Source organism: Giraffa tippelskirchi, chromosome 3 (genome assembly GCF_054371585.1).
Source record: "Giraffa tippelskirchi isolate mGirTip1 chromosome 3, T2T-mGirTip1v1.2.pri, whole genome shotgun sequence".
In the NCBI taxonomy this organism is placed as follows: domain Eukaryota; kingdom Metazoa; phylum Chordata; class Mammalia; order Artiodactyla; family Giraffidae; genus Giraffa; species Giraffa tippelskirchi.
The window spans coordinates 189,127,700-189,199,310 of NC_137277.1; the positions used below are offsets into that span (position 1 = coordinate 189,127,700).

Here is a 71,611-nt window from a genome sequence, read left to right on the forward strand (position 1 = left end):
CCCCTTCTCCTCCCGCCTTCAATTTTTCCCAGCATTAGGGTCTCTTCCAATGAGTCAGCTCTTTGCATCAGGTGGCCAAAGTATTGGAGCTTCAGCTTCAGCATCAGTCCTTCCGATGAATATTCAGCGTTGATTTCCTTTAGGATGGACTGGTTGGATCTCCTTGCAGTCCAAGGGACTCTCAGGAGTCTTCTCCAACACCACAGTTCAAAAGCATCAATTCTTCGGTGCTCAGCTTTCTTTATAGTCCAACTCTCACATCCACACATGACTACTGGAAAAACCATAGTTTTGACTATACAGACCTTTGGTGGCAATGTCTCTGCTTTTTAATATACTGTCTAGGTTTGTCATAGCTTTTCTTCCAAGGAGCAGTTGTCTTTTTTAATTTCATGGCTGCAATCACCTTCTGCAGTGATTTTGGAGCCCCAAAAATAAAATCTGTCACTGTTTCCATTGTTTCCCCATCCATTTCCCATGAAGTGATGGGACCGGATGCCGTGATCTTAGTTTTCTGAATGTTGAGTTTTAAGCCAGCCTTTTCACTCTCCTCTTTCACCTTCATCAAGAGGCTTTTTAGTTCCTCCTCACTTTCTGCCATAAGGGTGGTATCACCTGCATATCTGATATTTTTTTGTCTTTAGATTTACTTTTTTAGGAAACATAATTAGATTTCATACACTTTGAATACAATTGCATTTTTAAAAAATCTTTTAGATCATAAGTGTCAGAGGAACACAAATTAGAGAACATTTTGAGTATAGCACAGTTGATTTTGCTGAAATGAAAGCAAGAGACACATATTTTATGGAATAAATGTATAATAATTTGTGAAGTGTGTCTGTCTTTATAAGTCATTCAAACATCACCAGCCCATCAACAGAGCACATGAGAATAATCAGACTCAATCAATTTGAACATATTTCTGATTTTCAATTTTATAAAAACTGTGGCTTTCCATATTTTCTTCAATTTATTGTTGGGACAGTATATTTAGATGGAAACATAGAACATGCTTTATTTCCCAGTCTGTTGGCATGATTGATAACTTTTAAATATTTAGACACACCATATGAGGACCCATCAGCCCCGAAAAATGTTAAAGTTTTAGGAGTAAGACTGACCACCACCAACCAGGACAAGGTCTTGGGGCCTCAAGGAAAGAAGGAGAGTCCAGGCAGGAAGGGGCTTTGTCAGGGAGGCCCCCAAATCTGTGTTAACGAGTATTCCTGCTATTAACAGCAACAATATTCGTATTGTACTTGCAGGCTCCTCTTCCAAGCACTTTGCAGGTTTGTTTTTGTTTTTCTTGGCTATGCTGGGTCTTCATCACTGCACAGGCTTTCTCTAGTTGCAGCAAGCGGGAACTACTCTCCATTGCGGTGTGAGGGCTTCTCGCTCCGATGGCTTCTCTTGTTCTGGCGCACAGGCTCTGGGCACTCGGCTTCGGTAATTGCAGCTAGTGGCCTCAGTAGGTGCAGCCCCCAGGCTTAGTGGGATCTTCCCAGACCAGGGATCAAACCGGTGTCCCTTGCATTGCTGGGCAGATGTCTAACCACTGGGCCACCAGGGAAGCCCCTGCAGGTACTATTTCACTAACTCAACAATGCTATGAGACGGATGCTACTGATGCGGATGAGGAAACAGACTGTGGGAAGTGAGGTCATTTGCCCGAGAATACCCAGTTAGCCAGCGGTTACACCAGGCAGCCTGACCACGAAGCCCACAGCATCATCTGAACCAGGACCCTATGGTACCTGGAGCAAAGGGGGCCCTCCCAGCGGGCGGGCCTGCACGTCCCCACCCCACCCCCCCACCATGCACAGGCACTTACAGACACGCCCCCCCCACCACTGCCAGCATCAACAGGAGCTTATGCAGCACCCCGGCCTGTACCTCTGTGGGTGTCCCTGCTCCCCCGTCTCTCTTCTTGGACCAGCAGGGACACTGAAGCTGGCTGGGACGGAGACTCTCGGCTTCCTCTCCCTCCCGTGATCCTGCACCTGCCTGGCAAGGGGTGGCGCCCGGCGCACGCATCACCCTGCCTCCTGGGCTCCAGCACCCACCTGCGCTGTCCCAGGTGTCCCCTGAAGCATGGGCCCGCCCTGGAGTCCCCAACACCCCGCTCTCCTGCCTTCTTCTCTTCCTTGCTGCTGTCTCTCCCATTCGTTCACCTCTCAGCAGCCAGTCGTCTTGTCCAAACACACGAGCTGGCATCCTGCCGTTCCCTGGACAGAGCTCAGCAAGGCTCAGCAAAGCCGCCTTACAGAGATGCTGGCGACCTTGTCGACAACAGACCCAGGCCGAGGGTTCTTGCTCTTCACCCTCATCACAAATGGGAGGCCCTAACTCTGTGGTGGCAGTTGTACAAAGCCTGTTCCCACTGGAGGGAGGCTCCTCGTTGGGATGAAAATATCACCAGGTCTTTCAGAAAGAAAGAAGGAAAGTGAAGTCGCTCAGTCGTGTCCGACTCTTTGCGACCCCATGGACTGTAGCCTACCAGGCTCCTCCATCCACGGGATTTTCCAGGCTGAGGTCTTTCAGGGAGGGGCCTTATTCTCATGGGGGACCTCAGGCCTCTCCTGCATCGTACAAGCTCTAGGCCACTTGTCCATCAGACTCAAGCCAAAGGCTGGCTGTGAGGTGAACGGGAGGTCAAGGTCCTGGCGTCAGCTTCCCAGTGAATCATGCCCTTCAAGACCCACGCACCACCAGCCCAACTCCCCAGGCTCCTTTCGGCCCCTCCCAGATGCCAAGTCCTTCAGACCACAAGGCCTTTGCACAGGCTATCCTTCCATTTAAACTCTCCCCACTTCCTTATTAACATCTTGAGATCCCTGCTAAATCATTTCCTCCACAGAGAAGCCCTGCCCAGATCAGACATACCCACTAAATGCTCTCATAACCCCATAAACATTTATTTGGTCAGGCTACTTATTCCTATTTGAAAGTTTCCATTCAGTATATAATGACTAATGTCAGTCTCCCTGCTGGACTGCCAGTTCCATGGGGGCAGAGATCGGGTCTGGCTTTGCTCTCCCGTGGAGCCCCAGCACCTTGAACGTCCTCAATCTATTTTGTTAACTGAAGAGCAACGAATTCTTTCAGATGAAGGGGATCACATTTTGTTGGGAGAAGCTGTAGGATCCTTCAGGCTCCGGAGTAAGCATGGCAGTGATGAGATTGAACAGATGACGAGCTCTCCGCAAAGTGCTTGCAACACTGTAGGAACTTAACAAACGGTGGTTGTTTTGCCTTTTTTTATCATGATGAGGATGACGAAGATGATGTTGAGAAGGAGGAGGATGGTGACTTCTCACTATAAGGACAGCTTTATGCCAAGAGAAAGAAGGCATTGCTGAGAGATGGGGCTCTGTTCCCTGTTCCTCCATCATGGAAGTTAGAATCTGGCAAGTGGGGGCAGTAACCCCACTGAAATGCGGGGAGACCCGGCCCAGCTGCACGCTGGCCTCCAGCGGGGATGAGGGCTGTGAGCTCCTGGGCCAGCAGCTGCCTCCTCCGTGACCAAGTTAAGGAGGGACCCAGCGTTTGTGGATTCTGCCCGTGGGCATGGCACCCTGCAAAGAGCTTTCCACATTTCATTTCCTTTTCATCTGGTCCCAAACTCTGAAAAGCAGGCCTAATTATCCCCCATTAGAGATGATGCCTCTGAGGATGGGATGGTTAGATAGTATCACCGACTCAATGGACAGGAAAACTCTGAGCAAACGCCGGGAGATAGTGAAAGACAGAGGAGCCTGGTGTGCTGCAGTCCATGGGGTCGCGAAGAGTTGGACATGACTTGGCGACTGAACAACAACAACACAGATGATGAAACTGAGCTTAGCTGGTGATGGAACCGGCCCAAGTCACACAGTGCGTAAGTGGTGGAGCTTAGGTGGACACTCAAGTCCCTGTCTTGGTGATGCAGAGATCCAGAGCTTTCAACTACATTGTGCTACTAGTGAGAAAACCATAAAACCAACCACATTTCCTGAGTGCTTAAAATTCTCCTCCCAAATGTCCCCACTTCAAACCTCAGCTGGGGACACCTCTTCCTGGAAGCCTGCCTGGATTTCCCTGCCTGACTCTGGCCCCCCAGTCCTCAGGTTTCTGCTGCAGAGCTCACAGGGGCCCCATCCTGGCCAGGCCAGGACTCAAAATGGCTCAATAAAGAGACTGTCTCAGAAACCCGGCCCTTCCTGGGAAACACCCTTTATGCTGCTGGAGGAAGGGCTGTGGGGCAACCCTCCCTCAGGAATCAAAGCTAATTTTCAGTTATTTAGGAGGTAGCTCCCCTGTGAGTCACTGTTTGGGATATAATGACCCAGGCCAGGAGCCCAGGGCTGCCAGGAGTGCCCTCGTTAAAAATCAAAAGGCAAAAGTGAGAAGGGGACGCCCCCTCCCTCCGGAGACGGTGACTCAGCACAGCTGGGTGACCCTGGTCAAGGGGATTCACTTCTCTGGCTCCTTCCCCCCCAAGTCTTCTCCCAGTGGGTGAGAACAGCCCAGTGTGGAAAGGGTTCCAGGAGTCCTGAGCAGGAAATGGGAGGGGCCGGAGGCACGGCCGCAGCAGAATGTATGTCAGTGTTTACCCAGCTTTACTGTCCAGGGTCAAAAAATCCTTAATCCCAAATCACCGCCTGAGATCCCTGCCACCAGCCCTCCCCACCCCGCGCCAAGGTGACCCCTCCCCAGAGACTCTATCCTTGACAGGATAGGGAATATCAAGTTGGGCCAGGGAATTCAAGTTGGGAGTCCTCCCCATCTGCGGGCTGAGGCCCAGCCTCCTCCCCTGGAAAGGATGCTGAAGCCAGACCCCCAATCAGATCCTGAAGGGGAGGCCCCACACCTGGTGGCTCAGCTCAAGGCTACAGCACGATTTTTACTGTGGACCCTGGCCACTCTCCCTTTCATGGACCCTCTCCTCATTAAAAAAAAAAAAATTAGAAAGCAAACGCTGTGACTACAATGGTATGAAGCTAAATATAACCCAAGCTACATTATAGTCACTCTGACTTTAAAGAAGGGAGAATATTTTGAGGGCCCCTTTCCCTGGTGGTTCAGATGGTAAAGAATCTGCCTGCAATGCAGGAGACCCGGGTTCGTTTCCTGGGTTGGGAAGATCCCCTGGAGAAGGAAATGGCAAAGCATTTCAGTATTCTTGCCTGGAGAATTCCATGGACAGAGGAGCCTGGTGGGATACAGTCCATGGGGTCACGAAGGAGTTGGACACGACTGAGCAACTAACACTTTCACTTTTTTCAAAGATATCACAGGTGCTCAGCACCCTGCCTACCGTAGGTATGGCCTCCTGTAAGCCCTTTGAACTGTCTGGGCCCCCATTCTGGCTCACCAGCTACTTAGGCATGTGCCTCAGTTTGCTCCTCTGTAAAATGGGGATGATCACCGCGCCTGAGTTACGAGGCTGTTTGAAGGTTCCTGGAGATCCTGCTGGAGAAGAGATTGGCATGGTCCTGCTGCAGAGTAAACACTGGTGCAGGGACTGCTGAGTTGGCTATGAGCGTCCTTCTTTCCCATGAAGGAGATGGCTTCTATCCCCTTAATGGGACAGGAAAACCGAGATTCCTCACAAAGAAACATTACAAATGGTGGAATTGGGACTCCAGGGGCACAGACCAAGCAGCTCCCAGGCCCCGGACGTTGATGGAAGTGGCTGATCTGGTTATCCCAGCAGACCAGGAACACAGAAGGCAGGGGGAAGTTGCAGGCCAGGTCCCGGCATCTTGCGTCCAGTTCTGCCTGAGTGGACTCCAGCCAGCAAATCAGGCATGGTGAGGCCAAGGCCAGTGGGACCTCGACATTTCTGATCACAACAGAGCCGGGTCCTCTCCTCTGTCCTGCTGACCTCCAGCGCAAGCTCTGAAGCTCAGTCTCCGTGTGCTGGCCTGACTCCGGGGACAGCAGTCTCTCTCGGAGCCAAGTCGGAGTAGGAAGCTACTGTCTCTGCCATGCAGGCCCTAAGATGACATCAAAAGGATGGAAGCTTCTAGTCCCTGCTGGAATGTAGGTTTTCCAGCTGACTCAGACCGAGCCTGTTTCTACGGGAGCCACGCTACACCGCCGCTCAAGGGTTTTGGGGAGACTGAGTTCACAGCCGGGAGGATTTTTGTTACCTCCCAAACAAGCTGTCACGCGCCTAAGGAAGAACAATAAAGATAAATCCCTGACCCCGGCTGGCTCAGCCCCAGCCTTTGGGCTCGAGGTTCTTGGACACACGGCCCCCAGGTGCCCAGAGCCTTGTCATTTAGCCAAGCTACAGCCACTGCTGTCCGTCTGGGTCCCACGGGGGCTGGTTGAGGGGCAGGGTGGGGAGTCGGAGCCAAGCTGAAGGAGCCAGCGGCATGGACGTGGGACAGGCTTGCCCTTGGTGCTGCCAGAATGTCTGAGTTCAGCCTCTCTGAGCCTCAGGAGCTGCGTCAGTAAAACGAGGGGGAGAAAAAGACCCCACGAAGGAAAAGCCCCTGGCACGGCCCAGGCTCCCAGCTCTGCAGTGGGGGCGAGCGCAGGGATTCTGCGGAAGAGGGCGGTGATGGGAAGGGCGGGGAGGAGAAGGCCCAGAGACTGGCCCCACCGACTGGCTCTGGAAGCAGAGCCGCGGGCCCCAGCTTGGCCCCTCCCCCAGGGACTTGGCCAGAGTGTCAGAGCTGGAAGCATCGTTGCATCACTGGGTGCTCGGGGGTTAATGATGGGGAGTGGACAGGACCCGGGTATTTAATTAATCGGGGAGGTGCCTGGAGATTAGAGGGCCCCTACTGGCTTCTTTCTCCCACAGCCCAGCTTCTCTGCCCCCTGCTCCCCTCCCTGCCCCCCAGGATGAAGCGGCCCCCTCTTCTGACCTTCCTATGCCTCCTGGGTAAGTGACCTTCATGCCTGCACTCCTGCTCTGCCCCAGCTGGGAACATTCCCGGGGGGCTCCTGAGCCAGGCCCCAGGGAGGGTGTCATCGGTCACCCTGAGGCCAGTGCTGGCCCAGGAAGAAGTGGCCAGTGGAGAGGGGGCCAGGGGGGACGACTGCAGCCTGGATGGCCTGGGGGGGCAGGGGAGAGGGGCTGGCAGGGGCCCCAGACAGCTCCTGCCACCTGGGCTCCACCCCTCACCTGAGTTTCTATTTTTGCCTTTAACCTGCCCGGGGGGGCAGGCCCCCACTGCTGCAGCAGCAGGACCCGGAGGAACTCGGGGAAGTCCGGGTGGTCAGGAAGCTTATCCAGCGACATCTGATGGGACTCATGGGGACAGAGTGCTCCTGGGGGGCGGGGGTGGGGGCTGACGCCTGGGGAGAGGACCAGGAAACCAGGGTGGGGGCCTAGAGGATGAGTGGGGGGGTCGCTGGGAGACGGTGGAAGGAGAGCGGGGGTGGGAGGTCAGGTGGGGACATGATGCAGGTGAGGACCGGGAGATCAAGGTGCAATGATGTCATAGGGACATCGCTACTGATTGGTGCTGCTGTTCAGTCGCTCATTTGTGTCCGACTCTTTGCAACCCCATGGACTGCAGCACGCCAGGCCTCCCTGTCCATCACCAACTCCCTGAGCTTGCTCAAACTCATGTCCATTGAGTCTGTGATGCCATCCAACTATCTCATCCTCTGTCACCTCTGTCGTATTACTGATTAGCACTGTTATCATCGAGAGTGAGGTGCTCGGGGAGGTGGAGGTTCCCAAGACGATCAGAGAGATGCCTGCACTCAGATGTGGGGACTGCAGCTGGCCGCAGAGGGTGGGGCCCCGAGGGAGCTGATGCCCTCACCCCACCCTGTCCCCACAGTGGCCCCAGCTGGCGGGAACTTGGTCCAGTTCGGGGTGATGATCGAGAGGGTGACGGGGAAGCCCGCGCTGCAGTACAACGACTACGGCTGCTACTGTGGTGTCGGCGGCTCCCACTGGCCGGTGGACAAGGTAGACTGGTGAGCAGGCGGCACAGCCAGGGCCCTCCCTGGAGGATGGAGGCACCGGGAGAGGATCCTGGGGGGCAGCTGGGGGCACCTAGGAAGCTGAGGCTTGACCCTCCCACTTTCAAGCCCCTTTGGGCCCTGAGCTCCCCAGGTGGCCCAGCCAGGCCCCTCCCTGGAGGATGGAGGCCCAGGGAGAGCATCCTAGGGGGTGGGCTGGGGGCACCTAGGAAGCTGAGGCTTGACCCCCACACCTTTGAGCCCCTTTGGGCCCTGAGCCCCCCTGGTCCCTGGTCCAGCCCAGCTGGGCTCACAGGCCCCTTCAGGCCGACCACGACCTTCACAGGTGCTGCCACGCCCATGACTGCTGCTACGGGCGCCTGGAGAAGCTGGGCTGCGAACCCAAAATAGAAAGGTATCTCTTCTCTGCCACCAGGCACAGCATCTTCTGTGGTGAGTGAGCAGACCTGGGGGTCCCCCAGACCTCGGGAGAGGGAAGGGACTCAGCCAGCAACCCCTCTCCTGATGGAGACCCTTGAGCCTGGTCACCTGGGTGGGAGAGGTGGTCTTCCATCGTCACAGCATTAGGGAGAGGAGTGTCCCTGCGCCCAGATGCTCCCATAGCACCTGGTCTGGAGAGCCCGGGACCCGTCATCTCCTGCCCTGGGACCCCAGGAACACCACCCATTCAGAGTGCCCCCCCACCCCCACCAGCTCCAGCCTCTGAGGGGAGAAGCAGAGGGCCAGCGCTGAGCCCGGCCCCGGAGGAGCTGTGCCCAGACAGCCCTCCCTAGGGCCTGGGCAGCTGCTAGAGGCAGATCCCCAGAACAGGGCCTCAAGGGTGGAGCCCCAGACACAGAGGCTGGAGCTTGGACTCGAGACCGCAGATCCTGCTCCCAAAGGCTGACCCACCACACCAGGGCGCCTCTTTGCCAGGCCCCACGCCCACTTGGACCAGTTAACCTTCTCCTCTGCTTCCTGGCTTGGGGAAACAGCTGGACCCGAATCAGAGTGTAGCGAAGGGCTCCACGCAGCCCAGCCCCGTAGAGGGAACTCACGTCGGAGAGCCAAACCTTCTTCTTCCTGCCGCAAAGCCAGGGGCAGCCTGGAAGGCGGAGGGCAGGCCCAGAGTGGGAGCACAGCACAGGGGGTCTGGGAGGGTCAGAGAAGACTCAGATCTCTGGGGTCTGTCCTGGGGGCAGGGTGGGAGAAGAGCCAGAGCTGCAGGAGGCAGGCTGGGCTCCGAGGTTTTGGTTCCCACCACCATCCACTCAGCAAAGCGGCTTTGGCAGGTAATGAGCTCCCCATCACGGGGAGTTCATACAAGGCTGGGAAGCCATTAGGGACAGCACTGAGAGGTAAGTGAAGGGAGGGGTCAGGTGAATAGGGACACAGGTTCAGGGGGTCCCCTCCCCGCCGTGTGACTCTGGGCAAGGGATAGAACCCCTCAAAAGCTTCTATTTCTTCATCTGTAAGAGGGAGACCTAACCACACCCTTCCCCAGCTTAGCCCAGCTCCTGGCAAGAACCCCCCAGGGGAGGTGATGTAGCTGTTAAGCCCCCGACAAATCTGAGCTCTGCTGAAAGAGCAAATGAGAGCAGACCTGGATGGGAAATGAGGCTGACCTTCGCGAGGGACCCTAAGGAAGCCGGACATGTCTGAGCTGGGGGATATCTTCTGGGGACAAAAAGGAGCCAGAGCCCCTGAGGGCAGACAGAGGCAGTGGAGGCAAGAGGAGGCTTCGGGGCCCCTGAAGCCCACAGAGCTGCTGTCAGCCCCACTCCCCAGGCTGGGTGTGGGCGCGTGTGGAGGGGGCGCCCTGAGATACGGGAAACACGGGCTCCACCCCCGCTGAGGGAGGCGGGTACAGGCCCCAGCTCCAGGCCCTCTGGGGCATGCCCAGGTCACCCAGGATTGAGCTGCTGCCTTTCAACACTTTTCCTCTCTGGCTGATGGCTGCCAGCACCATCAGCAATCCATTACGTGGGGGAAGGGGTCGCCCAGAAACACAGCCCTCCCTGGGCTGGGACAAGGGACAGTGAACCGGGTGGTCTCCCCATGGGGAAAGGGCTTAGGGTAGTGGAGTGGGTTTGGGAGAGGGAGGAACAGCGAGGACGAATCTCCAGGCTTCCAGCGTCCCTGGGCCAGCAGGGCCTCGGCACCCCGCCCATTCTCTCACCCAACCCTGGAGCATCCCCCCGGTGAGCATGGGCTTCCGGGCGGAGAAGGTGGACCCTGCATGGCTGGGAGTGGTGGGCTCAAGGTTCCCGAGTCCTGACTGCCCTTGTCCCATCCAGCCGGCAGAACCACCTGCCAGCGACAGACCTGCGAGTGTGACAAGAAGGCCGCCCTCTGCTTTCACCGCAACCTGGGCACCTACGACTGCAAATACGCCCATTACCCCAACAAGCTGTGCACCGGGCCCACCCCGCCCTGCTAAGGGTGAGCTCTGCCTCCCGCCCGAGGCCTTCAGCTGCCGGGGCCCCAGACCTCAGGAGGGTTAGCACCAAAAGTTCTCCCGCCGGAAAACTCCTTTCTCGTAAGCCCATCCTTCCCTGAGAGGCCCCAGACTCAGCCCTGGACTGTCCCTGGCCTCCCTAGCCACAGCGCCCTCAAGAAGAGCCACACCGGGGGCAGGGAGGGGCCCTGGAACACCCAGAACATTCTACAACCCATCCCCTGGGATCTCAGTCCCCTCTTCTGAATATGTGAATAACGTTTGCCCAGGATTCTAATACTGGCCCTCCCTCAGATTTTGTCATTGTAGGGTTTCGTCTGTCTCCAGTTTCGTTCACTCCTTTGTTTCTTGAGCACCCAGCAACGTGCTAAGCACAGGGACACGGCGTGGGGCTGACTCGGGCGGCCCCTGCAAGCAGTTCTAACATTCTGTCCTTTCAATTTTCCATTACAGTGAGTTTTTGTGATTCTCTTTTTTTCTAACATTTTACCATCTTATCTGAGATAATAATGGCAGTCTCTAGAAGGAATATTTCTGGCCATATGGCGTAATGTGAAAAGTACGCAAAATACCAACCTAAAAATATTGTCCCCGCTATGTCATCAGGCTTCAAATCCCTCCCATTAGAATTCTGGCTTAGAGTGAAAAGAGGCTCTCAAATCATCTTATTCAAAGCCTTCCCTTGGCAGATGGGCACCTAGGAGGTCAGAGAGGGAAGGTTCTACCTGGAGGGGTGTCCTCACTCCCAAGCCAGTGGACCTTCTTCTTCATGAGTGAGTATCAGTCACTGCCCCTCTGCCCCTCTGATTGGCATCATGGACAACCCAGAGTGCCCAGAGAAGGTCAGCTATGAGGATACCCATGCCAGGCCTGGCTCCTGATACGGGGAGGGGAAGAGGAAAGATTTCTACATCCTCCATCAAGCATCCTGAGGCTGACTTTGGAGACAACTTAATGCACCAAAGGATTCCCATCAAATTCTACTTCTAAATATAGACATGATACTCCACTGTCTATAATATGCTGATAAAATCTTCCAGGGTTGGGATGAGCCCATCCAGTGAGATAAAGCATGTAAAAATGCACTGCACAGGCAAAGCTCACGGTGGACAGGGAATAAATGTTCACTCCCTTTCTCCATTTCTTGGCATGTGTACAACATTCAGGGCTTTGAGGGCAGGAAAGAGCCTGATGCCATCGAAAGGATGATCATCATAAATTTTAAAAGGTTAAGAAGTTCTGTGCTGGCCAAACAAGAGAGGGTCAGATGTGTGTGCTTTGCTGCTGTGACTGACTCCAATCCTGGGTGAAAAACCACCAGGAGATGAGGTCTTAAAGTGCAATGCGGGTGGGTGGGGAACAGAGGCCCATGTGTTAGCAAGAGTGGTCCTGAGGCGCCCTCTGGTGCCCATTTTGTTCAGGCTGCCGGGAGGAAACAAATTGGGCTTAAACCAGGATTTCCCTTTGTCAGGGGGGCAGAGTGCCTTTCAGGGCTAGTGAAATCAGTCCTCCCGTATTTTTAACAATAAAAAAGCCGAGAAATATCAATAAGTCCTTAAAGACATCTCAGAAGGATGGTGCCACTGCACACACGAGAAACACAGGAAGAAGGCTCTGACTTGAGAGAGATGAAGAGAAAGTGGTGTTCTGGGCGTGACGTACCGCTGGGAGGAGGACCTGGTGATGTTACAGTTGTTTAACCATCTGACGGGGCGGGAATTAGAACTTGAGAACAAGCCTCGGTGCAGCCTGTTTTCCCAGGAATCAACGATTCCATCTAAATCCTATTTGTGTGTCTCTATGTTGGAGAAGACTCTTGGGAGTCCCTGGACTGCAAGGAGATCCAACCAGTCCATCCTAAAGGAGATCAGTCCTGGGTGTTCATTGGAAGGACTGATGTTGAAGCTGAAACTCCAATACTTTGGTCACCTCATGCGAAGAGCTGACTCATTGGAAAAGACCCTGATGCTGGGTAGGATTGGGGGCGGGAGGAGAAGGGGACGACAGAGGATGAGATGGTTGGACGGCATCACCGACTCGATGGACATGGGTTTGGGTAGACTCCGGGAGTTGGCGATGGACAGAGAGGACTGGCGTGCTGCAATTCATGGGGTCACAAAGAGTCGGACACGACTGAGCGACTGAACTGAACTGATAGGACATAGACTTGATTTCCAGCTGTAGACTTGGTAAAAAGGACTGAAAAGAGAAAAGGAGAACCCTGAACTTGATGTTGTTGGAGGTTCCAAGTAGAGCCCTCTGTTTTGCCAGTTAGCAGCAGTGTGTCATTCAAGACCTCACTGCTCAGGAAGCTTGTTAGAAATGCAGAATCGTGGACCTGATCCCAGACCTGCTGGTTAACAAGACCCCCAGGTGATTCATATGCCCACTGAAATCAAAAAGCCCTGATATATGGCAGTAGCCCCGGTTTCTGCATTTGTCAAATGGAACAATGACATTTCCCAGGCAAGTTGGTTGTAGCAAGGTTTTAATAAATTAACATGTATGAATGTACACAAAATAATGCCTAGCACCTTATAAAGAATCCCATAAATGAATGACAGTCATAGTAACAATTCCTAACATTTATCAAGCACTTGGCATTCACCAGGCACTGTTATAAATGCTTTCTGTTGCTCAGTTCTTTGAATGAGTGAATGAATGAATGAATGAATGAGGCATGGGACTAAACCAGGGCTGAAAGAAGGCTCTGTTACCTGAACGTCTCATAGCTCGCCTCTCCAATTTTGGTGACAGGACTTGGATGAGTTTTGCTTTTGTTCCCACTTAGCCCCTAGCATAAGCTATGAACCAAGTGTTCAATTAAATAACTTGCTGAATAAGTGGTTAGAAGTCAAATCACATTGGAATTCCCGAGTTAAGAGTCCAATTATGATTTCATGGACATTTGTCTGCTTCCTTCCGGTTCTTGGTAGTCTCTGGAGAACTGAATACTGTATTAAATTTCATCCTTTCCCTCAATACACCTTAATACAAACTATGGTCCTGGCCCCTCGCTGAATACTGGAGACAGAGACAAGTCTGACGTGGCCAACCTCCAGACAGACACCAATCACTCTACACTAGTGAGTGTTGTAATAGAGCCAAAATCGGGCTCTCAGAACCAAGTGTTCCTCGGCCCTTATTCTCCATCCAGTCCACCAACACCAGCTTCATTTCCCAGAGTTCGATTTCTATCATATCACTCTTCTGCCCTAAACCATCTATGGCTCCCCATTGTCCACCAACCCCTGGCATTCAAGCTTGGTTTCATGAGCTTTTCCAGGCCTTTATCCAGCCACATGTATTTCTCTGTGCTCCTCACCACTGCCAAGATACGCCCACCCCCCTTTGCAGCTCTGCAATAGCTTCCTTCAACCTAGAAGCCTCCCTCTTCACAGACTCATCGCCACATTCACATCCGCATGCTTGGGGGCACAGCTCAAATGCTACCTCTTCCGTGTTTTCCACCTGGAGGGGATTTCGCCCCCTTCTGAACGACCAAGCAATGTGTTCTTCCCTTTCCTCGGGATACTTATCCCAGTTATTTGGGCTCTCATTTTGGGTTCCTACACAGTGCAGGCAGACTGCCCTGAATTCAAATCTGTGATCTTGGACTCATTTATTCCCTTCTGTGTAAGATGGGGACGGGACCATCAACGTCACTGGGTGGTTTTCAGGTTTAAATGAGACAACTTACTCAAAGTGCCTGGAGCCTCAGGGAACTCCGTCTGTGCTAGGTCACTCTGCATTTTTGTCTCCCCTGTTGAATCCATCATACAGCGGATGCTAAATAAGTATCTGTTCAACTGAATCCACAGACACATGACCATGGTGATTTTACAGAAGTGGCATCACACACATGATAAATACTGTACTAATTTATTTGCACGGCCCCTTGGCTTACTACTCTGAGTGCTCATTTATCTTCAATGGACATGTGTTTGGAAATCATTAACCTTTTGTGTCCTGAACGTATGTCCTACAGAGGCAGTGAGGCAAAATTGGCTCGAGAGATGGTGTGCAGTGTTTTCCTGGAGGGCCGCTACCTATGATGTGTGCCAAGGTCAAAAATGCACAGAGGTAGACTTGAAACACCATAAGATGTGGTCAGGAGGGATTAGGAATGCCTGATGTTTGAAATTCATTCAGCAAGCACAGCAATAGTCTTCTGGTAGCAAAAGACATGTGACAAGTGTTTGAAGAAAGGAGTCCCCAGTCTGTTTCCAAATGAATTGTCCATCCTTAGTAAACTCTGTCCTAACACATGGGACATCCCACTCTCCCACTCGAGGGGTTTGATTATTGCTGGCCCTTCGGTCCCAAAAACCTCACTCCCCATTTACATCTTGTATTTCCCTTTTCATGCCTCATCTAAATGACACTTCCTCCATGGAACCTTCGTTTCCCTTCTGAACTCACAGCCTTTTCCTATCAGTACCTCCTGTTATGGCCTGTCTTCTCTTAGGTCATAGTTATGTGTCCACTTTCACTGCTGGGCTGGAAGGTTTTCGAGGACAAGGTCCATGTCTGATTCAATACCCAGAAATAAAGATTCCAACACAGCACAGGTTCAGTAAATGATGAATTCCTGGATGTTTGGATTGGTGAATAAACTGAACCAAAGCTGAATATCTTGGTATATCTAAGTCCCTCTACATAGGGAATTTCAGACATGTTCCTCCAAGACAGAAAAGTTTTTCTGCTGCCAAACCAGAATCCATTAATCAGCAGGATTGGTCTAGCTTCTACTTAACCCAGAAAGTTCTAAATCACTGCGTCACTATGGTCTGAGTGCCCACTCTGTCCAGCAGTCCAGCTAAACCCATATTGGAACAGAGCATTTATGACAAATTTTGGTTGTCTCTCAAGGTTGACACGCACTTTCTGTCCGTCTTGGGAACAGGTAACTTTAATCCTGGGTTTTTCAACAGTGCTTTCTAGACAACCATGACCGGTTACCAAGAGGAGACATGGGAACAGCCACTTTCCCTTTATGGCATCTCGGTCTTTGGCACCAGAAGTTATCACTCACCCAGACTAAGCAAGGCTGTAGCCTGGACGAAAACATAAACAAACTGTATTCCTTTAATTATCCCGAGGCCTGAGGACACTTCCGCCCTTACAGACTCACCCGACCTCACAGGTCACCAAGACCCAGGCAGGAAGCCCCAGGACCACCATTCAGCCCAGCAGGCGGCCCCCCAGCCCCAGCTGAACCATGAGGAATGGCACCAAGGAGGCCATGGAAGTTCTCCACCTGGGGGGGGACAGACACCTACCCTGGGGCAGCACTCCGGTCCTAGCAGGGCTTTCAGAGATTCTCGGGTGGGTTAACAGGGTCCGGAGTCTGGGCCTCGCAGACTCAGGAACCGGAGAGCATCTGTGCACCCCAAAGTCTCCGGGTCACGGAACGAGGCAAACACCACGTGGGGAGGACACTGACTGAGAGGAACAGGCTTGCCAGTTGCTGGAGAAGTCCTCATCCACCCAGGGTGGCACCGGACCCCTTTCGGTGTCAAGGTGCCACGGGGCCCACTTCCAGGCTGCTTGATGAGCACACAGAACAAGACCAGGTGGGAACTCAGAGGCCAAAATCGCGAGGCCGTGGTGCGGCTGCCGAGGCGGCAGCAACCTTGGCCTCAGGACTGGCCCTGGAGCCCGCTGGGCCCGACGGTCTCGCCCAGGGGCCCCGTCCCTCTGGGGCTCTGTGGCCGCCGCCCCCTCCCCGTCCCGAGCACCTCTTCCAGGTAAGCTGTGCAGTCACTGCTGCCCAGGTGTGTCTGGGGGAAGGCGATCCCTCCTGGAATGGGGTCAAACCCAGCCCCAGAGTTCTAGAGAAACCCTCCAGGCAGCCAAAAGACAGCTGCTCTGTATTTAGACAACTGCAAACTAGGAGGGACGTTCTTAGACACCAAGCAGAATGTGGGGGAAGGCCCTGCCAGTGTGCACGGCCACACTCACCTGGGCAGAAGCTGCAATCAGCTGCTTAAGCTCCGTGAGATCCCAAACGACTGTCCGCGGGCAGAACAGGCCCAGCTTCCTGCAAAGTCTCTGAGAAGGACCGGCAGGCTCTCCATCTCGTGTCATCAAACGGCGGTCAGATGGTGACAAAGACAACTCGAAACTCTGTCTTTAAACTAGAATTTATTGGTATACAAAACTCCATTTCATAGAGAAAGTGGCACATCTTTGCAGCTTCTATTGCACCAAGTATTGAAGATTAAAAACACAAAAAAAGAAAACATTTGGTTTTGGAAACACCGCAAACAGCCAAGTACAGTACTTTGGTAAATAAAAACCAAAACGGTGCAGAGTAACACAAGCCGAGGAAAGAAGGAGGAAATGAACTACGGACATCAGACAACGGTCACGTTTCTGTCGAGCTCCACGGGTAAGGCGAGACTTGCTAAGTCTCTGGGTCATGACCCCACAGAGGTGGTGGGTATCGCCAGACAGCAGCGAGAGCAAGTGTAGTGCAATTAGGAGAAAACGAGAAGGCAGCTGAGCCACAGGGGCTCTGGTGTTCTCCCCAGACCCACCTGCCCTCCCTCGTAATGGGGACTAACGCCCACCAGCGCTTCTCCGGCGGCACGAGGAACACCGAGGTTTGCCGTCAGGCTCCTGGCACCTCCCTTCTCCTCGCGGAGCTCGGTGTTGGTGGAGGCTGCTGGAAGGGTTGCACCAGGGAGGCCGAGGGCCGTTCCCCCCACGGAAGCTGAACCACGGGAGGAGCCCACAGCCGCACTCCTCAGCTGTGGTCGAGGGACCTGCCGGGGGGCCGGAGAGCAGGCCGAGGTCTGGAGCCGCACTCAAACCCCCATCGTGGACAGCTGGCAACAGTGCCGGGTGGATGCCGAGATGGGCGGGGGAGGGTGGGCCGCCGAGCTTTCGCCCCGCGGTCGTGACCACCCAGGGCACGGCAGAGGGAGCACAGTGGTTCTGGACCGGGGGACGCCCTGCTTACACCAAGGCTGCCATGCAGACGTTCGTGCTTTTACAGAAATTACTCTTCATCAGCTCCTTCTCGAGTAACTTTGCAAGGATGAGTAACATTTTAATCGAATTACAAAGTGGTCTGAACTACGAGCACAGGACTCTAGACGGTAAGCCCTCAGAGGAAATGGGTAAGAGCCTGAGGTTTTCACAGGGAATGTTACCCTGGACACATGGGGACAGGCAGCGGACAAGACCCAGCTCCTGCCCAGGGCTGGGTTCTGGGGGGCACCTTCTGAGCTCAGTACTGTGCACGCACTTCGGGACTGGTGCTCAGTGTCTCTGCGGCAACCCAACTGTCCATCCCTCTCTTGCAGGTGATGGCAGCAGTCATTTAAAATTGAGATCTTCAACTCAACAACATCAGTGGAAAAATACAATTTGCTTTAGAGTCAGAAACACACTCATTGTAGAAAGCGCCATTATCAACTCACCTCAGAGCAACCGTCAGAAGGCCCCCGAGTTTGAGCGACACTTGTTCTGAAAGCTGAGACGAACAGAAGACTGAATGATGCCAATGCCAAAACAAACGAACAAAAACCCTGCATCAGACTCTGCGTCTGAATGTTTGTTGCAGACAGACAGGGCCTTGAGGTAAAAAGGTGAAGAGCTACGCGTTCACCCCAAGTGGGAGTCAGAGAGGGCCACGGCCACGACACCAAGAAGCTCCACTGGCACCCCGCCCACACCGACCCTTCTGGCCAGGGTGAGTGTGAGTCAGCTCTGACTAGGAATCGAGTTTCCTTCAACCGACTGCACGTTCTGAGTTGAACGTCTCACAGAGGTAAACTGACGGCATTCGACGTGGGCCCGGTAAAACCCAGGCAGTCTAGAGAGTTTCTCAGAAGGCGAGAAACTGCACACTGACGACAGGGACTCCCTACGAGGCAAGCACAGCCCCGAGCCAAGTCCGTCTGATCCCCACCTACTGAACACGTGAGCGGCTCCCCCCGACTCGGCGTCTCCTGCTGGCAGAGCTCCCAGGGTGTGGAGGAAGCGCGCCAGAAACCACCCCCTCGAAGCCCGGCCCCAGCTGCCCCACAGCAGAGCTCCCACTTCATGAGCCCTCGGAGTCACAGTGGGTGTGGAAGTGTGTTCAGAGCTTACAGGAGGAACTACAGACAAGCTCGACCCTTGAGACTCTCCTTTCTGCCACAATTCTTTGACCAGACTTCACTCCTAAAAGCATACGCTATTATTGAAAAATTAAATATACACACACATCCTCTAACGCAACTATATTAATTTAGAAGTTGTGGTTCTATGCTGTTTTAATACATCTACCTCTCTAGTACAAAGCTGTTGCTACTAAAATTTTATTTCTTATTTTGACCTTTAAAAAAAATCTCTTTTTAAAAAATTCATAAAACTTTTACGTACAGCTTATAAGACAAGTAAGCAGCTATGGACCACCACCCCACCCCCTTTCTCCTGACCAAAGCTACCGAGATAATCCCACAGAACAAACATCTACCAGCCACAGAGGTTAAGAAAACTTCACTTCTTACTATGCAGTGCACCTAACTGCACCAGGTAACCACCACTGACCAGTCATCCCAGGACTGATAAAGACGCCAGGCCCCCACTGGGCTGCCAATAACGTGGTTCTCCAGAGCCTATCAAGGCAACCAACTACCACATGGATTCCATCTACCTCATACTTTGGTGGGACAGAGGCAGTAAGTTTACATTTAAACCCTTAGCTAGAAGATATCACTAAAGTTGGATACATGTACCCCCTCCCTAATAATTAACATACTGAACACAGACCAATTATAGCTAGAAAACTGTGAAATAGTAATAAAAGAAAATTACTGAAGCCACTAGATTAGTTTTTAAAACCAGTTACTTTACCCAAGAAAAGGCAAAGCCTATCTTCAGATTTAGGTAATTCATAAATAAATGCGCCCAATATTCTACAGTAACTCTTCAGCAACTTCTAAATCCCAACAGAGCCCAAGGCCACCTTCTTTAACCATGTAAATAAAGCAATCCTACTACTTCTGACAACAGGTCTCCCGCAGCTATTTCTGACTCCTAATTCTGCTGGATTCCTGGTATACAATCTTAATCGTGTGAGAGGATCCAGTCTCCTGAATCCTCAGAGTACAAACATTCAAGCAACAGTGCTCACTCAGAAATGTTCAGCCACAGTGGAAAGCGAGGAGAACAGAGCCTAAAGCACTGGACTTCACTCCCTTGGAGACGGCTCGCTTGCTTGTGCTGAGCGCCAGAAGCTCTACCTCAGGACTCTGCAGCAAAGAAAAGGTGCTATGCCGTTTCTAAACCTGCTGCGTATTATGATGCACTGTACCAGGACGTCCTGGGAGCACATCCAAGAGACCGCTGAGGCTCCAACACGAAAAGCTACCAAAGTCCAACGACAAAAAATTAAAATACATTATCAAAACCAAAGATAGCAAATCACCTGCTGATAAAGACAAGCCACTGAACCCAAGGGCAGCCCACACAATGCTATGTCTATACATATCTATACAGGTCAAAACCTTCTCACAGTTTTCCATTTGCTTTGGAACTCTTGTAATTTTGAAATCTGAGACAGAGGAGAAAACTAGTAGTTTACCTTTCAGTTCAGCATATATTATTTCTTCAAATATTAGGTCCTCAAAAGGCAAAAACGGTCCAAGATTGGCCACTTCAAGGGTTAGTTTTAAAGTTCACATCCACCTAACTCAGTTTGAGGAATGACGCCTCCCACTGCCCAAACCTATTTCAGCACTGTGAAGCCACGGCAGGGCCTCAGCCAAAGTGCTTTCTTGGCCCAGGTGGTCTAACCTAAGTCCCTGACGACTTCCAGAGGGTGCTGGAGAGTTTTTCCAAGAGCAAAATCCCAAACGGGGCTTAACTAGAAAGAAGAAAGTGCAGCATTTTATGGGATTTCATTTTCACAATACTAAGAAACTAAGAAACAGCTCAAGTTACTTTTCCTCTGAAGGAATCTCTCTAAATCTAGAATAGCAAGGAAGAAAAGACAGTCAACTTACTGAAAATGTGAACACGAAAAACCTTAGCAAGTCTTCCAGACACTCTCTCTGAACCAAAAAAAAAAAGACCTCTTCCGACTCCTCCTGTGCAAAACCTCAGACTCTCGTGATCTTTCCCTTCACAGCTACAGATTCTGGACTGCATGCTTTCAGAATCCCAGAACTGTATCATAAGCAGTAACACAACATCTTCTTACCGTCAACAAACAAGTATCAACACTCAGCAACACTACCAATTTTCCAGCAAGGCCCAGGCCTAATTAACAGTCAGGCCTATTTATCATATGGCTTGAGTACAAATGAACCAGCAGTACCTGCAATCCCATCTGAACATCATGATCAGGAAGAGAAATGTGGTTGTTTAACTGCCACCCTGCCTACAGGCCACAACCTCCCTATCACATTACTTTGGAAAAACACTTCCTGAATTATTCTCTGATTAACTTGGAGTAGAAGAAAGTTAATTCTAAACATGTACCTGAGTTGGAGATCATTTATAAACTATCCTGCATATTAATGTCTGTTTGAAAATGAAACAGAAACGAAAGAAACTTGTCCTCTGAGTTTCTAGCAATTAATCTAAACTACTTCAGGGACACTCACAGCCCAACTCTCCCCAGGCGTTAAGGAAAGGTCCCAGGGTCACCAAACTCTAAATTTTCAGGGCAAATAAAACCACACTTACAAGTTGTTGTTGTTTTTTTTTTTACCTAACTATCCACCCCTAAACCCGATATTTTAATCACAGAAAATGAATGGCTTCACTGCACTTTCATTAAATAAAACACATCACTGGACAAAACTCTGAACAAAAAAGAGGCAGCTTGAAGGAAACGAACTCAGTGAGTGATTCTGTGGGTTGAGTTTTGTTCTATAAAAGGACGGCCTCACTGGAAAGCCTGGCACACAGCCCTCCACTTTCCATTCGCTTCTCACAACTCCCAGGAGGCCGGAGTCAGATGCTGAGAGCCGCGAAGGTCTTCACCAAGGTGACCTGGGCGCCCGCATCCGCTTCGCTTCTGCTGTCCCTGTGGCTGCTCCTGCTCTCCAGGGCTTTGTGACGGTGCCTCTCCTCCTGCCGTCTCTTCTTCTCTAGTCGCTGCTGTTCTCGCCTCTGTCTGTTTGTGACCTGAAGGAGGAGACTGCCGAGTGAGTCGCGGTACACACCCCCGTGCTAGGCTAGAAAATAAAGTCAATTCCATTCTCCTCATAAAGTAATTCAAAAGGACCTAAAGAAGCATTAACCCTAGGCTAGCTGGAGATAATGCTCAAAAATGCCACCGGGAATCCTAACAGAATCCTTGTAAGCTTACTGCATCGTAGCCTCTGCCTGTGACTTTTTACACTACACTGCATTCTGAGCTCAGAATTTCTTGGTAAAAATCTTAACAAAAGTCCCAAATTCAAGAAAAGTCATGGTGTCATATACTGCTTCTGAGCGCCGGGTCGGGAAGGGAGAAGCACTGCCTTTCTTGGAAGCATCTGACGCCTCACCAGAAGAGCTTAGAAAGACTCACATATCCACGCCCTTTCACCTGCTAACTCTTCTTCTGGGACTCTAGCCGAGCAAATAATGCAAAATGCAAAGATTTACACACAAGGTGTTCACTGAAGGTGACGGCATTTACAACAAAAGGGACGCGATCACACGGATCAGCCAAGAAAGCCACCCACACGCTGTGACGCTAGGCAGGAGAAGGAGCCGATCTGTGTGTGCAGAGCAGGGACTCGGAGGGTACTCCCTTCCACGCGTCACTGCCAAGTCCAAACAGGACCAGTGGGGTCTTCATTCGCTTCATGATATACCCTCACGCACTCCCCGTATTTCCTACAATAACCACTTCATAAAATCAAAATCACATACGAACACGAGCTCCAAGCTCCCGCCACTGCTGCCGAATTACAGTCGACCGAGCGACTTCACTCACCCCCCCCCCCTCACTCACCGTTTACCCTGGCAACACCGTCATGCCTACCTTTGGGAGCTGGTTTTTATTTGCTCTGTTTTCTTCAGTAGGGCTGGCCTGCGCCTCGCTGTTCTCAGTCCTGCCTTCATTCACACCCTGATTTCCAAAGATCCTGGTGCCACTGCCACCCTCTTCCCATAAAGGACCACACTGCGTCAGCACTCGGCCACCGGACTCAAAGTTCTCCTCTGCATCTTTCAAAGAAAGGGTTTGTTAAGCGGAAAACCTAAGATAGTTTACACAATGTGACAACTGTTAAAAAGACTCCCAAAGTCCCTGGCATGTGACCTATATCACTGTCATTCAGAGAGCAAGTTTATTTGAGGCAAAATTCTAATATCAAATCAATATAGTGGGGAACATAAGGAAAAAATTATTGGTAAACTTTGGAAGATAAATTTTAAAATAACCCATTGACCAGTCCTCTCATCAGCTTCCTACCAGCTGAGTGCTTTATAAGATTAAACCACTTTTTAACGTAGATTTTTAGGGGGAAATCTTTCATTTGTACCCCTAAAACAGAAAGGAAATAAGCTCTAAAGTTGTGCTCTCCAATACAGTGGCTACTAGCCACATGTGGCTGTTTAAAAATAAAGTTAAATAAATTTTAAGTTTAGTTCCTCAGTCTCAATAAGCCACCCGTCCAGTATATACCACACGGGGCAGCACAGACTCTGCACGGCGCTGCTTTAAAATCATGCGGAGCTTTCTAAGAAGGAACAACAGACATGTAAGGAGGAGAGTAAAATACCCGATCAGAGAACTGTTAATATGATGCCAGGAGCAGCATCTGCCATAAAATGTCTGGCAATGAGTACTGAAATCATTCAAAATCTTGCAAAAATAGATATTAACATCTTTTTTCCTTCCTCTGAATCACAGAATTAAACTCAGTTTAAGAAAAGAAAAATTCTGAATTATCACCAGTTGACTGATGCTAGTAAATGTAAATATTTCCATTAGAAAAGTAATTTTTCTGTCCATTCCATTTCAGTTATCATTTTGGTATTATAATGGAATCTTCTTTCTAAAAGGATAAGTCTTCCCTGACACTGTCCACTCCTCCAAAACTGGCTAGGTGGCCTTTGCATGCACCTCCTAGCACCCTGTACCCCAACTTCATCACATATGATTACCAATTTAAGTCTCTACCATGCCCCTCCACCCCTAGACTACGCGCTTCCGGATGCAGAGCTGGCACCCAGTACAAACCGCCTGCATACACTAGGTGCTCAATAAACAACTGCTAAACGAATCAATGACAGTAAAGCTAACTACCTGCCACTTGATTAAAAATGAAAATGTGATACCATATATTAATGCACATGCATGGAATCTAGGCAAATGGCACTGATGAACCTATTTACAGGGCAGGAATAGACCCAGACGGAGCGAATGGGCCTGTGGAAAGGAGAGGGTGGGACAGACTGAGAGAGTAACACTGACACACACACACTTCCACGTGCAGAAGAGACAGCTGGTGGGAAGCGGCTGACAGCACAGCGAGCTCAGCCTGGTGCTCGATGACGACCCATGACCTAGAGGGGTGGGACGGGGCGGGGGGAGGCCCCACGAGGGAAGGGTATATGCATACTTATAGTATATGCACACTGTTGTGCAGCAGAAAGCAACTCAACATTATAAAGCAATTATTCTCCAATTAGTAATAGAAATATTAAAATCAAATATTTGAAAAACCACCAACATAATCATCTTGAAAGCTTATAAATATCAATCACAGACTTACTATTTCTTCTCCCCTGGTTCATCTGCAGCATGGCAATTATCGCAGATTCAATATTATAATTTTCAGCTTCTAGGTTCTGGATTATCAAATTAAAATCCTACGAAAGAAACAAAGGAACACATCAGAATCTGGGTGTACTTTCCTGTCCATCTCTACATCAACAATTTGACATACAAAACGATGTAACTGAGGCAAGGTTTCAAGACTTTCCATTTAGAAAATGTCTTAATATTCTCAGTAAGGTTGAACATGTGAAATGACCATTTAATAAAGTGAATTCTTACAAAACTGCACTAGTCAGAAAATAACAAACCCACATACTTTCTTAGGATTTTGAACAGTACTGGGTAAAGTGCAGAAAACAAGACAGAAATTAATAAACAGCTCTCAGTAAGTGCCATTACGTAACTAAATCAAACTGCAGGGATCATGGGCCTACTCTGGCTCATCGGGTGCTGGCATGCTAGAGTGAGGCCACGAAACGGTGTGGCAGTTTCTCAAAACGTTAAACCTGTACAGACAGGTTTACAACAATGCCTGTCTATAAACCTGGGATCCCCAACCTCCAGGCCACGGACTGGTCCCTATCAGATCGGCAGTGGCATTAGATTAGAAATAAAGTGCACAATAAATGTAATGAACTTGAATCATCCCCAAACCACCATCTCCCATGTCCCCTTCATCTGTGGAAAACTGTCTTCCACGAAACCACTTCCTGGTGCCAAAAAGGTCAGGGACCACTGCTAAATCACGGTTACCACACGACAAATACTAACGGAACACCCGGTTGCATTGCAAACTTTCTGGACGGCATCTTCTACTTCATCTCGCAGGTCATCTTCAAAGTCGACTCCCTTTGCCTTGCTCTTCTCTCTTTTATTTGATTCATCTTGATGAAGCATCTGAAACTAAAGGATGCAGAAAGAGTGATAATCGTGGAACTCTAGCAAACTATGTTCAGAATCTTGAACACAGGAAAACACTCTATCATCTCAAAACATTCAAATATGTGAAAAAAACATTCAGAAACAATCTTAAAGGAACGGCAAGCACTACGCTAAATTTCATTCACACACTGAGATTCCAGGCCACAACCTGAAGTATTAAAAGGCCCAGGGACTTCCCTATTGGTCCTGGGGCTAAGACAGTCTAAATGCAGCAGGCCCAGGTCTGACCCCCGGTCAGGGAACCAGATCCCACATGCCACAGCTCAAGAGTTCACAGCCACAACTGAAGCTCCTGCAAGGCGCAGTGAAGATCAAATATCCCACGTGCCACAACGAAGACCTGGCACAGATAAATTTTTTTTTAAAAGAAGGCCCAAGATGTGGGATAAACGGTTCAGTAAAAAATAGCGATAGAGACCAACCTTTTGGCAATGACGGCTGACTCGGGCAGCACACACCGGTCTCAGCCGGATTCTAGAGCTGTGAGCCTAGTAATAACTCAATCTTCTACACGAGCACCCAATGAGCAGGACAGTTCACCTTGAAGAGACACATACGACTCTCACCTGGTTCCCTAGGCCCTATTAGTTCACCAGCAAGCTGTGGTGTGCTGGAGCTCCTGACCAAACCATGTCATCACAGGTGAGCACGACTCCGCCAACTTCCCTGCTGCCAACACACTCACGGGAACCTGCAGTTTCCAATTCTAAAGCCACCAAGAGCCACTCACTTGGTATCCACAGGACTTTATGACCTAAGTCCATTTCCGAAAAGCTCAAGTCATCCATCCATGGCTTCCAATCACTTTCTCCCTCTGCTTGCTATTAATGCAGCGAGTGGAACATAAGCAAGGACACTTTTGCTTTCTGCCTATAAAAGGGCAAATGGAAGCCAGCAACGTGCAGTATATTCCACAGAATGTGTAATAAAAAGCAAAACCTATTCTAAAATTTTACCCTAACAGTTTGGCTATGTGTATCAGGATTCTTTGAAATTTATCCAAAGGAAATAATGTCCCGTATAGAAAGGATTTATGTAAAAGTGCTCAGCCCAGTGCCACGAAGGGTGGTGAATCACTAGAAACAACTACAGGTTCCCTAGTATGGATGCAGTTGAATTACCACTAGAACAGAGCTTCATTCCCACCCAAGTAAGGGGCACAACAAGGATTTTCACTACCGCCACGGTTATTTAACAGTGTCTTGGAGAACAGCACTGCAATTAGCCCCCTAATAAAGAAAAATTAGAAATATAAAATTGAAAAGGAAGAACAAAAGTTATCACTATTTGCAGATAATTCTATACCTTAAAAAAAGAGAGAGAACAACAAAAAAACTACTTCAAACAAAAAGAATTCTAGAAAGTCATATAAGAATCTAGAGTCCAGAATATATAAAGAGCTTTTCAGAACTCAACAATCAAATCACAAAAAGCCCAATTAAAACTTGTGCAAAGGACTTGAATAGACACCTCTTCAAAGATAAACAAATGGCAAACAAGCACATAAAAAGATGCGTAACATCATTAATCACTCCAGAATGAAAATCAAAACTGCAAGATGCCACTTCACGTCTAGTAGGCTGGCCGTAATGTTAGAGAGAAAGAAGGGAAAATAACAAGTGCTGGTGAGGGTGGAGAGCAGGTGAAGCCCTCGATACACTGCTGGGGGAAGGAAAAGGGCACAGCTACACACTGTGGGGAACAGTGTGGCGAGTTCCTCAAAGAGTTAAAGACAGCAATAGCACATGACTCAGCAATTCCACTCCTATATACAGTTGACAGAGCTGGACTTCACAGGTCCACTTATACAGACATTTCCAACAGTAAATACTACAGTACTACATAATTCACGATTGGTCAAATCTAAGGATGCAGAACTATAGATACAGAAGCTCAGATATGGACGTGAACTATAAGTTACACTCAGATTTTCAGCTGAGCATTACTGGTACCCCTTGTTCACAGGTCAACTGTACACCCAGAACATTGAGAACAGGTACTCAAACAAATATTATACCCAAATAATCACAGCAGCACTATTCACAACAGCCAAACAATAGAAACAACTCAAATGCCCATCAACAGATACAAGGATAAACAAAATGTGATTTATCAATATAGTGGAGTACTATTCAACCCTGAAAAGGAACTAAGTACTGATATGCGCTATGACGTGGATGAACCTAAAAAAATCATGCTAAGGAAAGCCAGACACAAAAAGCTACACAGTGTGTGATTCCATTTATAAAAAATGTCCAGAAAAAGTAAATCCACAGAGACAGAAAGTAGACTGGAGGTGGCTGGGGCTGAAAAGGAAGGGGGAGTAACTGTTTAATGGGCACCAGGCTTTCTTTTGGGGTGTTTGTTGATAGTTATTTGGAACTGGATGGAGGAAGTGTTTACTCAGCTTTGTGGGTGTATTCAGTGCCGCTGAACTGTACACTTGAAAATGGTGAATTTTACATTATGTGAACTTTACCTCAATTAAAAAGAAAGAAAACTCTGTAGGATAGCTGAGTATATACATAACATTTTGTTAGCAAACCTCACACATACAAATGTAAAGGGAAAAAAAGACTCTTTCCTTACAAGAGGAATGGAAAATACAAAACATCTAAGAATAAAGTCAGCAAAAAATGGGAAAGATCTATATGAAAAAAACGCTCCTGCAGATAATCAAAAAAAAGTCAATTAAACAAATAAAAAGCTTATCAGGTTCCTGGCTAGGAAGAGTCAACATCATACAGATGTCAATTTTTGCTTATTAATTTAATGAGATTACAATAAAGGAAATATTACCAGGACTTTTTAGCTAGACTAACTTAATGCTAACATTCATATATATGAAACAAAAAAGCAAAAATATACAGGCAACCATACAAAAAGAAAGTAATGATGGGTGAAAAATTCTATTAGATTTTAAAATACACTTTCTTAATTAAAACAATGAACACATGAACATATGAACAGAAAAAAACAGTGGAATAGAATCAATGTCTAGAAATAGACCCAACTACATATGGGAATTTAGTATATGAAAAAAGCAGCATTCTAAATCAATGGAGAAAAGATGTATAATTATAAAAATACACAGTTTGGGTTCCAGTAAGTAACAACAAGGAAAAATATAGTTGAATTCATACACTCACATCTGTATATCAATATAAGTACCAAATAGAGATATGACCTAATTTTCTTTTAAAAAATGAACATACAGAAGTACTAAAATAAACTATGCGAGAATTCTGTTTAAACTCAGAATGGGAAAGAGCTTCCTAATTATGACCCAAAACCCAGAAGACATTTACCTGATGTCTTGAAAATGAGATAAATTTAACCACATAAAAATCTAAAATTCCTTCATAGCAAAGACAATATGAGAAAGAATAAAAAGACATAACAGACTGAAAAAAATTTTGCAACTCATACCACAAATAGAGGCAAATTTCCCTAGTACATAAAGGATTTCCCAAAAATCATTAAGAAGACTGAACAAAAAAAAAAAATAAAGAACATGCATACAGTTCACACACAACAAAGTACAAACCGGTTTTAAACACAAGAAAAGATGTATAAGCACATTAATAAGAAAAATAGAAATTAAAATTATGTTAAGATTTTTTCCCTAAGTGACACAGATTTAAAAACTTGATAACATACTGTGTTGGCAAAGGTACAGAAGAGACACATTGCAAGTAGGAGTGGTAAGACTTCTAACAGAGAACAACTTGGCAATACCTACCAAGTTATAAATGCACACATCCTCTGATGTAGTAAGAATCTTCTAGGAATTTATTCCACAAATACACCCACGCGTGTGTGAAAAGACACGCATATAAGGCACTGTATGTTGTTTGTGAAAACAAAGTTTGAAAGCCATCTAAAAGTCCATCCAAGGGCCTCTTTGAGCACATTATCATGCATCCACACACCGAATAACTACGGAGCCATTTAACAAGACGTACGACGTCTCTTGTGTCCCGCTATGAATTGAACTCTGAGATGTGTTCCATTTGGGAAGTGCAGAGCAGAACGCTATGCAGAGGGCGCTACAACTGTGGGTGGGAGGAGGAGAATGTATTCCAGCGGAAGCAGAATGCATGCACACACCCACATAATTGTTTGATGTGTAAACATCTCTAGGTGGTTTTATGACATCCTAATAACACTGGCTCCATCACTGTTTACCAGAGAGGTAAGCAAGGGCGACAGAGTGACTTTCACTTAATCTTTTGAAATTACAAAGAAAGCGTATAATCATGTGAGGAAAGACATATGAAATCATGGGGAAAAGCTATACAAGTACGAAAACAGTAACAAAACTGTTGATTCTGTGTATGCTTTATTTTCTTCTTTAGTTTTTCTATAGTTTCCAAATTTCAGATATGAAGCATGAATCAACTTTAAAACACGGAAGTAATTTTAAATGTTTATATAAATTATGCAATCACAGTCATCACTGTTAGGGAAAGCAGTAGAATGACAATTTCATCTGCTGCCCTCACTCAAATGAACAAAGTTAAAAAAAAAAAAAAACAACAACAACCAAGCCCACAGATTCTTAAAGGCAACTTTCTATTAACACGTGACTGGCTTTTGGCTCCAGGGCACGGAGTTCCCGACCTGGTCCCCGCGGGGCTGGGAACACAGAGGACAGAGGCGGCCCTGCTCACCTCCGTCTGCAGGCGCGCGGGCGCTTCTGAGTTGTCGTTGATCCTGCGCACGCTGTCATAGTGCTCGCCATACCGGTAAGCGACGTGTAACTCCCGCCCGTGGCTTTGATCCGTACCGCGGATCTGCAGGCAGAGGGAGAGGAGATGCCAACGAGAATGGACAGTGTCCATGTTGGAAGAGCAAGGCCACCTGACTCCTCAGGGAGCCCAGTCAACAGGCTCTCTACACAAAAGCAACTGGGAGTATCACTGTGATACGTCCTAAGCAATTTTTGAATTATCTTTCTCCCACTCATGTGTGTATGATTCCATGTACTTAATATGCCACTAAATGGAAATAAAGCCATTTGAAAAGGCATGTTCAAAAACCAGGGGCAAATTTACCATGAGTTAAGTAAGTCTAAGTTTCAAGAGTGTCAGGACCCCTCAGCCCCTCAAATGTTCAGGTTCCTTCCAAGAAGGAAGGCCCAGAGGCAGATGCAGATTTGTGAGGCTTGCATCTCAGACAACTGGGGGCCCTCTTTGAAGAAAAAAATATATAAAGTTACAAATATAAAATTGCTATCACCCCTCCCAAGACCTTGAAAAGGAGCCATAAAATTGAAGGATGTGATTTCATTAGCTTCACAGAAAATCCACCCTGTCCTTAAAACAAAAACAGCATTTTTCATCAAACACATACTGAGAAACACACAAACGTCCCACCTGTATCAATTTCAAAACAGAACTAGGTACAGTTGAGCAGTCCTGCTGCACTGCTCACCCCAGAGGTACTGCTCATGAGGCGTTCTGGGTGAACGTGCCCCAGAGCACAGCCCGACCAGAACAGCGCTCCAGGGAGTCATGCAAAACAGACGCCCTGAAATGAAGCCTGGGCGTTTTCCCCAAACCACCACCTCCACAGAAACTCTACAATAATCCTCAGTCTGTCCTTTAGAAAGCTGTGACTGTCTGTTAAACCCCCCAAATATCAGCACCTCCTTATTTTTGTTCAAAGTCATAGGCAGTTAAGACATTATTATTAAATAGTATCTGTGGTCTAATAACATAGCAAAACCATGGAACAAACAGGAACCACACAAGTCTAGGAGTCAGAATCACAGACGTTTTCTCCAGGTGGAGTATCTAGGGCTCAGTGTGCAGCGAGTCTGGTTTTGACACATGCAGAGTAGAGCGCACTGCTCATCTCCCAGGAAGAACACTGGAAAGGAAATCAGCCAACTAGAATCTGTGAGCGACATCATCCCTACAGCACTTACATATTTAAGTAATAACACACACTATGTATGCATTATCCAGAGGAAAAAAATAACTTGAGCACCAGTCACCAAATTGTTAACTGTGCTGCTCATGGCAAGGGAGATCACAGAGGACTTTCATTTCCTACCTCACACGTATCTATATTGTTTACAGAAGCATATATTCCATCTGTAGCCAAAAAAAAAAAAGGGAGGCTCTGAGTATAAACCTCCTCATTATTAAAGAAAGAGCTCCTACTCAAGACAGTAGCAACCAATTCAGTTTTAATTCTCATATTTTATCAGAGACTTCACTGGGGTTAGAGGTGATGGGGGAGATCTAGTGGGTAATTCCAGTATACAGAAAATGTATTTATTTTAAAAACATATACTTTGAATATTAAGCAATCCATGAAAGGGGACACTATAGAAATAAATGGATTTGAAAAAAACAAAAGTCTAACTATGACGAATATCTTCCACAACAACCTAGAAAATTAAGAAACTTTTAAAAAGTTATTGATGGAGGAATAGGCAAGCTGTAGTTACTAAGTTGGCACTGAGTATATTCCTTCAAGAACAGGATCATTATGTTGCATATTCAAATGACTCTGATGACTTCTGCTAAGCAGTGAAGATGTAAGGACAAAAAACTGGGACAACAAAGGAGGGAACCAGTCTTCTTGACTCAAAAGACATCCTGAGGAAGAGAGCGCCTCGGTAAACACGACAGCTCTCCTCGGTGGGCACGCGACGACACAACCCAGAGAGGAGCACACGCAGGTATCGTGCCTCCGACACGACCCAGAGAAGAGCCCAGGCAGGTGTTGCTGGCTCCGACACGACCCAGAGAAGAGCACAGGCAGGCGTTGCCAGCGTCGCTGCCTCCGGCTCACCGTGTCCCTGTACAGTACGAGTCCTCTCTGGTCTAGGGAGTGGCTAATCTACCCCGTCGCAGTGCGAATGTTAGAAGGTCTTCATGCCGGACACAAAAAGCGATCTGCTCCGTTTAAGTGGCGCTCTGGGAAGGCAAGACTGTGCTGTGCTGCGCTTAGCTGCTCAGTCGTGTCCAGCTCTGCAACTCGACAGATTACAGCCCACCGGGCTCCTCTGTCCTGGGGATTCTCCAGGTCAGAATACGGAGTGGGCTACCATGCCCTCCTCCAGGGAATCTTCCCAACCCAGGAATCAAACCGGGGTCTCCTGCATTGCAGGCGGATTCTTTACCAGCTGAGCTACCAGGGAAAACCCAAAGGCAAAACTGCAAGAGACAAATGAGATTAGTGGTTACAAGAATCTGGGGAGAGAAGGTACCAGTGACTACAAAGAGGCATGAGGTAACTTTTTGGGGTAGTGGAAATATTCTATGTGTAGGAAGCGGTGGCATTTACATGACTATGTCCAAACACAAATTATACATTAGAGAAGGGTGAATTTTGATATATGTGAATTATATCTCTATAACTGACTTTATCTTTAAAGTCAATTAAAAGCTAGAGCAAAAGCTAAGCAAAGGAATAAGCAGTTTTCAGTTCAGTTCAGTTCAGTCGCTCAGTCGTGTCCGACTCTCCGCAACCCCATGAATCGCAGCACGCCAGGCCTCTCTGTCCATCACCAACTCCCGGAGTCTACCCAAACCCATGTTCATCGAGTCGGTGATGCCATCCAACCATCTCATCCTCTGTCGTCCCCTTCTCCTCCCGCCCCCAATCCTACCCAGCATTAGGGTCTTTTCCAATGAGTCAACCCTTCGCATGAGGTGGTCAAAGTATTGGAGCTTCAGCTTCAACATCAGACCTTCCAATGAACACCCAGGATTGATCTCTTTTAGGATGGATTGATTGGATCTCCTTGCAGTCCAAGAAACTCTCGAGTCTTCTCCAACACCACAGTTCAAAAGCATCAATTCTGCGGCGCTCAGCTTTCTTCACCGTCCAACTCTCACATCCATACATGACCACTGGAAAAACCATAGTCTTGACTAGACGGACTTTTGCTGGCAGAGTAATGTCTCTGCTTTTAAACATGCTATCTAGGTTGGCCATAACTTTCCTTCCAAGTAGTAAGCGTCTTTTAATTTCATGGCTGCAGTCACCATCAGCAGTGATTCTGGAGCCCAAAAAAGTAAAGTCTGACACTGTTTCCACTGTTTCCCCATCTATTTCCCATGGAGTGATGGGACCAGATGCCATGATCTTAGTTTTCTGAACGTTGAGCTTTAAGACAACTTTTTCACTCTCCTCCTTCACCTTCATCAAGAGGCTCTTTAGTTCTTCTTCACTTTCTGCCATAAGGGTGGTGTCATGCGCATATCTGAGGTTATTGATATTTCTCCCGGCAATCTTGATTCCAGCTTGTGTTTCTTCCAGCCCAGAGTTTCTCATGATGTACTCTGCATAGAAGTTAAATAAGCAGGGTGACAATATACAGCCTTGACGTACTCCTTTTCCTATTTGGAACCAGTCTGTTGTTCCATGTCCAGTTCTAACTGTTGCTTCCTGACCTGCATACACGTTTCTCAAGAGACAGGTCAGATGGTCTGGTATTCCCATCTCTTTCAGAATTTTCCACAGTTGATTGTGATCCACACAGTCAAAGGCTTTGGCATAGTCAATAAAGCAGAAATAGATGTTTTTCTGGAACTCTCTTGCTTTTTCGATGATCCAGCGGATATTGGCAATTTGATCTCTGGTTCCTCTGCCTTTTCTAAAACCAGCTTGAACGTCTGGAAGTTCACGGTTCACGTATTGCTGAAGCCTGGCTTGGAGAATTTTGAGCATTACTTTACTAGCATGTGAGATGAGTGCAATTGTGCGGTAGTTTGAGCATTCTTTGGCATTGCCTTTCTTTGGGATTGGAATGAAGACTGACCTCTTCCAGTCCTGTGGCCACTGCTGAGTTTTCCAAATTTGCTGGCATATCGAGTGCAGCACTTTCACAGCATCACCTTTGAGGATTTGAAATAGCTCAACTGGAATTCCATCACCTCCACTAGCTTTGTTCGTAGTGATGCTTTCTAAGGCCCACTTGACTTCACGTTCCAGGATGTCTGGCCTAGGTGAGTGATCACACCATCGTGATTATCTGGGTCGTGAAGATCTTTTTTGTACAGTTCTTCTGTGTATTCTTGCCACTTCTTCTTAATATCTTCTGCTTCTGTTAGGTCCATACCATTTCTGTCCTTTATCGAGCCTATCTTTGCATGAAATGTTCCCTTGGTATCTCTAATTTTCTTGAAGAGGTCTCTAGTCTTTCCCAATCTGTTGTTTTCCTCTATTTGTTTGCACTGATCGCTGAGGAAGGCTTTCTTATCTCTCCTTGCTATTCTTTGGAACTCTGCATTCAGATGAGAATATCTTTCCTTTTCTCCTTTGCTTTTCGCTTCTCTTCTCTTCCAAGCTATCTGTAAGACCTCCTCAGACAGCCATTTTGCTTTTTTGCATTTCTTTTCCATGGGGATTTTCTTGATCCCTGTCTCCTGTACAATGTCACGAACCTCTGTCCATAGTTCATCAGGCACTCTGTCTATCAGGTCTAGTCCCTTAAATCTATTTGTCACTTCCACTGTATACTCATAAGGGATTTGATCTAGGTCATACCTGAATGGTCTAGTGGTTTTCCCTACTTTCTTCAATTTAAGTCTGAATTTGGCAATAAGGAGTTCATGATCTGAGCCACAGTCTGCTCCAGGTCTTGTTTTTGCTGACTGTATAGAGCTTCTCCATCTTTGGCTGCAAAGAATATAATCAATCTGATTTCGGTGTTGACCATCTGGTGATGTCCACGTGTAGAGTGTTCTCTTGTGTTGTTGGAATAGGGTGTTTGCTATGACCAGTGCATTCTCCTGGCAAAACTCTATTAGCCTTTGCCCTGCTTCATTCTGTACTCCAAGGCCAAACTTGCCTGTTATGCCAGGTGTTTCTTGACTTCCTACTTTTGCATTCCAGTCCCCTATAATGAAAAGGACATCTTTTTTGGGTGTTAGTTCTAGAAGGTCTTGTAGGTCTTCATAGAATCGTTCAACTTCAGCTTCTTCGGCGTTACTGGTCGGGGCATAGACTTGGATTACCGTGATATTGAATGGTTTGCCTTGGAAGCGAACAGAGATCATTCTGTCGTTTTTGAGATAAGCAGTTTAGAAAGGAATATATATGCAGGTGGTACAGGAAAATGGGCTTCCCTGGTGGCTTAGACAAAAAAGAATTTGCCTGCAATGCAGGAGACACAGGTTTGATCCCTGGGTTGGGAAGTACCCTTGGAGAAGGAAATGGCAACCCACTCCACTATTCTTGCTGGAGAATCCCTTAGACAGAGGAGCCTAACGGGCTACAATCCATGGGATCCCAAAGAGTCAACCATGGCTAAGCAACTAAAACTTCACTTTTCACAGGAAAACAATGAGGAAAAAAAGGTCACTGTTACCTCTGTAATAGTATGATATACAGAGATATTACGTGTGGGGATACACACGTGTATACACGTGTAGATACACACAGACGGGTGTATCTACGTGTGTGTGCGTGCTCAGTCGCTCAGTCATGTCTGACGCTTTCCAACTCCATGGACTGTAGCCATCAGGCCCCTCTCTCCATGGGATTTCCCAGGCAAGAGTGCTGGAGTGCGCGGCCATCTCCTCCTCCAAGGGATCTTCCCAACCCAGGGATAGAACCCGAGTCTCCTGAAGCTCCTGCGTTGCAGGCGTATTCTTTACCACTGAACCAGTTCTTAAAATGTGACACTGTGATATGTCTCATCCCAGTTACATATGAATGTTTTTATATTTAAGAGTGTGTGTGAATAACATGGATACACACTAAAATGTTAACAGCAATTATCTCTGAAGAGTGTGACTGGGTGATTTTTATTTGCCTTTATGGGCTTTTCTGAAATTTCGAATTGTTCTATAATCATTATGTTTCACTTTCTAACCTAAAAAAAAAAGCTAGAAATGGGCGAGTAGCAGAGAAGGTGTTGGAGCAGATCTGATGGAACCACCTGACCAGTCTCCCGGAGTTGAGCCACAAGATGAAAAGGGCAAGGAGGGCAAGTAAGGGGTGGCCTGTGTACATTTTCATACCGACCTTTGACCTTCCATACTCCAGAATGTTTGGGTTAATGGACTGTTTGGGAGAGCAGGTTAATTTAGAACAGCAAACGTCATTTAGAATACCAAAGGCAAGGGCGAAGGGGTATGAGGAGGGGAAAGGAGGCCTAAGCGGCTCAACACTGTGCTCTGCCGTCCCACGGCACAAACTGAACACGTGTAAAATCTTACTTGCTGCAGAAACACCATCAGAATGCTATGGATAGCTGGGGAGAGCACAGACATAGACCTTGACGCCCTAGGCCATGAAATTTTGTTGTTCAAAAGTTCTTTTTTAGCAACAGTTTATTATAGTGAATTTGGTCTTTGTTTCTCTCCATCTAAAAAACAAAAACATACACATGGAACAGGTATATTCAAACTAGAATCTGTATGCAAATCCTCTGAATTCTCATTTAGAGATTTTTACAAAATTATTTATGCTATTTCCACATTAGGCTCTCTGCCCCAAATCACCCAATTAACTAACTGCTGAGTAATATTTCTGGCATTTTAAGTCTCTGAATTATACGTCAGACTCCATTCGTAATGCAGGGTTTAATTCCAAGCCACCAAAGCTTGGTGAGGTTCACAGTCCAAGCTATCCGCCATAGTTCAATATCATCAGTCAAGCCCCATTATCTCAGGATATCCCCAAAGCTAATTTTTAAATAAAGGCTTCACATGAATTCCTCAACAGATGACCTACCTGCCACAAAGGGGCATTAAGTTGATGAATCACCACATTCAACTGATGATTTCTTGCAAAGGCTACAATTGCATCATTGCCAGCAAATGTTCCAGGCTTTGCCAAACTGGCCACTGTATGGAAGGACATAGGAGAGAAAGAAAAATGAAGTCTTTATAATGGAAAAACCCAAATGCAAACACGCTTTCTTGTTTATTTAGTTCCAAAAATGAGAAATCAGGATGTATGCCTGGAAAAGTCCAATAGCTTTGTCAGAGTCTAGCAGTGTGTACATGTCCATTCCAAACTCCCTATCTTTTCCCCCATACTTGCCCCTGGAAACCGTAAGTTTGTTCTCTATCTCATAAGTCACTTTTAATCCTCAAAATAGCCCTCTGAAAGAAGTGAAAGAGGTATTATCATGCACACCATCTTACAGATGAGGAAACTAAGGCACAGGGCAGTTTGTAACTGTGCCCAAGGTCACAAGTCAGTACACAGCAGAGCCGAGTTTTATCCCAGGCATCCTGACTCCAAGATCTTGGCTCCTGGCCACTCCATTATACAGCCTGTCACAATTTGCCCTCAAGGAGTTTACAACCAGTGGGGGACAAACAACAAGAAAACAGACACTGCTGATATGCAGGTGCTTCAGGAAAGAAACTCCTAGTAAAGCATGCCTACACAAAGACAAGCTTGAACTTTGCCCCTGGCTCCTGGGAGAGAACCTCTAAACCCCTGGCATTTCCCAAGTGATAGGGGTGTTTCTGTTATTCACAGTGGGCCCCTCAGCCACATCTAACTGTTTATGCTAAGTTTATGCATGAGGTGACTTTTGGTGGACCTCTCTGATCAAGTCACACTAGAAAGACCTCAGGGACTAGAGAATGATTTCAACCACATAGGCAATCAATCAATAATATCTACATAATGAAAGCCTAATAAAAATTCTGGACATTGATGTTTGGGTGAGGTTCCCTGGTTGACAATACTGTGTATTGTGTAATAACTTTCCGAGATTTTACCATTGTGTAACCTTTCAAGATTCTCAGTTCAGTTCAGTCGCTCAGTCATGTCTGACTCTTTGCGACCCCATGAATCGCAGCACGCCAGGCCTCCCTGTCCATCACCAACTCCCGGAGTTTACCCAAACCCAGGTCCATTGAGTCGGTAATGCCATCCAACCATCTCATCCTCCGTCGTCCCCTTCTCCTCCTGCCCCCAATCCTTCCCAGCATCAGGGTCTTTTCAAATGAGTCAGCGCTTCGAATCAGGTGGCCAAAGTATTAGAGTTTCAGCTTCAACATCAGTCCTTCCAATGAACACCCAGGACTGATCTCCTTTAGGATGGACTGGTTGGATCTCCTTGCAGTCCAAGGGACCCTCAAGAGTCTTCTCCAACGATTCTACCCTTTGGCTAATTTGACCTGGATCTTTTCCTTGTAATACACTATATAACTATGAGTATAACTAACAGACTTCAGTGAGCTCTGTGAGTCCTTCTAGCAAATTATCAAACATGAGGATGGTTCTGAGAAACCACAAATTTGCAGCTGGTGTCAGAAGTCAGGGGAGTCTTAAGTAAGACTGTGTCCTCAAACCCTGCAGCTTGGCTAACTCCAGGTGGGAAACATAAGCAAGTCTGAACCGTGGGGAGGGGAGGGGAACTGTACCAGATAAGCTTCTCGGCTGACACAACTACACTGCTTCCCAAAGGGCAGGTAAAAAACAAACAGGAGAGGAATGGATGGCGTTCAGGAATGGATGGTGTTCCAAGCAGAAGCGAGAAAGAGAACACGATGAGTTTACGGACCGCACAGTATTGGCAGGAACTTAGAATGCCGAGATCGGGATGGCAGGGTGGGGGAGCAAGAAAATATACTGGGAAATGGCAAGAGGGTAGGGAAACAAGAAAATCACTGATCACAAAGGCTAAAGTGTTGGAACGTTCTTGAGGTCAATGGGGAGCTGCCCACAAGTGTTAGGGGAAGACCCATGTGATATATGTTTGGATCATCTCTCTGGCTTCCACGTGGAAAGCAAAGTGAAGGGATCAGGAGGCAATGAGACCAATCCAAAGAGTACTGGAGAAATCTAGGCAAGTGGTCAGAGGCCTGATTCTATGAGGCAGCAGAAGTGAGGAAAAATACATTGAAGGAAAAGTGACAAGACTTCACAAGGGAGTAGTATGAGAAGTCATTAAGAACATCCAGGTTTCTGGTGGGTATCTGTTTAGTCAGGGAAAGATGATGCTGATTCTCCAAAGCCACAGACCAAAAGAAAGACACGGCCAGATGCAAGGATAACAAGTCCTGAAGAGTTAAGTGAGCCAGTCAATTATCCCATCAACAAATATGAGTGTCGACCATGTGCCAGCCATTGCCACAGTGGGGAAGAGACACAGTTCCTGCCCTCAAGGATTTCACAGTGTAACAAGGCAGACACTAAAAACACATAACTATAAGAGCGGTAAACGTAACAAGTCCAGGCCTCCACCGGCACAGAATGCGCAGACTGCCAGGTTTCGGCTTCCTTCTGCTACGGCCATCAGAGCCAGCACCCACTAGGGTGCCCGGCCATCAGAGCCAGCACCCACTAGGGTACCCGACCATGACACGGCACCTGTTCACCTAAGGTCCCGCCACACCCCTAAATCCACCACATGGTCTTCATGAAAAGGGTCAAAGCAGAATTTCAAGTCACAAACTAAAGATTCTCTTCACATAAAATATTTATTGAATCGATGACTCATGTTATATATCATTAAACAACAAAACCTGCTCCATATATCCACATTTCATCTATAAACTGGTGACCATCTAATTAACCGGTGTCTGCTGGGCAAAAAATGATCCAGGAAAAGGACCGTGAGAACTCAATGACTAGAATAAACTACTCAGTGGAGCTTCGCTGCTGTGTCTCTCTTGCTGCTTGTGCTAATGAATGCGTGCTTTTGCAGTGATGAGTGAGAAAAGCTTCCTGTTCGAATGTGTTCCTCCTGCTGCCTTTTAAATTATTAAAGCACAGCTACCCTAGCCATTCCCCAAGCACAACTTCAAAACCATCTTTGTCTCTACACCACCAGCCCCGCCCCCCCGCCCCCTCCAATGAGGCCTGTCAATTACACTACCAAACTGGGGGCTGGTCTGGACCCACTCACCATCCCCAGGAACAGCCCTGGTGGAAACGCGCCCATCCCTCCATCTACCAATGTGCAGAGCCCTCCACCTCAGCCCACCCACTCCTGACTGGTTCCCAGAGCCAGCGCTCCAAAACACAGAAGGATTCTCCTTCCTGAGACAGGTAAGACTGTGAGCCCCGCAATGAAAATGCTCTTCGTGAAACATAAATATATCAGCACCTAGCATAGCAGTCTCAGTCAACAATTGTCAGAATCAAGCTTAAACTCATAAGTATTTTCTACTAGATTGGAGCCTATTAAAGTACTCATTTAAATCCCTGACTTGCCTCAAAGAAACCAATTTGTGTCTGGGTTTGGGAGAGAAATTAAAATGACCTTACTGATTTTTCTGATTATAAAAGTAATTCATGATCATTTAAAAATCTGAAAATCTACAGAAGGTAATTTAAATACTCAATAGTCCCAGGATCCCCAGATGGCTGGCACTTACTAAGAACTTATTTTAATTGCATCATCTAGTTTACTCTTTACCAAAACCCCCTATAAATTAGGTCCTATTATCTCCCCTTAATAGAAGTTGTTGAAAGACAGTGAGTGGTTTCTGAAAAATAACTGGAGCCAAGAGTTATAAACCATAACTAACAACCATAAACTGTTAGCATCTTTCCAGACTTGCAGATGATATCACTCTAATAGCAGAAAGCAAAGGGGAACTAAAGAACCTCTTGATGAGAGTGAAAGAGGAGAGTGAAAAATCTGGCTTAAAACTCAACATTCAAAAAACTAAGATCATGGCAACTGGTCCCATCATTTTGAGGCAAATAGAAGGGGGAAAAAGGTGAAACAGTGACAGAGTTTATTTTCCTGCGCTCTGCAAGAAATCACTGCAGGTCGTGACTGCAGCCATGAAATTCAAAGATGCTTGCTTCCTAGAAGAAAAACTATGACAAATGTAGACAGTATATTAAAAAGCAGAGACACCCCTTTGCCAACAAAGGTCCGTATAGTCAAAGCTATGGTTTTTCCAGTAGTCATGTATGGATGTAAGAGCTAGACCATAAAGAAGGGTGAGCACCAAAGAATTGAGGTTTTCAAACTATGGTGCTGGAGAAGACTCTTGAGAGCCCCTTGGACTACAAAATCAAACCAGTCAAACGTGAAGGAAATCAACACTGAACAGTCATTGGAAGGACTGATGCTGAAGCTCCAATACTTTGGCCACCTGATACGAAGAGTCAACTCACTGGAAAAGACCCTGATGCTGGGAAAGCCTGAAGGCAGAAGGAGAAGGGGACGACAGAGGATGAGATGGTTGGATGGCATCACCAACTCAATGGACATGAGTTTGAGTAAGCTCTGGGAGGTAGTGAAAGACAGGGAAGCCTGGCGTGCTGCAGTCTATGGGGTCGCAAAGAGTCAGACAACAACAACAGACTTCTAATTTGTTTTGTATAAATACACCTTTTAAAAATGGGGTCAATCTTGGACGGCCCAGGTGGTGCAGTAGATAGGAATTCACCTGCCAATGCAGGGGACAGAGGTTCAATCCCTATTCTGGGAAGATCCCACTTACTGCGGGGCAACTAAGTCCGTGTACCACAACTACTGAGCCTGCACTCCAAAGCCCTCAAGCCGCAACTACCAAGTCTGCATGCTGCAACCATGAAGCCTGTGTGTCCAGAGCCCGTGCTCTACCACAAGAGAAGCCCCTGCAGTGAGAAAGCCCGGCGCTGCAGTGAAGAGTAGCCCCCTCCCTGAAACTAGAGAAAGCCCGTGTGCAGCAACGAAGACAAGGCACAGCCAAAAATAAATAAATAAGTTTTTTTTTAAAATAGGATCAATCTAAACACATTGTTTTATAACCTGCTTCCCCCCTTCTCCCTTCCCCTCCACCCCAAATAAAAAGTCACTTTTTATAATTAACATCATCATTTTTATTAATAGCACCTACATCTAAACCTACTGATTCCTAACTGCCTAGCATGGTGCCTGTTACAGAGCAGACAAACAAATATTTTTTGAATAAAAAAATGCCATAATTTATGTAATCAAATCCCTAGCTGGGAGGGTCAGGGATGCTAATGGATTTAATTACCCAATGCATTATTCCTAGAGGATCCAGTGTCCCACAGTGAACCTACCATGTTTCTCAAAAGGAATGTCATCTTCTACAAAGGGTTCAAAATCTTCCCGCTGCTTTATCATGTAGTCCACTGTCTCTTGTCGGTGCTTGAGATGATTTCGCGAGTGTCCTTCCAACTGATCACCAAGAGCTCTGAATAGGCAATTGCTATCAAAACAAAAATGCTGGTCAAGACCTTTTAAAAATGAACTTAGTTCATCTAAAACAATGATGCTTCACGCCAGGCCATCCAAGGAAATCTTTCACACAGACAAGAGATAAAGCTTCAAGTCTCTGACTGTCTAGGACTCTTCCCAGACACCAGGGGCAGGAGAGCACTAGGGAACATACTCAAGCACATTACCTTTCTGAGAGGCAACAGACAAGAATCCTATTCCCCATTTACAAGCTGGCTGACTCAGGAAAGCTACTGAACTTCTCTGAGCCTCCACTGCTTCAACAAGTGGAGTTGGTGATTTACTAACCTCCTGAAGACAGGGTCCACACACTATGGGCCACTCCACACCTAAGGGGTATGACACCCAGATCTCCTTCCAAAATGGTAAATCATATCTACTACCTCTTTTCTGAAAGCCCTTCCACTATAGCTACCCAGCTAACTAATCATTCACCTAACAAGTATCAAAAACACAGCAATTTGTCAAGCTCCCAACAGAAGCAGGAGAAGGCAATGGCACCCCACTCCAGTACTCTTGCCTGGGAAATCCCATGGATGGAGGAGCCTGGTGGGCTGCAGTCCATGGGGTGGCTAAGAGTCGGACACGACTGAGCGACTTCACTTTCACTTTTCCCTTTCATGCACTGGAGAAGGAAATGGCAACCCACTCCAGTATTCTTGCCTGGAGAATCCCAGGGGCGACGGAGCCTGGTGGGCTGCCGTCTATGGGGTCGCACAGAGTCGGACACAACTGAAGCGACTTAGCAGCAGCAGCAGCAGCAGCAGCAATAGAAGCAAGCAAACCTCACATCCTGTTTCGAGTCCTGAGGACACGGTGGAGAAAGGCGTGGAAAGGAAAGCGCTGGGACAGCCCGCAGGCACAGCTCACAGGGACACTCTCCCTCCTCGGCACCTCTCCCCTCACCCAAAGAGCCACAGTGCTGCTCCTATTCCGGCCAAATGAAAATTCTCCGAGTTTTCCTTTTGTTTTCTTCCTAAAGTTAAAATGCTGGTAATAAATTTTCAGAGTTTACTTTCACACCCCTTAACGGCTTCTAAAATTCCAAACTACATCACAAACACAGAGCCCAGATACACAGAGACTGAAACACAACCTGGCATCCTCAAAACCAAGGAAAGAGCCATTTTGAAGCCAAACAGTTGCCCGCTTTCCCATCAAACTGTTTACTCTTCCAAATGATGACATTCTAATTCCAAAATATAAACTCATCACTTCTCAAAGGACTTCAGACCTAAATGTTTGGTGACAGAAGGTTTTCTTATTTTCAACTTAGAAAAGTGAGTTTTCGACAGAAAGTCCAAGAGAGGCAGGAATCTCTTCAAACATATAAGGATTTATACTTTGGGGGGGGGGGCAGGGAAGAGGGAAGATTTTAAAAGACAACAGATTCTATAAGCAAAAGAATCCAAGAAACTCTGCATCTATCTGCGGCAACACTCTAGAAGGGATTGGAACATACAGTTCTATACACTAGAATGAGGGGTCTGTTGCTAAAATCTAACAATGGTGGTCTTTTTTCAACCACAGTGGGAAAAAAGGAAGCCAGTGGTTAAGATGTTCTCAATTTTGAGCTTCTCTCTCAAACTCTTCTTAAACCTTTACCAACTGCCACCACTAGTTTACTCCTAAATTTCATTTAAGAGGTATGATTTGGCAAAAAATTACATATAGTTATTTTACATTTGATATCTCAAAATTCATGGTGTTCTACAGAAAGTAACATGCTTTCTAAGAACTTTTAGTAACAGGGGCAAATATTCCACACACACAAGTCAAAAAAGTAGGGAGAAAACTGTGTACACTGCATAAGCTCAACCATGTTCATCTGCATACCAGGTACACAGACGCAGAAACACACACAAATGTATGCAAGGATAAAGCACTGAAACCATCACTTAAGCAGCTCTGACAACATGCCTGGGACTGTTCCAAACACTTTACATGTATTAAGAGAGTCTGGTCCTTACGGTTAACTCTATGAGACACGCACAATTACTATCCCCCTACGGTAAAGTGCCCAAGGTCACAAATCAGTAGGTGGTGCATCCAGGATTCAATGCCAGGCACCAAAATGTTAGTGACGTTATCCCTGGGTAGTGGAGTTAGGAGTGTCAAACGTTAAATGTCAAACTTACTTAAAATATTAAATATGCTTTTCTATATTTAAAAAAAGTTTCCTCAAGCTCACTAAAAATAGTCAAAATGAAAAATCAAGATAGATGAATCACTTCCTTTTCTAACAGTTACATGGCAATGACACAGGAAATGTGAACAAACACTACAAATGACCGGGTCCCTTTAGGGAGCCCAGGAAGAGCACTCACCATCCTCATGAGAATAGTGCGGCCAGTGCCCGAAGGGCCTTCAGGAGATCCCAGCCGTTTTCTGGGCCCACGCCCTCACCTACTACCCTAGAGCAGTGCTTCTCCTCCCTCACACTGTTGATATTCTGGACAATCCTTTGTCCCACGTGCTGGAAGATGTTCAGCAGCATCTTTGGCCTCTACCGACTAGATGCCGGTAGCACCACTACCCCTGCTCTCCCTGCCAGTTGTGACAGCCAAAAATATTTCCAGCCGTTGTCCTCCCCACTTCAGAACCACGTCACTATCCCTACAGGTACACATACAAAGGCCATCAATTACACAAGTAGCACGCAAGGGCTTTCGGTGCTCAATAATTTAGCGTGAGACAATATTACAACATAGACATAAAAATAATGGGCTCTTAGGGTGCAGTTGGGCTTCCCAAGTGGCACTAGTGGTCAAGAACCCGCCTGTCAATGCAGGAGACAGAAGAGACATGGGTTCCATCCCTGAGCTGGGAAGAGCCCCTGGAGGAGGAAATGGCAACCCACTCCAGTATTTTTGCCTGGAGAATCCAATGGACAAGAGAGCCTGGTGGGCTAGAGTCTAGAGGGTTGAAGAGTTGGACATGACTGACGTGACTTAACACACACACAGGGTGCAGTACTAGTACAATATGCAGAAAAATGGGCGGCGGGTCAGGTTTTGTTCCCTTGTGGCTCAGCTGGTAAAGAATCCACCTCCAGTGCAGAAAACCCCGGTCTGATTCCTGGGTCGGGAAGATCCGCTGGAGAAGAGATAGGCTACCCACTCCATGTTCCTGGGCTTCTCTGGTGGCTCAGCTGGTGAAGAATCTGCCTGCAGTGTGGGAGACCTGGGTTCGATCCCTGGGTTGGGAAGATCCCTGGGAAAAGGGAATGACTACCCACTTCAGTATTCCAGCCTGAAGAATTTCATGGACTGTATAGTCCATGGGGTCGCAAAAAGTCAGACATGATTGAGTTGACTTTCATTTTTGAGGTCAGACTACTGCTAGAGTATTAGATATAATTCTGATCAGGACATTTTAAGGTATGTTCAAATGACGTGATGTGGCTTTAAACCTAGTGACCTTCAGCCTGAAGAAGGCTCCACGGCACATGAGAGCTGCCTCCAACTGTCTGTCATGGTGAAAGGGATGTTATCCTTGTACAATAAAACTAAAACCAACACAAGGAAGTTACAGAGACAGAGACAAAAGGCAACTTTGTGTTAGCTTTATACAGACAGACTGCACAGACTAAGGATTCTGTACATTTCTATTGTCAAGCCTCAGGAACTGTCCACTTACGTGCTATACAATATGGTTGCCACTATCCACAGGTGATTACTAACCACTTGAAATGCGGTTAATCCAAATTCATGTGTGTTTTAAGTGTAGAATACTGGATTTTGAACAGTATCTTTAAAACGTAAAGTATCTCATTAAATTTTGTTACATTGACTATATATTGAAATGATATTTTAGGTACAGTGGCTTGCCATATATACTAAAATTAATTTCATCTGTTTCATTTTACTTTTTTAATATGGCTACTGAAAAATTTTCAAATTATACATGTGGTTCTGATTTCGATCAGGCAGCGATGGGCTCAATCACTGACTCTCAAAGTATGATCTCTGACTAGCAACTTGAGCACTGCCTGAGAACTCGCTCAAAATGAAAATTCTGAGCCCTCCGCCCCAGGCCTGCTGAATCAAACTCTCTGGGGGTGGGACCCAGCAATCTTGTCTCTCCAAGGATTTAATTAGCCCTCCAAGTGATTCTGTTTTATGCTAAAGTTTGAGCAACACTAGGATCTAGACTCTAAATTAGGAGTTCTCAATTAAACTGCACTCTAGAAGCACATGTGGACCTTTTTTTTTCAATTATTCAAAACCAGGCCCCGCTGCCTGAGATTCTGGTGTGGCTGATCTGGGGCAGAGCACACTCACTGTATTTTTTCCAAAGTTCCCCAAGTGATTCTATTGTGCCACCAAGGTGGAAAACCACTGAGCAAGACCCAAAAGATGAGGCTGCTGTACAGGTGATGCAGGAACTAATGGATATTGTAGATACCCTTCTGTCACTAAAATCCTACAATTATAAAAACAAGGTAAAACTTTAAAAATAAAACAACTGGTCTGAGACAGAAATAAGGAGCTAAAATTAATGATTCTTTAATGCTTTAATATTAGAACACTACTAGTTAGTCCTGTAATTTGAGGCTACACTTAGGAAGATACAACCAGATATAGTTCAGAGAAATGTTAATATTGTACTGCCTAATCCAATTAGAGATTCTGTTCATGCTACATTCAATCATGTTTTTAAGGACCACATCAAAGTTAAATTATTTCCTGTTTTGAAACTGAATCCAATTTATGTGGGTCCACCCTCCAGACAACACAATAAATATGAAGGTGGCCCATGAAGCATTACCACACGCCATAAGCAGCTCCCTCATTAACCCACGCTACAATGATCCAGCTCACATAAAGGCTACATTACAGAATATCAGCTGGTTTATTCCCAAGCACCCAAAGGTTCCAGCATGCTACAAGTGCCACAGTGCCAACAATGAATACACTTATATAGCGAGGTACTATCTTGGGCTATTCAATATTCTTATCAGACCAGAATAGAAAGTCAGACGAGTGGAGACTTGATTATTTTTTCATTACCTAACTTCATATTTCACCAACAGTACTCAAGAAATATCAACAAACAAAATAATCCATTGATATCTACTAACCCGTAACATACACAGGAAGCACCATCCACTGCACAGTGATAAAGCCTGTCTTCACCAGATCCAAAAGTGACACAATACTTAAGAGGACTAAACAGCCCACTGCATGGCACTCATGGGAAGAATTTGTGAATGGAAAGGGGCTCACTTCAGGGAGCCCACAAAGGAGGAATTACCATTATCATTTTACCTAACACTGTCCAAAGAAATGGAATTCCATCACCTCCACTAGCTTTGTTCGTAGTGATGCTTTCTAAGGCCCACTTGACCTCACATTCCAGGATGTCTGGCTCTAGGTGAGTGATCACAGCATGGTGATTATCTGGGTCATGAAGATCTTTTTTGTACAGTTCTTCTGTGTATTCTTGCCACCTCTTCTTAATATCTTCTGCTTCTGTTAGGTCTATAACATTTCTGTCCTTTATTGAGCCCATCTTTGCATGAAATGTTCCCTTGGTATCTCTAATTTTCTTGAAGAGATCTCTAGTCTTTCCCAATCTGTTGTTTTCCTCTATTTCTTTGCAATCATTGCTGAGGAAGGCTTTCTTATCTCTCCTTGCTATTCTTTGGAACTCTGCATTCAGATGGAAATATCTTCCCTTTTCTCCTTTGCTTTTCGCTTCTCTTCTTTTCCCAGCTATTTGTAAAGCCTCCTCAGACAGCCATTTTGCTTTTTTGCATTTCTTTTCCATGGATGGTCTTGATCCCTGTCTCCTGTACAATGTCATGAACCTCTGTCCATAGTTCCTCAGGCACTCTGTCTATCAGATCAAGTCCCTTAAATCTATTTCTCCCTTTCACTGTATAATCATAAGGGATTTGATTTAGGTCATAACTGAATGGTCTAGTGGTTTTCCCTACTTTCTTCAATTTAAGTCTGAATTTGGCAATAAGGAGTTCATGATCTGAGCCACAGTCTGCTCCAGGTCTTGTTTTTGCTGACTGTATAGAGCTTCTCCATCTTTGGCTGCAAAGAATATAATCAATCTGATTTCGGTGTTGACCATCTGGTGATGTCCATGTGTAGAGTCTTCCCTTGTGTTGTTGGAAGACGGTGTTTGCTATGACCAGTGCGTTCTCTTGGCAAAACTCTATTAGCCTTTGCCCTGCTTCATTCTGTACTCCAAGGGCTAATTTGCCTGTTACTCCAGGTGTTTCCTGAGTTCCTACTTTTGCATTCCAGTCCCCTATAATGAAAAGGACATCTTTTTTGGGTGTTAGTTCTAAAAGGTCTTGTAGGTCTTCATAGAATGGTTCAACTTCAGCTTCTTCAGTGTTACTGGTCGGGGCATAGACTTGGATTACCGTGATACTGAATGGTTTGCCTTGGAAACGGACAGAGATCATTCTGTTGTTTTTGAGATTGCATCCAAGTACTGCATTTCGGACTCTTTTGTTGACCATGACGGCTACTCCCATTTCTTCTAAGGGATTCCTGCCCACAGTAGTAGATACAATGGTCATCTGAGTTAAATTCATCCATTCCAGTCCATCTTAGTTCACTGATTCCTAGAATGTCGACGTTCACTCTTGCCATCTCCTGTTTGACCACTTTCAATTTGCCTTGATTCACAGACCTAACATTCCAGGTTCCTGTGCAATATTTCTCTTTACAGCATCAGACTTTGCTTCTATCACCAGTCACATCCACAGCTGGGTATTGTTTTTGCTTTGGCTCCACGCCATCATTCTTTCTGGAGTTATTTCTCCACTGATCTCCATTAGCATATTGGGCACCTACAAACCTTGGGAGTTCATCTTTCAGTGTCCTATCAGTGTCCTGGAAACGGTCAGTTTTCATTCCATTCCCAAAGAAAGGCAATGCCAAAGAATGCTCAAACTACCGCACAATTGCACTCATCTCACACGCTAGTAAAGTAATGCTCAAAATTCTCCAAGCCAGGCTTCAACAATACGTGAACCGTGAAATTCCAGATGTTCAAGCTGGTTTTAGAAAAGGCAGAGGAACCAGAGATAAAATTGCCAACATCCGCTGGATCATCGAAAAAGCAAGAGAGTTCCAGAAAAACATCTATGTCTACTTTATTGACTATGCCAAAGCCTTTGACTGTGTGGATCACAATAAACTGTGGAAAATCCTGAAAGAGATGGGAATACCAGACCATCTGACCTGTCTCTTGAGAAACCTGTATGCAGGTCAGGAAGCAACAGTTAGAACTGGACATGGAACAACAGACTGGTTCCAAATAGGAAAAGGAGTACGTCAAGGCTGTATATTGTCACCCTGCTTATTTAACTTATATGCAGAGTACATGAGAGACGCTGGGCTGGAAGAAACACAAGCGGGAATCAAGACTGCCGGGAGAAATATCAATAACCTCAGATGTGCAGATGACACCACTCTTATGGCAGAAAGCGAAGGAGAACTAAAGAGCCTCTTGATGAAAGTGAAAGAGGAGAGTGAAAAAGTTGGCTTAAAGCTCAACATTCAGAAAACTAAGATCATGGCATCTGGTCCCATCATTTCATGGGAAATAGATGGGGAAACAGTGGAAACAGTGTCAGACTTCATTTTTGGGGCTCCAAAATCACTGCAGATGGTGATTGCAGTCATGAAATTAAAAGACGTTTACTCCTTGGAAGGAAGGTTATGACCAACCTAGATAGCATATTTAAAAGCAGAGACATTACTTTGCCAACAAAGGTCCGTCTAGTGAAGGCTATGGTTTTTCCAGTGGTCATGTATGGATGTGAGAGTTGGACGATAAAGAAAGCTGAGCACCAAAGAATTGATGCTTTTGAACTGTGGTGTTGGAGAAGACTCTTGAGAGTCCCTTGGACTGCAAGGAGATCCAACCAGTCCATCCTAAAGGAGATCAGTCCTGGGTGTTCATTGGAAGGACTGATGTTGAAGCTGAAACTCCAATACTTTGGCCACCTCATGCAAAGAGTTGACTCATTGGAAAAGACCCTAATGCTGGGAAAGATTGGGGGCAGGAGGAGAAGGGGACGACAGAGGATGAGATGGTTGGATGGCATCACCGACTCGATGGACATCGGTTTGGGTTCCAGGAGTTGGTGATGGACAGGGAGGCCTGGCGTGCTGCGATTCATGCGGTTGCAAAGAGTCGGACACGACTGAGCGACTGAACTGAACTGAACTGAACTGTCCAAAGAACAGGGACGTCAGAAGGGAGAGACATGAGCACTGCAGTCACATTGGCCTCCGGCCTTGTCATACTCAACAATTTGCAGATCTCTCAAAAATAAAGTGCTCCTGTGCGTTTAAACATATTATTCCTCAGTCTGGAACGCTCTTTTGGCATATTTTTATTGGCCCTTCATGACCCAGCCTGAGAATGACCTTCTCTGAGAGGCATCCAGCACAGGGTAGGTTTCGATGAACATGTGCTGAATGAACGCGGTTTCCCTGGCCACTTTAGGGAGTGCTGGCCGCTTCCTTCTCAATAGTATGCTATAATCAGTCACTGTAAAGAATGTATCAACTTGTATTTTAATTATTTATACCCTTCATTCTTAAAGTATGGCCCAGTTTGGGAAGGGAAGGTGTCTCTGAGACCTTTTCAGAGTTCAGACTCCAAAACTAACATGTTAGTTATCCTTTTCACTCTATTCTCTCACGAGTGTACAGTGGAACTTTCTAAAGGCTCCTTGATATATGATATCTGATGTTATCACTCTGAAAGCTAATATAATGTGTTCATGTACCATCTTTTTACTTTATTTTACTTTCTCATATAGTAAATATTGATAACTATAATCCACATAAGCCAAAGCTCTTTGGAGTCCTCATTCATTTTTAAGAGTGTAAAGGGATCCTAAGACCAGTGAGACCTGCTGTCACGTTTCTCTCTTACTAGGCAATGTATTCCCAGCACCTTCCTCACCAATGTTTGCCAAATTAACTAAAGAAATATGCTCTCTTCAGGGGCAGGGGAGCAGAAGTAGTAGTCCCAAAGTTTCCCATAGCATTATGAAAACTCCCTCAAGATTTTACAACTCCCTGTGCTGCAATTCCTGCTCATAAGCAACCTTCTGTTGAGTGTGTCAGTCTCCTGGACACACTGACAGTGGGAATACCATCCCCAGTATAGCAGACACAAGCAATCCAATCATTTGTAAGGAAGAGTCAGACACCAGCTCAGTCCCACCAAATTCAACTGGTACTTCGGTTTATATACCAATGTCTTGTGCTTATGAGTGGCTAATGCCCAGAATATTTAATAAACTCTATTTGACAAAAATCAAGGTAATAGGCTAAAAGCAAGACCCAGCAAAGCAACCTTTTAACTGTAGTGAGTCCACTAAGAAAATGCCTCTTTGAGGGGCCCTGCTAAGGGTCTGGGTGGCCTTCCTCTGTAACATTATCATTCATTTATTCAACAAAAATGCACTGAATGCCTTTAATGTACCAGGCACTGTGTTAGGTGGTGGCGAATAAGTTGCAATCAAGTTCTAAATCCAATCTGCCTAAAACACTGCACATATGTAGGAAAACTGGGAAAGGTAAATTAAGGCCAGTTCATAAACAGTCTTGATTAATAAGGTGCAACATAATGTAATCCAGGAAACATTTTCCTGCCCCTATTTCACGCTTAAGGCTAAGGCAATTCTGTATGGTCTTTAGCTTCATCTTATTCTTGCCTCTTGTCCTAGCTGAGCCCCCAAATGAAGGAAGAAACAATAGCCAGGTTGTTATTAATACTGTCTCTTTCACAGCGCCACAGTCCTGCAACCAGACTCCCTTTTACCTACCCCCACAGTGGGGATGCTAACTGATCTCCTCCCCTCTCCCTACCCTTTTTCTTCTTTCCTCCACACTCCTGGATCCATATCCCTCTTCCTGGGGCCATTTTTCCTTCCTATCACCCCTTCTCTCCCTCCTACTACCGCGTTTGTTTACCCCGTGTTCTTTCAAAAAGCTGGATCAACAAAGTTGGACTTAGATTCCTGTCTAAACCTCCCAAGCAACCCTGGGTAAGCGCCACTGCTTACAGAGGAGAAACTGAAGTCCATGCAAGTAAGAATTAAGAGAAGCTGCCTTCAGCTTAGCAAAGGACAGGCCCTCGCAGGCCTAATTTCCCGAGTGTGGCAAGAGGGCAATGACCAACAGTAAGGGCTCAAAGGAGTCTGAGCGTCGTGTCAAGCGGGGCTCACACCTCTGAGTCTGTCTGACCGTCATTGTGACAGCTCTTCACACGGCCCTAAGTCACCTTTTTTGGGGGCGGGGGGGCACTGGCTCCATCTCATTCCCTCAGGTCTCGGCTTAAAAGTCACCTTTTTGCGGAGGGGGCGGCTGGCTCCATCTCATTCCCTCAGGTCTCGGCTTAAAAGTCACCTTTGGGGGGGGGGGAGGCGGGTGGCTCCATCTCATTCCCTCAGGTCTCGGCTTAAAAGTCACCTTTTTGGGGGGAGGGGTGCGGGGGCTTCCCGGGCCCGATCTAAGGGAGACTCGCTCCACTATTCTGTCAGGACGCCATACAGTTCGCCACGCGGAGGACCACTGGGGACGCCTCGAGCGTCTAGAGAGGAGATGCCTGGCGGGCTCGCGCTCTGGGCCGCCGACGCCAAGCCCCGGCGCGAACCGCGGCGCCGCCCCCCGACCCCGCCTCACCCGTCCCCCGGCACCTCCCGCAGCTTCAGCCCCAGGGCCTGCAGCTGGTTGGCGAAGCTGACGAACTCCTCCTCGCAGCCTCCGCCGCCGCCGGACTCCGGCCGGTTCCGCCGCTCCTTGGCCAGGGCCCGGCGCGCCGCCCGCTCGTCCCGCTTGCGCTCGGCCTCGGCTTTGCGGCTGCCGCTGCCCGGCCGGCCCTTGGTGGCCTGCTTCCGGGACATGGCCTTGGCCCCCGCGGCCCGCAGCCGCAGGAGGAAGAGCCGCAGGACAGCCGGGACGGCCGCCTCAGTGGCCGAGGAGACGAAGCGGCGCGGGCTACGGAGCCCGGCGACGGCGACGCGACCCCCGCGCCTGCGCCGGCTTGAGGCCGGGGAGGGAGGGGCGGGGAGCGGCACCTCGGTCACGTGACGGGGCCCCGCCCCCAGCCAGGCCGGGCCGACAAGCGCCGTAGAGAGCTCTCCGGGAGAGCTAGAGGGGCACCGGTGTCTGTTGGCGCCGCTCCTCCCCCTGGCGGAGAACGGTCCTTCAAGTGCGGCGCCGCTGGGACCGGAGAGGGACAGGGAAAGGTCAGAGCCAGCCTTGGTTCCAGAGCCCACAGTGAAGTCGCTCAGTCGTGTCCGACTCTTGGCGACTCCAGGGACTGTAGTCTACCCGGCTCCTCCGTCCATGGGATTCTCCAGGCAAGAGTACTGGAGTGGGTTGCCATTCCCTTCTCCAGGGGATCTTCCCAGCCCAGGGAGGGAACCTGGGTCTCTCACATTACAGGCAGATTCTTTACTATCTTAAAGCTGAGCGCTGAAGAATTGATGCTTTTGAACTGCGGTGTTGGAGAAGACTCTTTACAGCCCCTTGGATTGCAAGGAGCTCCAACCAGTCCATCATAAAGGAGATCAGTCCTGAGTGTTCATTCATTGGAAGGACGGATGTTGAAGTTGAAACTACAATAGTTTGGCCACCTGATGGGAAGAACTGACTCATTTGAAAAGACCTTGATCCTGGGAAAGTTTGAAGGCAGGAGGAGGGGACGACAGAGGATGAGATGGTTGGATGGCGTCATCAACTCAACGGACATGGGTTTGGGTAAACTCCGGGAGTTGGTGATGGACAGGGAGGTCTGGCGTGCTGCAGCCCATGGGGTGGCAAAGAGTCGGACACGACTGAGCGACTGAACTGAACTGAACTGAACTCTTTGCTATCTGAGCCACCAGGGAAGCCTGACGGCCCAGCCCACACAGTTGATTTAATCCTGCCCTTCTCTCCTTCTCTACCTCCTCTCATAACTCAGCAGTAGCCCTTTTCCAGAACCACTGTCTCCTCTTAATAATCTGGATCTCGTCCTAAGGCCACCAACCTAGGTTTATCTGAACCAAGGGTTTTCATGGGACACGGGACTTTCGATTTCAAAAACAGGGACAGCACCAGGCAAACCAAAGTAGCTGGGTAACCCTGATCCACATCTAGCTCCCCTAAAAGCTAACTCCATCAGTAATCGCCTCTCCCCTGCAGAATCCCTCTTCTACCTCATTCCGGGCGCTCTTTCTTAATGCTGTCTCTTCCCACAGGTGTTGCCATGGTGTTGTCTACCTCTTGACCCTCCAGACAGCCTCTTTCACCATTTCTGTAAATGTTCCTAAAGTTTCTGCCCTTAATAATTTCATTTTCTCACTCTACCTACAAGTTCCCCTTTGGGAATAGCCTCCGTTTCCTCGTTTCAACTAGCATATTTATCTTCAGCTCTTGTGTTAGATGCAGGTGTAGCATTGAATCAAAGAGGCACGGCCATTGTCCTCAAGGAGCCCAGATTCCAGTGAGACATACAGGCAAGGATACAGCAGTTTCCATGCTGCGTGACATATGTTATCAAGAGTGCAAAAAGTGGAGTGAAAAATGCAAAATATTTTCCCAGAAGAGCTGCGTTCTAGGCTGAAGCTCACAGGATGAGTAGGACTTGGCCAGACTAAGACGGTTAAAAGAGAGGGGATTGTGTGTCCAACACCAGAGCTCTACTTTGAGGAACTGAAGGAAGTTTAATTTGACCAATGAGCCCAGAACTTGAGTTATGAGATAGGAGATGAAAGAAAAGGTCAGTTCTGAGCACAGTTTTGTAGGCTAGATGAAAGAGTTTAGTCCAAGTCCTTAGAGCCATGGGGAGCCACTGAAGCATTTTCATCCAGAACTGACATGAGTGGGCTTACCTTTAAAATACATCCTTGGCTTTAGTTAGGAGAATGGGTTGCAGGTGCAATGCCAGGCAGGAAGTTCCTGTAGCTATCCAGAGACAGGAGATGGTGATATGAGGCTGAGTCTGGGATGGAAAGGAAGAGGAGTAGATTGGAAAGATAGAGTCACGTGCTAGAAAAAGTTCATGAAACAGAATTGGACTGAACTGTTGTGGAATGTTTCACACGCTTCTCTGAAGGTACTGAAATTCCTGCTCTACAGATCCCCCTTTTATTCTCGGAGAGACCATGAATTATGCCTGAGCCCGCCTTTTCTTGCAACAGACATTCCAAGGCCTGCAGCAACCCCTCAGCTTATATTTAGTTAAGTAGGGAGGCAGTGCTAGGAACGGAAAACCCCTGGACAGGATGGTAGAGACCCAGATTGTGGTCCAAGTCTGTCACTAACTCACTCCACGATCGTGGGTGAGTTGCTTAACCTTTTCCTCACCTATAAAATGGGAGTAACAGTGAAGACCACATACAATCATAATGATAATAATGATAAACTTTTATAGTGTTTACTATGTACAAGGCACTATTCTATTGCTTTACAAATACTACCTTATTTAATCATTACAACAACCCAGTGAAATATGTGGGAGTTTTTTTGAAACGGGACTTTTTTTTTTTTTTTTTACTTTTTATTGGAGTATAGCTGATTTTGCTAGTAGTATAGCAAACTAATGCTCAAAATTCTCCAAGCTAGGCTTCAACAGTACATGAACCAAGAACTCCCAGATGTTCAAGCTGGATTTAGGAAAGGCAGAAGAACCAGAGATCAAATTGCCAACATCCGTGGATCATACAAAAAGCAAGAGAATTCCAGAAAAGCATCTACTTCTGCTTCATTGACTACACTAAAGTCTTTGACTGTGTTCAGTTCAGTTCAGTTCAGTCACTCAGTCGTGTCAGGCTCTTTGCGATCCCATGAACTGCAGCATGCCAGGCCTCCCTGTCCATCACGAACTCCCGGAGTTTACCCAAACTTATGTCCATCGAGTGGGTGATGCCATCTAACCATCTCATCCTCTCTCGTCCCCTTCTCCTCCTGCCTTCAATCTTTCCCAGCAGCAGGGTCTTTTCCAATGAGTCAGCTCTTCGCATCAGGTGGCTGAAATATTGGAGTTTCAGCTTCAACATCAGTCCTTCCAATGAACACCCAGGACTGATCTCCTTTAGGATGAACAGGTTGGATCTCCTTGCAGTCCAAGGGACTCTCAAGAGTCTTCTCCAACACCACAGTTCAAGAGCATCAATTCTTCGGTGCTCAGCTTTCTTTATAGTCCGACTCTCACATCCATACATGACCACTAGAAAAACCATAGCCTTGACTAGATGGACCTTTGTTGACAAAGTAATGTCTCTGCTTTTTAATATGCTATCTAGGTTGGTCATAACTTTCCTTCCAAGGAGTAAGCGTCTTTTAATTTCATGGCTGCAGTCACCATCTGCAGTGATTTTGGAACCCCCAAAAATAAAGTTAGCCACCATTTCCACTATTTCCCCATCTAATTGCCATGAAGTGATGGGACCAGATGCCATGATCTTGGTTTTCTGAATGTTGAGCTTTAAGCCAACTTTTTCACTCTCCTCTTTCATTTCATCAAGAGGCTCTTTAGTTCTTCTTCACTTTCTGCCATAAGGGTGGTGTCATCTGCACATCTGAGGTTATTGATATTTCTTCCAGCAATCTTGATTCCAGCTTGTGCTTCCTCCAGCCCAGCGTTTCTCATGATGTACTCTGCATATAAGTTAAATAAGCAGGGTGACAATATACAGCCTTGACGTACTCCTTTTCCTATTTGGAACCAGTCTGTTGTTCCATGTCCAGTTCTAACTGTTGCTTCCTGACCTGCATACAGGTTCCTCAATAGGCAGGTCAGATGGTCTGGTATTCCCATCTCTTTCAGAATTTTCCACAGTTTATTGTGCTCCACACAGTCAAAGGCTTTGGCATAGTCAGTAAAGCAGAAATAGATGTTTTTCTGGAACTCTCTTGCTTTTTCGATGATCCAGTGGATGTTGGCAATTTTATCTCTGGTTCCCCTGCCTTTTCTAAAACCAGCTTGAACATCTGGAATTTCACGGTTCACGTATTGCTGAAGCCTGGCTTGGAGAATTTTGAGCATTACTTTTCTAGCATGTGAGATGAGTGCATTTATGCAGTAGTTTGAACATGCTTTGCCATTACCTACCTTTGGGGTTGGAATGAAAACTGACCTTTTCTAGTCCTCTGGCCACTGCTGAGTTTTCCAAGTTTGCTGACATATTGAGTGCAGCACTTTCACAGCATCATCTTTTAGGCTTTGAACTAGCTCAACTGGAATTCCATCACCTCCACTAGCTTTGTTCATAGTGATGCTTCCTAGGGCCCACTTGACTTCACATTCCAGAATGTCTGGCTCTAGGTGAGTGATCACACCATCGTGATTATCTGGGTCACGAAGATCTTTTTTGTATAGTTCTCCTGTGTATTCTTGCCACCTCTTCTTAATATCTTCTGCTTCTGTTAGGTTCCTACCATTTCTGTCCTTTACTGGGCCCATCTTTGCATGAAATGTTCCCTTGGTATCGCTAATTTTCTTGAAGAGATCTCTAGTCTTTCCCAATCTGTTGTTTTCCTCTATTTCTTTGCATTGATTGCTGAGGAAGGCTTTCTTATTTCTCCTTGCTATTCTTTGGAACTCTGCATTCAAATGGAGAGTCAAATTTGACTGTGTGGATCACAATAAACTGTGGAAAATTCTTCAAGAGATGGGAATACCAGAGCACCTGACCTGCCTCCTGAGAAATCTGCATGCAGGTCAAGAAGCAACAGTTAGAACTGGACATGGAACAACAAACTGGTTCCAAATTGGGAAAGGAGTACATCCACCAGTATTCATTGGAAGGACTTATGCTGAAGCTGAAACTGCAATACTTTGGCCACCTGATGCGAAGAACTGAGTCATTGGAAAAGACCCCAATGCTGGGCAAGACTGAAGGCAGGAAGAGTAGGGGACAACAGAGGATGAGATGGTTGGATGGCATCACCGACTCAACGGACATGAGTTTCAGGAAGTTCCAAGAGTTGGTGATGGACAGGGAAGCCTGGTGTGCTGCAGTCCCTGGGGTCACAAAGAGTCAGACACGACTGAGTGACTGAATTGAATTGAGTATTCCTCATCTGGAGTAGGACATGGCAACCCACTCCAGTGTTCTTGCCTGGAGAATCCCCACGGACGGAGTAGCCTGGCAGGCTCCAGTCCGTGGGGTTTCATAGAATCGGAACAGGACTGAGCAACTCAACTGAACTGAACCGATAGCTGATTTACAATGTTGTGTTAGTTTCAGGTATACAGAAAAGTGAATCTGTTATCCATATACATATATTCACTCTTTTTTAGGGTCTTTTCCCATATAGGCCATTACAGAGTGTTGAGTAAAGGTCCATGTGCTATGCAGTAGGGCCTTATGTTACCTGTTTTATATTTAGTGGTGTGTATGTGTCAACCCCAATCTTCCAGTTTATCCCTCCCCTGCCTTCCCCCCTGACAACTATAAATTTGTTTTCTACATCTGTAACTCTGTCTCTGTTTTGTAGATAAATTCATTCCTACCCTTTTTTTAGATTCCACGCGTAAGTGATATCATATGATATTTATCTTTCTCTGTCTGACCTACTGAAACGTGTGTTAATTTTAATCCCCACCTTGTAGATGAGAAGACTGAGGCACAGAGAGGTTGAGTAACTTGCCCAAAGTCACACAGCCAGGAAGTGGCAGAGATAGGATGTGAAGCCAGGCCACCTAGCTCCAGAGTATATACTCCTAACCACTGTGTTATACCACACATGTAACTTTTTCTTAAACTACGGAGAGCCCTCTACAAAACACCTGAATTTATTTCATTATTAACTCCCTTACACTGCCCATAATTGTTTGTCAATACAGTCTTTCTACCTTATCTGTTGTCAGATATCACTACTATCTGATTTTCTAGTTCACTTTCTCTGCGTTAAAGTAGATCATAAAGGTTTAGAGCCTGGTAGGCCTGGGTTTCTATACTGGTTTCATTTTAGATGAGTTATTTAACTTCTGAACCTCAGCTTTCTATTCTGTAAAATGACTAAGATAACGTACAGAATGGGAGGAAACGTTGTAAAAATGACATAAAAATGTAAAGCCCCAGGTCAGCAGTAGGTACCAGCATAGTTAAGCTGTTTGAATTGTCCGGCTGTTTGTGAAAAACTCCTGGGCTCAGGGCAAAGAGTGACATTGCAAACCTCAGAAACCAGGAAAGAAGAGTTTCCACAAAGCACGCGGAAAGGTAGGACATGTGGAAGTATTGACACGATTGCCAAGACTTGCCCACTGAGCACAAGTCCATGTGCCCAGTCATAGCGAGGTCACGCAAACCAAGATATCAGTGTTTGGAGCTGGGACACTTTATTGCGGGGCCGTGCAGGGAGATGGGGGGCGTGTGTGTGTGCCTGAACGCTCAGTCACTCAGCTGTGTCCCTCTCTGCAACCCTAGGGACTGGAGCCCACCAGGCTCTTCTGTCCCCGGAATTGTCCAGGCAAGAATACCGGAGCAGGCTGCCATTTCCTATTCCAGGGGATCTTCCCAGGGATCAAACCAGTGTCTCTTGCATCTCCTGCTTTGGTAGGCAGGTTCTTTGCCGCTAATGCCACCTAGGAAGCCCCGAGGAGATGGGTGACTTGTGCCCTCAAAACTCTGAACTCCTACAAGGGTCTCAGCAAGCCATTTTCAAAGACAAGGTGAGAGAGGATCTTAGTTGGTTTTTCCAGACTTCTTAGTGTAGGAATCCTTTGTTCTTGCAGCTATACACCCAGGTCAGGTCACAATATTGCTGTCAACCATCAATATGACAAATCTTATTCTCTGTTATGCAACTTTTTTTCTCTATATGAGTAGAAAAATGTTATACCCTTAAAGGTCAGAGCCTTGAGAATGGGCTATCTTGTGTATTTCAGGCTATAGGCAACATTCTTTTTTTTTTTTTTAATAAATTTATTTATTTTAGTTGGGGGCTAATTACTTTACAATATTGTAATAGTTTTTGCCATACATTGACATGAATCAGCCATGGGTTTACATGTGTTCCCCTTCCTGGACCCCCCACCCACCTCCCTCCCCATCCCATCCCTCTGGGTCATCCCATTGCCCCGGCCCTGAGCCCTTGTCTCATGCATCGAACATGGAATGGTGTTCTGTTTCACATACGATAATATACATGTTTCAATGCTATTCTCCCAGAACGTCCCACCCTCACCTTCTCCCTCAGAGTCCATAAAATTGTTCCATGCATCTGTGTCTCTTGTTCTGACTCGCATATAGGGTTATCGTTACCATCTTTCAAATTCCATATGTATGCATTAGTATACTGTATTGTTGTTTTTCTTTCTGGCTTACTTCACTCTGTATAATGGGCTCCAGTTTCATCCATCTCAGTAGAACCGATTCAAATGTATTTTTTTTAATGGCTGAGTAATATTCCATTGTGTATATGTACCACAGCTTCCTTATCCACTCGTCTGCTGATGGACATCTTGGTTGCTTCCATGTCCTGGCTATTGTAAACAGTGCTGCGATGAACATTGGGGTACACGTGTCTCTTTCAATTCTGGTTTCCTCGGTGTATATGCCCAGCAGTGGGATTGCTGGGTCATATGGCAGTTCTATTCCCAGTTTTTTAAGGAATCTCCACACTGTTCTCCATAGTGGCTGTACTAGTTTGCATTCCCACCAACAGTGTAAGAGGGTTCCCTTTTCTCCACACCCTCTCCAGCATTTATTGCTTGTAGACTTTTGGATAGCAGCCATTCTGACTGGTGTGAAATGATACCTCATTGAGGTTTTGATTTGCATTTCTCTAATAATGAGTGATGTTGAGCATCTTTTCATGTGTTTGTTAGCCATCTGTATGTCTTCTTTGGAGAAATGTCTGTTTAGTTCTTTGGCCCATTTTTTGATTGGGTCGTTTTTTTTTCTGGAATTCAGCTGCAGAAGTTGCTTGTATATTTTTGAGATTAATCGTTTGTCTGTTGCTTCATTTGCTATTATTTTCTCCCATTCTGAAGGCTGTCTTTTCACCTTGCTTATAGTTTCCTTTGTTGTGCAAAAGCTTTTAATTTTAATTAGGTCCCATTTGTTTATTTTTGCTTTTATTTCCAATATTCTGGGAGGTGGGTCATGGAGGATCCTGCTGTGATTTATGTTGGAGAGTGTTTTGCCTATGTTTTCCTCTAGGAGTTTTATAGTTTCTGGTCTTACGTTTAGATCTTTAATCCATTTTGAGTTTATTTTTGTGTACGGTGTTAGGAAGTGTTCTAGTTTCATTCTTTTACAAGTGGTTGACCAGTTTTCCCAGCACCACTTGTTAAAGAGATTGTCTTTTCTCCATTGTATACTCTTGCCTCCTTTGTCGAAGATAAGGTGTCCATAGGTGCGTGGGTTTATCTCTGGGCTTTCTATTTTGTTCCATTGATCTATATTTCTGTCTTTGTGCCAGTACCATACTGTCTTGATGACTGTGGCTTTGTAGTAGAGCCTGAAGTCAGGCAGGTTGATTCCTCCAGTTCCATTCTTCTTCCTCAAGATTGCTTTGGCTATTCGAGGTTTCTTATATTTCCATACAAATTGTGAGATGATTTGTTCTAGTTCTGTGAAAAATACCATTGGTAGCTTGATAGGGATTGCATTGAATCTATAGATTGCTTTGGGTAGTATACTCATTTTCACTATATTAATTCTTCCAATCCATGAACACGGTATATTTCTCCATCTGTTTGTGTCCTCTTTGATTTCTTTCATCAGTGTTTTATAGTTTTCTATATATAAGTCTTTTGTTTCTTTAGGTAGATATATTCCTAAGTATTTTATTCTTTTTGTTGCAATGGTGAATGGTATTGTTTCCTTAATTTCTCTTTCTGTTTTCTCATTATTGGAGTATAGGAATGCAAGGGATTTCTGTGTGTTAATTTTATATCCTGCAACTTTACTATATTCATTGATCAACTCTAGTAATTTTCTAGTAGAGTCTTTAGGGTTTTCTATGTAGAGGATCATGTCATCTGCAAACAGTGAGAGTTTTACTTCTTCTTTTCCTATCTGTATTCCTTTTATTTCTTTTTCAGCTCTGATTGCTGTGGCCAAAACTTCCAAAACTATGTTGAATAGTAGTGTTGAGAGTGTATAGGCAACATTCTTAACTGGAAGCGAAAGCAATAGAATCAAAGGTTAAAGGAAAAGAAGCGGATCTAATATGGAGTCAGGTTTGGTCTTCCCTATTACAGTCCTTCTTGTAAAATCTTTTCTTGAATAAGCCCTGGACCTGTCAGGCCGTGCCTAGAATTTTGAATGAGTCTGTCTTCTGTCGTCACAGGCCTGTGTTTAACAATGTCTCCCTTTGAGTGAAAATCAATACTGCTTATAAATTATATCTAAAGGCCAAAGGGAGGGAAGACTTGTGAATTAAAATGACTGTTCTAATTCTAGCTTCACCAGAATTAATTAAAAGAATCATTGAACCTCATTGACTGGCATTTAGTCCAAATTAGTTCTTTTAAAAAAGTGTGTCTAGGGACTTCCCTGGTGGTCCAGTGGCTAAGCCTCCATGCTCTCGATGCAGGGGCCTCAGGTTTGATCCCTGGTCAAGGAACTAGATCCCATATCCTGCAACTGAAAATATCCCTCATGCCACAAGGAAGATTGAAGAACCCACAGGCTGCAACTAAGACCCAGCACAGCCAAATAAAATAAATTAGAAAAAAATTTTTAGTGTGACTAGTCAATCCTAAAGGAAATCAACCCTGAATATTCACTGGAAGGACGGATGCTGAAGGTGAAGCTCCAATACTTTGGTCATGCGAACAGCTGACTCATAGGAAAAGCCCTGATGCTGGGAAAGATTGAGGTCAAGAGGAGAAGGGGATGACAGGATGAGATGCTTGGATGGCATCACTGACTCGATGGATATGAGTTTGAGCAAACTCCATGAGATGGTGAAGGACAGGGAAGCCTGGTGTGCTGCAGTCCACGGGGTCACAAAGAGTCAGACACGACTTAGTGACTTAACAACAAGAAAGTAGAATTTTAGTGAAGAAATGCAGTTGTAAGATTTGCAAGAATATACAGTGAGGGTATGGGGAAGTGAGAAATCTCACATACTACTGTTGGGAGGTAAACTAGTCTGGCCCCTGGGAGGGCAATTTGGGCAGTCTCTGGTAACATTTAAATACCTAGTGACTTAGAAATATCACATCTCATTATTCTAAAACAAATCTTGCACACAAGCACTAGGAGGTGGCACAGTGGTGAGTAAAAGAACATAATTAGAGTAAAAATCCATCAATAGGAAAATAGCTTCTTCAACTATGAAGCAGTCATTTATGAAATACTAGGCAACCGTTTAAAAGAATGGCGAAGGGAAAATGAGGTAGGTCTAGATGAGCTCACATGGGCAGCTTTCTTGAATGTTGGTGGAATGAAAAAGCATGTGGCAAAGCAATCCATTCCATGTAATCTTTGTATAAAACAACAAAACAGAGGAACTATATGTTTTCTGCTATACACGTGTATGGTCACTCCTTGGTATACGTGGAAAACAGCTCCAGGATCCCTGTGGTACCAAACCCACGGGCGCTCAAGTCCATTATATGACATGGCTGTAACACAGTCCTTCCTGTGTAACCACAGATTCCCCACTCGCAGATTCAGCCAACCTTGGATCCACCATTGGTTGAATCCATGGGTGGGAAACTCCCCGATGCAGAAGGCTGGCCGTTCTTTTTCTTTTTTTCCTTTTGGCTCTGCTGGGTCTTGGCTGCTGTGATGGGCTTTCTCTAGTTGCTTCTCATCATCGTAGCTTCTCTTGATACAGAACCCGGGCTCTAGAGTAGTTACTCTAGAAGCCTGAACACAGGCTTCAGTGGTTACTACATGCAGGCCCGAGAGTGTGGGCTCAGCAGTTGTGGTGCACGGGCTTAGTTGCCCCATGGCATATGTGGAATCTTAGTTCCTCAACCAGGGATTGAACCTGTGTCCCCTGCATTGGCAGGAGGATTCTTAACCACTGGACCACCAGGAAAGTCCAGGCTGGCTATTCTTAAATATGTAAAAAAAAGGTCTGGAAAGATAAATACCAAATTGACAGGAGTGAGGAGGGAAGAAAGAGTGGTAATGCACTTATCTTTATGTGTGATTTTTTAATGAGTGCAATATGGTTGTACATTATGTATATAACAAAATTAACAAAATTGTTTCTACTAAACTAATAAAATCTATTCTTTCCTTCACATTGAAGCTCAATAGAGTTTTGGGGGACCTGCTTTATCAGGTAAGATGAATTGGTGATAAGCATGTTGCTTTTCCCTAAGTCTTTTAAGCGGTTCTTAGCATCTTGCTTTCTTGCCTTTCTCACTGTACCACCCTCAGATCAATCTCATTGTATTGTTGATTTGCTCTTCCTGTGAGGACCTGGCTTTTTTTTTTTTTTAAATTTTTGGCCTCTCGACAGCATGCCGAACGAATCTTAGTTCCCCAACCAGGGATAGAACCCATGCCCCCTGTAAAGGAAGGGCAGAGTCTTGACCACAGGACCACCAGGGAAGTCCCAGACATGGCTTTCTAAGCAAAATCAAATGTCAACTCAGCCACGTCCAAACTGTCACAGCGTTTTTTAGTACTAAATTTGAGTTAATGACACATCGTTCCATTTGATGGACATGCAGCACGTATGTAGACATCGAACGCTCAGGACAAAGAACATCCCCTCGCCCCAACCCCCAGAACCACTCTGCATGTTCACCTGGGCAAGGTGGGCGCTCTGTGCAGTTGATGGGTTGGCAGAGTCTCAGAGGACACGTTCAGGGAAGAGAGTATCAAGGCCAGGTCCTTCACGTCATCCTTTGTGCTTAACGTCGTGGCAATGCAGCACGGTTTGATCGCCTTCTGTTTCGTCTCTTAGCAGAGGCCACAGGGAAGAATGTTATTCAGCAAAAGTCTTGCAACTTCCCTAACGGTCTCGTGGCTGAGACTCTGTGCTCCCAATGCAGGGGGCCTGAGTTCCGTCTCTGGCCAGGGAACTGGATCCCACATGCCACAACCAAGAGCCCGCGTGACACAGTCAAATACATTTTTTTGTCCTTTGTTTTCTGTCTCTCTCGGGCATCCTCCGTGTCTGGTGGTGGTGTGCGTGTGCGTGTGTGCACACACGCGTGAAGCCTTGTCACCCCTTTGCCTCTTTCCCGTTGTGGCCCCTGTTCTTGGTGGTGGCTGGTCCCACCGGGTGCCTCCTGTCCGTCTTGTTTTCCCCTCTCGCCCTCTCTCTCTGAATCTCCAGTGCCTCCTTTGTCTCACTCGGCATGTGGTAGATGAAAAGAAGAGCCTTTCGGAGTGGTCAGGCTGAATTAAGTCCAGATCCCTTGTCTGCCGCCAGCCACCTGTGTGACCAGCCCTGCTTTCCATCATCTTTCCAAGCTGCGGCTTTCTCATCCCGGAAATGAGGGCAGCGGTGGCTCCTTCTCTGAGTTTTTCTGAGATGTTAATACCACAACCCTAAGAAAGCACCCAACCCATTAAATATTAGTTTCCTGCCTCCTCTCTCCGTTACTTCTCTTTTTTTTCTGCCTCACCACTGCCAACTCTCTCCACTTTCCTTTGCTGCTGCTGCTGCTAAGTCACTTCAGTCGTGTCCGACTCTGTGCAACCCCATAGACGGCAGCCCACCAGGCTCCTCTCTCCGTGGGATTCTCCAGGCAAGAACACCGGAGTGGGTTGCCATGTCCTTCTCCAATGCAGGAAAGTGAAAAGTGAAAGTGAAGCCGCTCAGTCGTGTCCAGTTCTTCACGACCCCATGGACTGCAGCCCACCAGGCTCCTCCGCCCATGGGATTTTTCAGGCAAGAGTACTGGAGTGGGGTGCCATTGCCTTCTCCCCACTTTCCCTTAAATGGCTATAAAACTGATATAAATAGATAAATATGTATATAAATTATATATATAAATTTTGATTTAAAAATATATTACATATACCAAATTACATTTGTATGTAAAGTGAATAGTTTAGTATCCTACATTGTTAATTCTTCTGGCAACTAAATAGGATATTTTACCTGGCTCTTGAGGGGATTAAAAGACACAGGTTTTTCAGCCTGAATGGGCGGGAATTGGGGTGAGAACGGATTCACGTATGTGTATGACGGAGCCCCTTTGCTGTCCATCTGAAACTATCACAACATTGTTAACTGGCTCTGTGTATGTGAATCACTCAGTCATGTCCGACTCTTTGCGACCCCATGGACTGTATCCCACCAGGCCCCTCTGTCCATGGGATTCTCCAGGCACTAATACTGGAGTGGGCCGCCATCCCTTTCTCCAGGGGATCTTCCCAACCCAGGGATCGAACCCGGGTCTCCCGCAGTGCAGGCAGACTCTTTACCGTCTGAGTCACCAGGGAAGCCCGTTAATCAGCTATACCCTGATATAAAAAAAATTTTAAAGGAAGTAATATTGACTCTTAAACAGTATTTCACTATTATAGTGTAGACCAAATTGTCCCAATTTCTTTGAAAAGAACATTCCCTTAATAATAAAGTGATATTCTAAAAATAAAAATTTTTTTAAAGACAAAAGTTTTTATTTCCACGTGCCCCTCACTTGACTTCTCCATTTTATCAATGCCCCTTGAAGGTGATGAAAGGTGATGGGTGTGGGAAGGGGAGCCCCAGCTCCTGGACTAGGTGCTCACACTCATTCAAAATGACTTTGCTAGCCCTTGAGCTGCAGGACTTATCTTTACGGCTCCAGAACAATTTCTTTGTTTGGTGTCTCTGTGCCAACGATCCTAATTGCCCGCAGTGTCCCTGGTTATCGTCAGACACCTGGGCAAACACCTGAAGCTGCTTCATCAGCACATGTGCCAGGACCCCACCCTGCGGCGCAGATGGACTCACGGGCAGGTGCCAGGCAGAGGTGCCCTGTGCTGCGGGGCTCACAAGGGAGCAGCAGAGAGACGGCTCTCTCTTCCTTCCCAGACCATCCGCAGGGAGGTTTTTCTGACAGGAAAAGTATAACCTGTTCGTGGGAGAAAACCTGAAAAGACGTTCAAGAATTTTATTTTTACTCATCCGTAATCCTGCTCTCAGAGACAGTGATTGTTGCCATTTCAGTGTATCAGGTTGACTCATATGAGATTGCTGACAATTGACCATTTTATAACCTACAAAAATAACAGTTTCATGTGGTTTAACCTAACATTTCCTCCCATCTTTTCTCTGTGATGAACATAAATGCATTTTTAAATACAAAATTGAGATGAGACTGTATGTGCATGTGTGTGCTTTGTTAAAATCTGCCTTTTAAAGTGAAATATTGACGATTACAAACATGGATTAAGAATAATGCAATGTACGCTGACATGCCTGACCCTTCTCTCTCGGGAAATAAAATGTCACACACAACTGGAGCCCACATCCATTGCTCCCCCTAGTTCCTTGGGGTAACCACACTCACAAATTTGTTGTTTATCATACACAGGTTTATATCACTACACAATATGCAATATGGCCTAGCATTTTTAACTTTACGGAAATGATACCAAAGTGAATGTATTGTTCTATGACTTGCTTACTGAACATTATGGTTTCAATATATCATTTTTATTGAAATAGTTGGTTTATAACATTGTGTTAGTTTCCAGTGTACAGCAAAGTGATTCAGTTATACATATATTTATTCTTTTTCACATTCTTTTCTATTATGGTTTATTACAGGATGCTGAATACAGTTTCCTGTGTTATACAGTAGGACCTTGTTTATATATAATAATTTATATATAATTTTTATATATTTTATATAATATTTACATTTAGTTTGTATCTGCTAATCCCAAACTCCCAATTTATCCCTCCCCATCTCCTTTTCCTTTTGGTAACCATAAGCTTCTTTTCTATGTCTGTAAGCCTGTTTCTGTTTTGTAAATGAGTTCATTTGTGTCATATTTTAGATTCCGCATATAAGTGGTATCATATGGTATTTGTTTTTCTCTTTCTGACTTACTTAACGTGGTGTGATAAACTCTAGGTTGATCCATGTTCTTCAAATAGCACTATTTCATTCTTTTTCTTGGCTGAGTAGTATTTCATTATATATATATGTATATACAACACATCTTTATCCATTCACCTGTCAGTGGACATCAGGTTGTTCCCACATCTTCACTAGTGTAAATAGTGCTGCACTGAATATTGGGGTGGATGTTTGTTTCAGATTACAGCTCTTGCCACATATATGCTCAGGAGTGGGTTTGCTGGATCACATGGCAGCTCTATTTTCAGATTTTTAGGGAACTGCAGTACTGTTTTCCATATTGGCTACACCAATTTACGTTCCCACCAACAGGGTAGGAGAGGTCCCTTTACTCCACACCCTCTCCAGGATTTGCTACTTGTAGACTTTTTAATGATGGCCATTCTGACCAGTGTGAGGTGGTGCCTCATGATAGTTTTGATTTGCATTTCTCTAACAGTGATATTGAGCATCTTTTCATGTGCCTATTTGTCATCTGTATGAACATTATATTTTATTAACGTTATCCATGTTGATATATGTCACTTTTGTTGATTCATTCTCAAATTTTTGCTATTAAATATTCAGGGTTGCTATCAGCCTCTCTCCACTAGACTGGGTTCTTGCATGCTGGAACTCTGTATTAACCATCTATGGCCTTAAAGGCTCCATTAATGGGTGTTGAGTGGAATGGACAAATGCAGGAAGTGAATTAGTAAGGACCACTGTGCTAGAAAATTTAGCCTAGGTTCCTCTGTTGGGTACCCAAGGCAGAGCGCACCGGTGATAAGAAGGCTCTCATGTCTGGGAGAGGTGGACATCAAGACTGCATGTTTCATGGTGACGTCATATCTCTAGTGCCAAACTTGGGGTGCTAGGACCTGCCATCCAGAAGCAAAGGGCAGAGCAGGAGCATCAGGAAAAGCTCCCGGAGGATCCTGAGGCCATTCCTAAAAGATGGTGGGTCCCTTTCACCATGGCAAGCAAAAGCCCACATTTTTAGATAAAAGCATTGAGAATATGTCAACATGTCTCAGAATTCTCTGAGAATTTATTTCTGGTTTTTTTGACAATTAAAATATATGATTGGTAGGAAATGGCATTGCTGGAACCTTAAAACACAAACAACCAAAAAAAAAAAAACCTCAATTCCTTTAGTAGCTAAAATCTTCTTAACTCTAAGGAGTTTAAATTGTCTGTAAAATGAACTGAAAAATGCAAGGGTGACAATAAACCAGAGGAGCAATGAGGCACAGTGATGAGAGTTCAGGGGCTCTGGGATCAGAGTAGAGTTAGAATTCTGAACCTTCCGCTTCTCGAACATGTGACGCTGAGTAAGTTAGCTAACCATTCAATTTCTGTCCCTTTCTCTGCAAAATAAATACCGAGGCCCACTTTGCAAGTTGATGGATGTAAACTGCCTAAATCTATACCGATTATCCTATAAAAGGGAGCAGATTTTATTGGCAGACTGGTTTGGCAAGAAACTACTTTTGACACTTGAACCTGGACCTGCTCATTGAGAGAGAAAGAAAACTCCTCACAGTTAAAAAAACCCAGAATCTCATGGTCCCAGCTGCTGCCAGCTGCTGGTCTTGGAATGGCTGTCCTCAGCCCTCTCCAAGGGCTGTCCCTTGAGGAAGGTACATCTCTGACTCCTAGGAAGCTGCCTTTTGTTCTGTGTCCATTTCTCTTCTTAGAGAAGATGGAGGGGGGAAAGGGTGTCAGCAAATCTTAAAAAAAAATAAAAATGTGCCCAAGCTCACCTAAGAATCCTATGTGAAATCTCCAGGTGCAAAAGCCTCCTGAAAATGAGACATGTTGGGACCTTCGACCTTTTGCTGCAGTCCTGCAATGCTTTGCACCTGGACAAACGTCTCTGCCTGGAACTCAAAATAGAAAGAAACTATAAGCGACTAAAAATAACTGGGTGCAAGCACAGATGGGGCAAATTTGGACAACAAGACACAAAGAGACCAAAAAGTCCAACTGCCACTCCTGAAGATCTGGGAGCAAAAGCAGGGTACTGTGCATACCCCCTGCACACACATCACCAAAGGGATGAGCCAACCACCTAGGCCACCCCTCTGGCTCCACCCCTGGACACAGCGCATATAAGGAACCAGCTTGCCCCTCCTTGGGGAGCGAGCCAGCAGGGAAACTGTTGTTTGTTCTCAGTCCACCCTGCTGCAGGAGGGGCCCCAATAAAGCCTTGCCTGAATTTCTTATCTGGCCTTTCATCAATTTCTCTTGATTAAGGAGGCCAACGGAGAAGGCAATGGCACCCCACTCCAGTACTCTTGCCTGGAAAATCCCATGGATAGAGGAGCCTGGTAGGCTACAGTCCATGGGGTCGCTAAGAGTCGGACACGACTGAGCGACTTTACTTTCACTTTTCCTTTTCATGCACTGGAGAAGGAAATGGCAACCCACTCCAGTATTCTTGCCTGGAGAATCCCAGGGACGCTGGAGCCCGGTGGGCTGCCGTCTATGGGGTCGCACAGAGTCTGACACGACTGAAGTGACTCAGCAGCAGCAGCAGCAAGGAGGCCAAAAACCCCAGTTGGTAACAAAAGGAGGTAAAATCTGGTGGGTCCACCTACCTACTATTCCCCAGGCAAACATCTCCTTTTTTCCAGTTAGATGAAAAAGGAATTGGGGTCAAAATGAGCCCCGAGGAGTAGATCTATTCAAAGAAATGAGCATTTAATTTTTGTGTTTACAGTTATATACAGACACACACTTTATTTAAATTAGCTTTTATTTTAATTTGTTCAGCTAGAGCCGCTAGGACTTCACTTTGCTGGTAAAGAACAAGTTATGCTTTTAAAAAATGCACGCCACTTGACTGGATGCTGAGCTTCAAAAATAATCATTACAGCATTTGTTATCATGGGAAAAAATTATAAACAACCTAAATATCCACCAAGAGTAGATTTGTCAAATGAGCTATGATGTTGTCATACAATAGAATATCTGCAGATATTCCAAATGGTCTCATCAGAGATGATCAGTCAAATGAAGTGGAATGGAATAATGTATATGTAGTGTGGTATTAGATGAAAAAGGCACTTTGCAAAGAGACCATAAAGAATCTGCCTGCAATGCGGGAGATCTGGGTCCAACCCCTGGGTTGGGAAGATCCCCTGGAGGAGGGCATGGCAGCCCACTCCAGTATTCTTCCCCTGGAGAATCCCCATGGGCAGAGGAGCCTGGTGGGCCACAGTCCATGGGGTCGCAGAGTCGGACAGGACTGAGCGACTGAGCGCACACAAAGATCCCATTTCTGTTTATAAAAAAAAGACACACATATACGTGCATAAAGAATGAAAGAGCAGATACCAAAATGCTAAGCTGATTATCTCTGGGCCCTTGAAAACGGAGGTGATTTTTATTTTTCTTTCGTTTGCATTGTTGCATGTTTGTATTTTTCTGAATTTCAGACATTGAAACTTTATTACAATGGTAA

General features: G+C 46.2%; 2 protein-coding genes across 5 annotated transcripts; one reads left to right on the forward strand and one right to left on the reverse strand.

Moving 5' to 3' along the window:
- The first annotated feature begins 6,837 nt into the window (after window positions 1-6,837).
- On the forward strand, window positions 6,838-10,351 carry PLA2G2E (phospholipase A2 group IIE). Its single transcript, XM_081576086.1, has 4 exons — window positions 6,838-6,877; window positions 7,788-7,926; window positions 8,258-8,364; window positions 10,209-10,351. The coding sequence occupies exons 1-4, from the start codon at window positions 6,838-6,840 to the stop codon at window positions 10,349-10,351; spliced, it is 429 nt and encodes a 142-aa protein (XP_081432212.1).
- A 6,148-nt stretch (window positions 10,352-16,499) lies between these two features.
- On the reverse strand, window positions 16,500-53,219 carry OTUD3 (OTU deubiquitinase 3). Of its 4 annotated transcripts, XM_081574866.1 has the most exons (9): window positions 52,851-53,219; window positions 42,965-43,150; window positions 41,997-42,145; window positions 36,735-36,847; window positions 29,705-29,827; window positions 24,861-24,992; window positions 24,085-24,181; window positions 22,347-22,531; window positions 16,500-21,499 (listed from the first exon to the last, which is right to left on the reverse strand). In XM_081574866.1, the coding sequence occupies exons 1-9, from the start codon at window positions 53,069-53,071 to the stop codon at window positions 21,326-21,328; spliced, it is 1,380 nt and encodes a 459-aa protein (XP_081430992.1). In that variant the 5' UTR covers window positions 53,072-53,219; the 3' UTR covers window positions 16,500-21,325. The 4 variants fall into 4 exon arrangements, with proteins under 4 accessions (XP_081430992.1, XP_081430994.1, XP_081430996.1 ...); XM_081574868.1 differs by lacking the exon at window positions 42,965-43,150; XM_081574870.1 differs by lacking the exon at window positions 42,965-43,150 and having other exon boundaries at window positions 52,514-53,219.
- Between the last annotated feature and the right edge of the window lie 18,392 nt (window positions 53,220-71,611).

Coding starts and splice junctions, on each gene's coding strand:
- PLA2G2E (XM_081576086.1), top strand. CDS start 6,838: ATGAAGCGGCCCCCTCTTCTGACCTTCCTATGCCTCCTGG. Junction 6,878..7,787: donor GACCTTCCTATGCCTCCTGG/GTAAGTGACCTT, acceptor CTGTCCCCACAG/TGGCCCCAGCTGGCGGGAAC. Junction 7,927..8,257: donor CCGGTGGACAAGGTAGACTG/GTGAGCAGGCGG, acceptor CGACCTTCACAG/GTGCTGCCACGCCCATGACT.
- OTUD3 (XM_081574866.1), bottom strand. CDS start 53,071: ATGTCCCGGAAGCAGGCCACCAAGGGCCGGCCGGGCAGCGGCAGCCGC. Junction 42,146..42,964: donor CTCAGGACTCGAAACAGGAT/GTGAGGTTTGCT, acceptor TTGTTTTGATAG/CAATTGCCTATTCAGAGCTC. Junction 22,532..24,084: donor GAACCAGGGGAGAAGAAATA/GTAAGTCTGTGA, acceptor TTTCTTTGAAAG/ATGCAGAGGAGAACTTTGAG.